The following is a 72,089-nucleotide window of genomic DNA, read 5'->3' as shown; positions in this document are numbered from 1 at the left end:
GACAGCCAACAGATTGGGAAAAGATCTTCACCAACCCCACATCTGACAGAGGATTGATCTCCACAATATATAAAGAACTCAAGAAACTAGACATCAAAGCACTGAACAGTCCAATTAAAAAATGGGCTAAAGAGCTAAACAGAGAATTCACAAAACAAGAACTACAAATGGCTGAAAGACATTTAAAGAAATGCTCAACATCCTTAATCATCAGAGAAATGCAAATCAAAACGACTCTGAGATACCACCTTACACCTGTTAGAATGGCTAAGATCAAAAACACCAATGACAACCAATGTTGGAGAGGATGTGGAGCAAAGGGAACACTCCTCCACTGTTGGTGGGAATGTAAACTTGTACAACCACTGTGGAAATGAGTATGGCGGTTTCTCAGAAAATTAGGAATCGAACTACCTCAAGACCCGGCCATACCACTCTTGGGCATATACCCAAAGAATGCTGATACATACCATAAAGATACATGCTCAGCTATGTTCATAGCAGCACTATTTGTAATAGCCAGAACCTGGAAACAACCTAGATGCCCATCATCGGAAGAATGGATGAAAAAAATGTGGTACATATACACAATGGAGTACTACTCAGCAGAGAAAAACAATGAAAGCATGAAATTTGCAGGCAAATGGATGGAACTAGAAAAAAATCATCCTGAGTGAGGTAACCCAAACCCAGAAAGACAGTCATGGTATGTACTCACTCATAAGTGGATTCTAGATATAAAATAAAGAACAATCAGACCACAACCCATAGATCCATAAAGGCTATATATATATTGAAAAAAAATAGCCAAATGAATGGAAACACATGAACTATGAACCAAAGGCTGAGGGCTCCCAGCTGGATCAGGCCCTCTGAATAGGTGAGACAGTTGATTGGCTTGATCAGTTTGGGAGGCATCTAGGCAGTGGGACCAAGTCCTGTGCTCATTGCATGAATTGGCTGTTTGAAACCAGGAACTTATGCAGGGACACTTGGCTTAGTCTGGGAGGAAGGGACTGGACCTCCCTGGACTGAGTCTACCAGGTTGATCACAGTCCTCGGGGGAGGACTTGTCCTGGAGGAGGTGGGAATGGAGGGTGGGCTGGGGGTATGGGGAGGGCGTGGGAGGGGGGAGAATAGGGGAACCCATGGCTGATATGTAGAACTGAATGGTATTGTAAAATAAAAAATATATATCACAAAAAAAAAAAAAAAAAAAAAAAAAAAAAAAAAAAAAAAAAGAATCCTGCTACAGTTTAGTCCATTATCATCCTGGAAGGAATGATGGCATGCAGGCAGACATGGTGCTGGGGAAGGAGCTGACAGTCCTACATCTTGATCCGCAGGCAACAGGAAGTAAACTGAGAAACCGGGCACAGCTTGTTTCTTTCTTTCCTTCCTTCTTTCCTTCCTCCCTCCCACTTCTTGTTTGCTTTCTGTCCCAGCTTCCTGGCTGCTGAGCCCATGTGACCAGCTGCCTCGTGGACCTGCAGCAGTAACCCCCGTGCCATGATAGACTGAATTTCATTGAACTGCAAGCCAAAATAAAACCTTCTTTTCCTTATGTTGCTCTGGTATTTGGTCATCACAACAAGAAGGTAGCTAATATAACAGTGTAATGAAAAAGAGGTGGGGATTGATTGGCTCACATAGCTGGAAAAAAATCTAAGATAGAAGTGGCTTCCAGCCCAGGAGGATCCACAATTCAAATAACATAATAAGAACCTTCATCTCTTAGTTCTGCTTGTCTCTGCCTGACTTCAGTCTCCAAATCTGTCAATTATGTCAAGGCTCCAGCAATTCTATTCTTGCATGTTCCTTAGAGCTCACAACCCTTGGGCAGATTTGGGAGCTTTATCTCACCATGTAAACATCTAACCTCAACAATGATTGTTTGGCCAGTCTGAGGAACCCACACCCAGGTCTTGGGACTTAATGTACACTTACAAAAAGGAAATTACGTTTTGAAACCTTTCAAAGTCGAGAGATGAAACACAGAAAGTCCCATAAAGTTAGCATCATCCCATGCATGATCTGGTAGATTAAAGGGAAAAGCCATCTGTCTGAATTAGGGACTGACGCTGAGGTTTGTCTGTCTGCCTGCACTGTGAGTGGAGGAAACAAAGGCTTGTCTGAGAACCTGAGGATTCAAAAACCAGAAGTCTGTCTTCTATTAGGTTTAGGGTTCAAGTTCAGACCACTCAACCCTGGAGCCCTCTTCAACTCAAGACACCGACACCAGCGTTGGCCTTGGTTGGTGGTATTCCTTTATCACTCACTCACATATGTTTCACGTGCTTAGAAAAGAGAGTCCCCAAATTGAGACCACCAGAGAGTCTCACAAGAAAACAAAACAAGGCAAATTTCAAAGCACACATATGAAGTCTTGAGTAAAAGCATACTAATAAAAGGAAAGCTAAAGTCCCTGAGCACTTAAAATAATAAGTTGACAACATTCATTTAAATATAAAATATTTATGTGAAAATTATTTAAATATGCTGGGTATGGTGGTACACATCTACAATCCCAACACTTAGAAAGCTGAGGCAAGAGGGTCATGAGTTCAAAGCCAGCCTCAGGTACATAGCAAGGCCCTATGAAAAAGAAGGAAGGAAGGAAGGAAGGAAGGAAGGAAGGGAGGGAGGGAGGGAGGGAGGGAGGGAGGGAGGGAGGGAAGGAAGGGAAAAGAAAAAAGAAAAGAAAAGAAAAGAAAAGAAAAGAAAAAGTAAATTAAAAGCATAAATAGGGCCAGCTGTGGTGGCTAAAAAAGACTCCATTTTGTGCTAGGCATCCCTCTTGGTCCCCACTAGCCATTTGTCTCTGACTCCAGCCCCTGGATGATAAGTTCCAGATAACCCTGACTCAGTGACCACCACACAAAAATGAACAGCTGTGACCATCTGCCTTGGTACAATATGACTAACTGCTCTTTTGGCTTCTGTACCCTGCTTATGCAGACATTCAAGGGTTGTTTTGAGGTTGCCTTGACTACTTAACCTTGGCAGAGCAGAACAGCTCTCACCTTGCTTATGCAGAGACTTTAAGGTCTTCTTGAGGTTTTCACCTTTAAAAATGCCCCCTTCTCATGGCAGTCTCAAGTTTGGCTCAAAGATTGTTATCCTGCTAGCAGTTTTAGTGAATTTAACTAATTATAATCCAGATTGAGTCTGTGGCCTTTTCCTAGGGGTCTCAAACTCTGTGACATAGCAAGGTGGCTCAGTGGGTTAAGGCACTTGCTTCCAGCCTCATGACTTGGGCTCAAGTCCCAGAATCTGCATAGCAGGAAAGACTCCTGCAGGTTGTCCTCTGACCTCCACATGCACACACTGTGGCACATCACACCCACACACATACAGACAAAAAACATTTAAATAAAGCCAGGCATGGTAGTGCATGCCTTTAATCCCAGCACTCAGGAGGTAGAGGCAGGGGAATCTCTGTGAGTTCCAGGACAGCCAGGGCCACACAGAGAAACTTTGTCTCAAAAAAAAAAAAAATGAAACAAGGTAAAACAAAGAGCAATAATTTACAAAATTTATGTTCATTGATGAGCATGTAGTCATTGAAATTAGAAAGTTAGTACATATCTAGCCCTAATTAAAGGAATTCTTTCGCATGCTACAATACAGATGCTACATTGTTGAGTGGATTAACACAGGCACAAAAAGATAAATAGCTAACTATGCTGCGTGCATGCCTGTGGTTCCAGCCCTTAGAAAATTGAGGCAGGAGACTGTGAATGTGAAGTCAGCTAGATTACATGAGTTCCAAGCCAGCTGGGGCTACATAGATGTACATTGTTTAATTTAGATAGATAGATAGATAGATAGATAGATAGATAGATAGATAGATAGATAGATAGATAGTATATGGCCATGTTTAAGTTAGATGTCTATAGAACTCAAAAGCCCAGAAAGTATAATTAGGCAGTCACCAGGGTTTGGGAGCAGGAATCAAAGAAGAAAACACAAAGGGACAGAGCAGCCAATCAATGAACCTTCAGCAGGACTTTAAACTGACTGTGCACGAGAATGGGAAGGCTTTTGAAGATTAATCCAAGACATCTCACTTGAGAACTGTGATACAGAAACAAAGGCTCAGAATAATAAACAGGAAGTAGACTTCCTGTGCTTTGGTTATAAATAAGATGAGAACGAGATAAGAACAGAGCATTAAATGGAAATATCTAGCTAGAGATGCAACACGGAGATGTTTTAGTTAATATAAAAGATAATAATATAAACAAATCTGGAAAATTAAGAGAGTGGTTACAGGGGTGTTTCAGAACTCAAATGTAAAGATGAATAGACCTGTCTGTCTGCCTTTATACAGTGCCATTAAGAAACAATGCGACTGATTCATACAGAACCTCTTCAAGCAACTTCTTGTAATAAACATTTTGATGAAAACCTTAAAAAAAAAAAAAAAAGAAAAAAGAAAAAAGAAAAAAGAAAAGGGAAAATAAAACTTCACTTGGGGCTGCATACCTGGTCTTAAACACCCAGCAAGAATGTATAACTGAAAATAATTGAGAGCAGTATTTTAAGACCAAGAAACCCCTCCCCCAACTATTATAAAGGACTCCCACCCCCTCTCGTCTGCACAGTTCCCTCTAGAAACATGTCCACAGTCTCCTTGCAGTGTATTTCAATGGATTCTGTCTTTTGGAGCTATGGCTAAATTCTTCCCTAGGGCATTTCACACAGCAAGAATAATTGTCTCAATTTACACATGGATAAAAATGTAAGTTTCCCTATTCCCTTTACAGTTGCCATTAAGTACTTGGGTAGAACTTTTGTTTCAGTTGGACCTTTTCTTTAGTGAATAGTGAGTCTTGACATTTTTACTTATTTGCTTTTGGTGTGTGTTGCTGTTGTTGGCCATATTTCTATTAACATATTGTTTCTTTGTCTTATTGACTTTCATGGTATCTGTTACTAGGGGTTTTTCCCCCCAGTTTTGTCTTCATTTAGTGGTGTTGGCCAAAGAGAGTGTTGAATTTTAATCTTTTTCCTCATTACTTTTGTCTTTGTTATCATGGTTGCAAAAAACCTTTCCTTCACTAAGATTATAAGAATATTAATTCAATTGTTCTTCTAGGTCTTTTATGGATTTATGTTTTATATTCCAGATTTCATCCATCTGGAGAATATCTTAGCATAGGAGTTCATAGAACATATTTCTCTTTCATCCAAATAGTGAGACTGGAGTCCAACCCAGGGCCCAGCTGCCCATCCTTCGAAACCCAACAACTTGGAGGTGCTGGTGAGATTGCCCTACTAAACAACCTCCTCAGCTGAGATCAGTTCAGGAAAGGATTCAGAATCCTACGGTCTGCAGCCTGAGGAAACAAGATCAGCTAAGGAGTTGACGAACGAGCAAAACTCGACCTGAGAACACAAAAGAAGGCACCACCCAGCCAGCGAACAAGATCACCGGAATCATAAGTCCACCATACACCAGCTGGGAACAGCTGCTCCCGGAGAAACAGGGCCCAACAACACTGATTCAACCAAGAACCCCTAGTGGACCAAGACTATCAATTAGAACAAGAGAGGCACCTTCAGACACAGACACCATCTGCACCAAGAGGAGGAAGAGATGAATAGACGCCAGTGCAAAAAATACAGGCAACAACATAAAGACCTATATGACAACATCAGAACCTAGCGATTCTACACCTGCAAGAGCTGAACATACCAAGGCAGAAGAAACAGAAGAAATCAATCCTAAAAATGACTTTAAGAAGATGATAGAGGCCCTTAAAGAGGAAATGAAAAACTCCCTTAAAGAGGAAATAAATTCCCTTAAAGAAATAGAAGAAAATACAAACAAAAAAAATTGGAAGAAATCAAAGAAAGCCAAGAAAAAGTAATTAAACAGATGAAGGAAACAGTTCAAAATTTGAAAATTGAAATTGAGACAATAAAAAAAACACATGCTGAGGGAATGCTGGAAATAGAAATCCTGACTAAACAAACAGAACTACAGATGCAGGCATAACCAACCAAATACAAGAGATGGAACAGAGAATCTTTGAGGTTGAAGACACAATAGAGAAAACAGATTCATCAGTCAAATAAAACACTAAAGTCAAAAAAAAGTTGTAACACAAAACATCCAAGAAATTTGGGACACCATGAAAAAATAGGGATAGAAGAAGGAGAAGAATACCAACTCAAAGGCACAGAAAATATATTCAACAAAATCACAGAAGAAAACTTTCCTAACCTAAAGAAAGAAATACCTATGAAGATACAAGAAGCTTACAGAACACTGAATAGACTGGATCAAAAAAAAAAAAAAAAAAAAAAAAAAAAAAGCCCCCTCACCACATAATTATCAAAACACTAAATATACAGAACAAAGAAAAAATATTAAGAGCTGCAAAGGAAAAAGACCAAGTAACATATAAAGGCAGACCCATCAGACTAACACCAGATTTCTCAGTAAAGACTATGAAAGCTAGAAGGTCCTGGACAAATGTTATGCAGACACTAAGAGACCACGGATGCCAACCCAGACTATTATACCCAGCAAAACTCTCAATCATCATATGTGGAGTAAACAAAATATTCCATGATAAAACCAGATTTAAACAATACCTATCTACAAATCCAGCCCTACAGAAAGCACTAAAAGGAAAAATTCAACCTAATGAAGTTAAACACACCCATGAAAACTCAGGCAATAGATAATCCCACACCAACAAATACCAAAGAAGGGAAACACAACACTATCACAAAAAAATAACAGGATTTAACAATCACTGGTCATTAATATCCATCAATATCAATGGCCTCAACTCACCTATAAAAAGACACAGGCTAACAGAATGGATACGAAAACAGGATCCATCCTTCTGCTGCATACAAGAAACACACCTAAATTTCAAAGACAGACACTACCTCAGAGTAAAGAGCTGGGAAAAGGCTTTCCACTCAAGTGGGCTTAAGAAGCAAGTGATAGTTGGTGTAGCTATCCTAATATCTAATAAAAGAGACTTCAAATTAAAATCAATCAAAAGAGATCAGGATGGACATTACATATTTATCACCAAAAAAAATCCACCAAGATGAAGTCTCAATTCTGAACATTTGTGTCCCAAATACAAGGGCACCCACATTTATAAAAGAAACATTACTAAAACTTAAATCTCACATCAAACCCCACACACTAGTAGTGGGAGATTTCAATACACCACTCTCACCAAAAGACAGATCTACCAGACTGAAACTTAACAAGGAAATAAAGGACCTAACAGATGTTATGACTCAAATGGACTTAATAGATATCTACAGAATATTCCACCCTAACACAAAAGAATATACCTTCTTCTCAGCACCCCATGGAACCTTCTCAAAAATTGACCACATGCTTGATCACAAAGCAAATCTCAACAGATACAAAAACATTAGAATAACCTCCTGTATCTTATTGGACCACCATGCCTTAAAGTTAGATTTCAACAACAACAGAAACTATAGAAAGCCTACAATCTCATGGAAATTGAATAATGCCCACCTGAAATATCAATGGACCAAGGAAGAAATAAAGAAAGAAATTAAAAATTTCCTAGAATTCAATGAAAATGAAAGTACAACATACCCAAACTTATGGGACACTATGAAAGCAGTGCTAAGAGGAAAATTCATAGCTCTAAATGCACACATAAAGAAAATGGAGCAATCCGATACCAATGAGTTAACAGCACAACTGAAAGCTCTAGAACAAAAAGAAATAAACTCACTCAGGATAAATAGACGCCAGGAAATAATAAAATTGAGGGCTGAAATCAACGAAATAGAAAACAAGAGAACAATACAAAAAAATCAATGAAACAAAGAGTTGGTTCTTTGAAAAAAATCAACAAGATAGACAAACCCCTAGCCAAATTAACCAAAAGGCAAAGAGGGAGCACCCAAATTAACAAAATCAGAAATGAAAAGGGTGACATAACAACAAACAAGGAAATCCAGAGAATCATCAAGTCATATTTCAAAAACCTGTACTCCACAAAATTGGAAAATCTGGAAGAAATGGACAATTTTCTCGATAAATACCACATACCAAAATTAAATCAAGACCAGATAAACTATGTAAATAGACCAATAACCCCTAAAGAAATAGAAACAGGACCAATGGAATCGAATTGAAGACCCTGACATTAATCCATGCACATATGAACACCTGGTTTTTGACAAAGGAGCCAAAACTATACAATGGAAAAAAAGAAAGTATCTTCAACAAATGGTGCTGGCATAACTGGATCTTAATATGTAAAAGATTACAAATAGATCCCTATCTGTCACCATGCACAAAACTCAAGTCCAAGTGGATCAAAGACCTGAACATAAATCCAGTTACACTAAACTTAATAGAAAAGAAAGTAGGAAGCACTCTTGAACGCATTGGCACTGGAGACCATTTCCTAAATAAAACACCAACAGCACAGACCCTGAGCACAACAATTAATAAATGGGACCTCTCGAAATTGAGAAGCTTCTGCAGGTCAAAAGACACAGTCAATAAGACAAAAAGACAGCCAACAGAATGAGAAAAGATCTTCACCAACCCCACATCTGACAGAGGATTGATCTCCACAGTATATAAAGAACTCAAGAAACTAGACATCAAAGTACTGAACAGTCCAATTAAAAAATGGGCTAAAGAGCTAATCAGAGAATTCACAAAACAAGAATCACAAATGGCTGAAAGACATTTAAAGAAATGCTCAACATCCTTAATCATCAGAGAAATGCAAATCAAAACGACTCTGAGATACCACCTTACACCTGTTAGAATGGCTACGATCAAAAACACAAATGACAGTCAATGTTGGAGAGGATGTGGAGCAAAGGGAACACTCCTCCACTGTTGGTGGGAATGTAAACTTGTACAACCACTGTGGAAATGAGTATGGCGGTTTCTCAGAAAATTAGGAATCGAACTACCTCAAGACCCAGCCATCCCACTCTTGGGCATATACCAAGGAATGCTGATTCATACCATAAAGATACATGCTCAGCTATGTTCATAGCAGCACTATTTGTAATAGCCAAAACCTGGAAACAACCTAGATGCCCGTCAACAGAAGAATGGATGAAAAAAAAAATGTGGTACATATACACAATGGAGTACTACTCAGCAGAGAAAAACAATGAAAGCATGAAATTTGCAGGCAAATGGATGGAACTAGAAAAAAATCATCCTGAGTGAGGTAACCCAAACCCAGAAAGACAGTTATGGTATGTACTCACTCATAAGTGGATTCTAGATATAAAATAAAGAACAATCAGACCACAACCCATAGAACCATAGAGGCTATATATATAGCATGGAGGTCCCTAGGACGACTGTGGCTTATAATAAATTTCAGTTTTACTCAATTATTGAAAAAAAATAGCCAAATGAATGGAAACACATGAACTATGAACCAAAGGCTGAAGGGCCTCCAGCTGGATCAGGCCCTCTGAATAGGTGAGACAGTCGATTGGCTTGATCAGTTTGGGAGGCAACTAGGCAGTGGGACCAAGTCCTGTGCTCATTGCATGAGTTGGCTGTTTGAAACCTAGAGCTTATGCAGGGACACTTGGCTCAGTCTGGGAAGAAGGGACTGGACCTGCCTGGACTGAGTCTACCAGGTTGATCGCAGTCCTCAGGGGAGGATTTGCCCTGGAGGAGGTGGGAATGGGGGGTGGGCTGGGGGAAAGGGGAGGAGGTGGGAGGGGGGAGAATAGGGGAGCCCATGGCTGATATGTAGAACTGAATGGTATTGTAAAGTAAAATAAAATAAAAAAAGAAATAGAAATAGTCATCAAAAGTCTCCCAACCAAAAAAAGCCCAGGACCAGATGGTTTTAGTGCAGAATTCTACCAGACTTTCAAAGAAGAACTAATTCCAATACTCTTCAAATTGTTCCACACAATAGAAACAGAAGGAACATTACCAAACTCTTTTTATGAGGCTACAATTACCCTGATACCCAAACCACACAAAGATGTAACAAAGAAAGAGAATTACAGACCAATTACCCTCATGAACATTGATGCAAAAATACTCAACAAGTCGGGCGGTGGTGGTGCACACCTTTAATCCCAGCACTCGGGAGGCAGAGCCAGGCAGATCTCTGTGAGTTCGAGGCCAGTCTGGTCTCCAAAGCGAATTCCAGGAAAGGCGCAAAGCTACACAGAGAAACCTTGTCTCGAAAAAAACCAAAAAAAAAAAAGAAAAAAGAAAAAAAAAGAAAAAAAACTCAACAAAATATTGGCAAACCGAATCCAAGAACACATCAAAAAAATTATCCACCATGACCAAGTAGGTTTCATCCCAGGAATGCAAGGAAGGTTCAACATACAAAAATCTGTCAATGTAATACACCATATAAACAAACTGAAAGAAAAAACACATGATCATCTCATTAGATCCTGAAAAAGCCTTTGACAAAATCCAACACCCCTTCATGATAAAAGTCTTGGAGAGATCAGGGATACAAGGAACATACCTAAACATAATAAAAACAATATACAGCAAGCCAACAGCCACCATCAAATGGAGAGAAACTCAAAGCGATTCCACTAAAATCAGGAACAAGACAAGGCTGTCCACTCTCCCCATATTTATTCAATATAGTACTTGAAGTTCTAGCTAGAGCAATAAGACAACAAAAGGAGATCAAGGGGATACAAATTGGAAAGGAAGAAATCAAACTTTCACTATTTGCAGATGATATGATAGTATACATAAGTGACCCCAAAAATTCTACCAGGGAACTCCTACAGCTGATAAACTCCTTCAGTAAAGTGGCAGGATACAAGATCAACTCAAAAAAATCAGTAGCCCTCCTATACACAAATGATAAAAGGGCTGAGAAAGAAGCCAGAGAAACATCACCCTTTACAATAGCCACAAACAATATAAAATACCTTGGAATAACACTAACTAAACAAGTGAAGGACCTGTTTGATAAGAACTTTAAGTCTCTAAAGAAAGAAATTGAAGAAGATAACAGAAAATGGAAGGATCTCCCATGCTCATGGATAGGTAGGATTAACATAGTAAAAATGGCAATCTTACCAAAAGCAATCTACAGATTCAATGCAATCCCCATCAAAATCCCAACACAATTCTTCACAGACTTAGAAAGAACAATACTCAACTTCATATGGAAAAACAAAAAACCCAGGATGGCTAAAAAGAATCCTGTATAATAAAGCAACCTCTGGAGGTATCACCATCCCTGACCTCAAGCTCTACTTACTATAGAGCTATAATAATAAAAACAGCTTGGTACTACAAAATAGTGAGACTGTTATAACATCATTTTCTGAATTATTATTCCTTCCCCTGGTATTCTAAAATGCCGGAGTAGGGATGGATGTCTTTAACAAGTATTTAAATCGCCGGGCAGTGGTGGCACATGCCTTTCTTTAATCTCAGCACTCGGGAAGCAGAGGCAGGCAGATCTCTGTGAGTTCAAGGCTAGCCTGGGCTACATACAGAGTGTGTTCCAGGAAAGGTGCCAAAGATACACAGAGAAACCCTCAAAAAACAAACTAGTATTTAAATATACACCGAAAGAATTTCCCTTTAGCCCTCAGCATCCTTCTTCCTGATGAACCAGCCTTAAGATGCATGTGGTGACTGAGGACTAGGCCCCACTTAAGATCTGTCTAGGGAGCTGAGTCTTAGTCTGACTCTTTCAACCCCAATCCAAACCACTCTGTCAAATGAGTCTGATCCAGTAAGGTGGGTAATAATGCTTGCTGCCAAACCTGATGACCTGAGTTCGATCCCCAGGGCCTGGTGGAAGGAGAGAATCCATTCACACAAACTGTTCTGACCTCCACAGGCACACAGCAAGGCACCCCACACTAAACAAAATGTGACCAAATTGTCCAAAAAATAAATGTACACATTTCCCCCAAAAGGAATCTTTGCAGATTTATAAAGGAAACATGCTTATAGTCTCCCTTCACAATCATCTCTTCCTACCAAAGTTTTGTCAACTATTTTCTTGGTGGGATCTGGAACTTGTCCTAAACTCACAGCTGGTCCCACAGAAAAGAGACATCCTGTGAAGTGTTTTGTCCAGTCTAACACATGTAGTTTTGGGTAAAGAACAAGGGTACTGCAAGAGAAAACTTTTTTTTTTTCAAGACAGAGTTTCTCTGTGTAGTTTTGGTGCCTGTCCTGAATCTCGCTCTGTAGACCAGGCTGGCCTCAAACTCACAGAGATTCACCTGCCTCTGCCTCCTGATTGCTGGGATTAAAGGCGTGCGCCACCACCGCCCGGCTGAGGAAACATTTCTTTGGTGTCCTTCATTAAATAGGATAAATAAGTCTACTGAGGGGGAACTCAGGAGTGGGACCACCAGGGAAGATTCTGTCACGGCTCTAGGGGGAGACAAAGTCCTTTAGAAAGGCCATTAGAAACGCATATAAGTAAGTGCAGCAGTCGGTGCAAATTTAAGGCATTTTAGAGAGCTTTTTTTCCTGGATGTTCAAGAGCATCCACGCCCCTCCCAGGGCCAAAGATTCGCTGCGAGAGCTGCTGATTCTCTCCAGAGGCAACTCGGGAAAGAGAGCTACTCTTCCGTCTGCTTGGTGACTTCACAGTGGTCCAATCTCAACCCTTCGGTCACACTTCTTCAGTTAAGAAGAAAATGTTAATGCCACCTCCTCAGGGAATACTGTTTCCTCGCTTTCCCTTGGTTCCGAAGGTCTCCCGGCCCCGGGTAGGTGCCATGGGGGGGTCCTGCTGCTCTCTGCTCTGGACTCCCCACAGGGTGAGATTCCCGCCCTGGGTCACGCAACTAGTCGAAGTGGCGCCTAAGTTCCGAAGCCTGGCGGTGCTTCGTCCATCTTTCAGGTTATCAAGCTTATAGATGGACCAGCTGGTGTTCCTGATTCTTTGTCGGAAATACTTGCTTGCGGCTTCTGAGCCCTACAGTGAACCCTGAGTCCTGCTTGCGTGGTTTAACGTCTTCAGCACCCCCCAGACATCAACTACCGCTCCTCCACTGGACGGCGCCCCACTCCACCAGAACCCACCAGCGCCGGCCCAATCTTCCGCGTTTCCGCAGCACCGCGGCGGCGCTTCCCACAGTGCGCCGGGGCGCGCGCGGGGGCTCCTGGGAGTTGTGGTCCGGCGCCGCTCGTCGCTGCTGCGGCTGCTACGGGCTCGGCGCCGGCTTTGTCTGTCTGCGGGTGCGCGCTGCTGCGGTGAGTGAAGCCCAGGCCTGGTCTGTGCGCCCGGGAGAGGGGGCTGTGTCGTGAGCCCGCCGCCCCGGCCAGGGCGCGTGAACAGGCCAGGCCAGCTGGCCGGGCCGCAGTCGCCGAGCCGCTGACAAGGGTGCGCTGGTCGGAGAGCGGGTGGGCCGCCGTCTGCTGCGGGGGGGCCCCGCTGAGATGTCGGGGCCCCTGGGAGGCTGGGGCCCCCGGAGCGTGGGAGGGGCCACAGGAAGGTCCAGCTAGGCCCGGAGGGTGCAGAGTCCGTGCCTATGGAGATGAGAAGGGAGTGGCGTCGTCCAGTGTAGGGGGAACTCACCCTCACCCACAAGCTCATGATCGCTCCTTAAATTGCATCGTTAAGATTTCCTCAGACCCCACAGATCATCCTGTCTGTCCTCCGCCCCTCTCTCCTGAGAATGCACCATTTTAGGCCTTGAATGTGTAGGGTGTGTCTCAAATGTAAGAGATCGCTAACTTTCTGGTCATCAGTTCTTCCAAAAGCTAATGAGATGGTGTTAACTTGCTTAGTAAGTGAGGAAAACTAGAGTCGGGGCTCTTAAGTTGCTTTCCTCCAGATCATACACCTAGCGAACCACGGCAAGAATCCAAGTCTGGCAGAGCCTAATTCTGAGCTGTGATGGCATTTCTAATAGGAAAAGAGCAGTGTTTTGTGTGATGAAACCACGTTCTTCCAAGTGTCTTCGAGAATTTGATTGCTCTGACTTGAGATAACAGTTCTCCCTTAACAATTTCCTGTTGGCAGTTTCCTGTTATTAATCATGGAGAGTCTGGAGACACATTTGAGGGGATATTTGTTGGGTACCTCTTAGCAGGTGGAGAGGTTGAAGTATACGTTCTGTTCACTTATTTTGACTTAACCATGTTTTCTAGACATTCCAGTGACAAAAGTCCAACCCCAAGGAGGTGGCACCAAGTGCTTTTCTTTGTGAATGTGCAGGGGGTTTTGTTGGTTTTATTTTTAATCAATAGTATCTTGTATTTCTAAATGAATGCCTTTGCACCATTTCAGGGGAGCCCTTTGTACTTTGTGTTCCGAGCTGGAAGTGAATCCTCTTGTCATCACAGTAATATGACTGAATGGGTAGAAGGGTCAGCTACTTGGTTAATAGAACAGAGAATTATGGCATCAGATTGCTAATTCTTTAAGCCAGGAGTCCAGCATTTTGATTGGACGTACTGAAACAAAGATTATACTGTGTACCGCTACATAAATATAAAGTGTACAAATCCAGGAATTTGATCCTTAAATAAACATTCCAAAGGGAGAAAGTGATGGTTTGGACCTAGGGCCTGCTAAGAATTGCCAGAAGGTAACAACAAATCTTTTGTTAGGTCCTTGTGGCTTCAGGGGAACTGGAAAGGAGAAGTGGAGCTCTTCCCTCATACCAGTCAGGAAGGCTGAAATGTTGACTTCTTAGGCTTGAGGAGTAAAATCAGCAACAGTTGCCTGGGAAGTGGAGGACCCCAATGTCATGTCAAGACCAAAGTACAACAGAAGTGACCCTTAGTTGGGGACTAACAGGATGAAGTCCGTGCCTCTGTGTCGCTGCTTTCCACTGCCTCTTTGCTCCTGGATTAACTTTTGTGTGGTCAGTCCTGCTCTCTTTAGCCCACTTTGCAGTGATACTACCTCAGGCAGCCCTGATTTCCTGTGCTTACGCCCCAAACTGGGCCTCCTGTGGACTTTCTTTCTCAGTAATCAATTCTGCCCTTTCTTGTTTGCTCTTTGGTTTGGTTTGCTTTATTTTATTTTCTGTTCCTCAGGTACTCAAGACCAGCCCATGGAAGAATCATATGAGGAAGTGGTGATTAAAGTCACAGAGCAGGAGTGGACATGTTTGGGTTTCCAACAGCTACCCTGCTGGACTGTCATGGAAGATATGCCCAGAATGTAGCATTTTTCAGTGAGTGAGTCAGCTGGTTGCTGGGATACCTTCAGAGTCCCTGTTCTCAGTACTGAGAAGCAGAAGATGCATTCATTTGGACAGGAAAAGCCTGCAAGCTGGCATTGGAAATGATGGGACAAAGCAAGGAAACAGTCTGACATGGAGGTTGTCTCCTGTAGAGAGTCCTGAGACGTCTCAGGCCGAATGAGTCTCTCTAGCTCTCAGCTCTATCACTGAGTATGAAAAAGTTAGGGAAGCGAGGAAGAAACTTCTCTAGGATGACCCCTAGAAAATGAATAGACTCATTCAACTGTACTGTAGCTTAGTAGACTGAAAAACAGCATGAATTTTAAAAGAAGAAATTCCAATCATATTTGCAGTATTAAGGAAGTTATGTCCTTCCTTAAGCTTCAGGCTTTTCCTCTGTATCATGGAATAGAAAAGAGGCTGCATCCTGTAAGAATTCATGGCATAGGCATAAAATATCTGAAATTTTGCTGCTTATTTTCTGAGATCATAAATACTATCAGGAACGTGGACTGGAATAGGGGTGACTTCCATGCAGACAGTGCAGTGTAAGCCTCGGCTTCTCACAAAAACTGGTCTGTCCTTTGCTTGACTTTATGCTTATGTTTAAAGGGATGCTTTTAAGGTTTTCAAATTTTAGTCCCTTTGTATCCTGACTCTACACCTGTTTGGGAGTCAGCTAAAACTTGGAGGGGGGGGGAAACTTAGGTAAAAGGCTCTGTGTGATTCTCTGTATAATTTTCTTATTTTATGAGCCTGTTTTTATTGCTTATAAAGTAATCATCTTAGGGCTGGAGAGATGGCTCAGTGTTTAAGAGTACGGGCTACTCTTCCAGGGGACCCAGGTTCAATTCCTAGCACCCCCTCCAAAAACAATAATAATAATAATACGTGTCTATCTCCCAAGAATTTGGGAGGCTACATTAAAGTTAAAGGCAGTACATAGCTATGGAGCATGCTAATATGTGAATCCTACAGATAATATACCTATTAATAGTTATGTGACCTCCCTATGCTCTCATTTTCTTATCTGTAGCAATCTCAGGATGATTTTCAAGATTGAGTTATGTATGCAAAGTTCATAGTAAAATGCCTGGCACATAATAAGCACTCTAAGGATTATGTTTCTTTTTTCCCTGTTCTTCTCACTCAGCATATTGGTGCATCTTACATGACTTCCCTCTCGTTTTACCAGATGTGATGACAGAAGCCCACAAATATGATCATTCAGAGGCCACAGGATCGTCAAGCTGGGATTTCCAGAGTTCTTTCAGAAGAGAGAAGCTGGAACAAAAGTCCCCAGATTCTAAGACACTACAGGAAGACTCCCCTGGAGTGAGACAAAAGGTCTATGATTGCCAGGAATGTGGGAAGTCTTTCCGGCAAAAAGGTAGTCTAACATTACATGAGAGAATCCACACTGGTCAGAAGCCTTTTGAGTGCACCCAGTGTGGAAAGAGCTTCAGGGCCAAAGGCAATCTAGTTACACATCAGCGAATTCACACAGGAGAGAAGCCCTATCAGTGCAAAGAGTGTGGGAAAAGCTTTAGTCAGCGAGGCAGTCTAGCTGTCCATGAGAGACTCCACACTGGACAGAAACCCTATGAATGTGCCATTTGCCAGAGAAGCTTCAGGAATCAAAGTAACCTTGCTGTTCACCGAAGAGTTCACAGTGGTGAGAAGCCCTATAGATGTGACCAGTGTGGAAAAGCTTTCAGTCAGAAGGGGAGCTTAATTGTCCACATCAGAGTTCACACAGGTCTGAAGCCGTATGCGTGTTCCCACTGCAGGAAGAGTTTCCACACCAGGGGGAATTGTATTCTGCATGGAAAAATCCACACAGGAGAAACACCCTATCTCTGTGGCCAGTGTGGGAAAAGTTTCACTCAGAGAGGGAGCCTGGCTGTGCACCAGCGAAGCTGCTCACAAAGGCTTACCCTGTAACCACCCTCTTCAAAGGAAGTTCTTAGGAATTAAGAATACACCCTCTGTAATCAAGAAAGTTATCTAATTCTATAGGGTAAGTGGAAATTCTTCCAGAAGGACCAGTATTTGATAGGACAAACTGACTTTTTCCCTTTCCCCCAAATGAATATGAAAAATAAATGTCTTGTTTTATCATTATCATGTATTTTTCATAATTTCTTTATTTTGATCTGATTTCCTAAGGTACACTCATAAATCTCTCTTGTCAAACTTGACCTTGTTCTTAGTATAGCAGATACAAATTTTAGATTTGTAGCATATACCATAAGCCTTTTAAAAAAAATCAACTCCTGAGCTATAGAGAAGGCTCAGCTCTTAAAGATTAGGCTCACAACGGAAAAAAAAAAAAATTAGCTCTTCATCAATCTCAAGGTCCTTTTCTTCTGTATATATTCAATTTACTCTGCATTCGAGACCACTGGGCAGAATCCAGGGGATAAATCTGTTTTATTAATATTTTTGTTGGATCTAAATAATGAATCAGCTCAGTAACCTAATAGACTGTCCATAGCAGAGGCCCCAGCCTTATAAAACAAGTTTTCCTTACAAGCTTGCAAAGGTTTGGAGTATGCACTTTGAGATTTTCTTCAGCCCTACACTTCTCATTATAACTTTTTTTAATTTTCTAAAAATCCTATACTTACATGTTACTTTCCATTAAGGGAATTCCAAACTTCCTGAGAAACACAGTGGCCTTCACTCTTTTTTTGGAGACAGTGTTGAGGTTGGGAACACCTAGAAAGAAAGGACTTGTCATTCTGACTGGAGCCTATACTAGTTTGTAGTCAGTAATGACAGTCAACTCCTCCAGCAATACTGTGCTCCTCCTACAGGCTGACAATTTAGAAACCTAACTCCCTCTTAATTCTATTTTAACCTTCGTGGGATGAGATCTGAAGAAAATTGAGAGAGGAAAGGTTGGTTTGTGGGGAAATTTTCATTTTTTAATCTGAAGCCACTGTAATTCTTCATGCTGAGCATTTCTGTAAATAAGAATAATATAGAGACGTTTTCACATTAAGTACCATCTTAGTTAGGATTACTATTGCTGATCAAACACGGCAGCAAGCCGCAAGAATATATTATAGAGATTCAACTGCATATAATAAGCTATACCTTGACCAACCAAGGAGTCCTTCCAGAGGAAGCCATTTATCAAGGAATATTTGGTGTTGTTTAGCTTTTAATATATATCAGCTGTCTTCTGCTATGAAATTCTTGTGTGCCCATATACTACTAGGCCATATGGCAGACAGGTAAGCTCTCAGACCTACTGCTCATCCACTAGGTAACACTCCTACAGAACCTAGGAGACAGGTGGGCTGTAGATGTGTAGCTTTGTTTCTTGTACAAATGAAGTTCAGACCTCCCTTCCCTCCCCAGACAGGAAAAAATGGCATTCCAGAGCAATTGACTCAGAACAATGGAGGTTTTTTGCATATCCAGGTGGAGTAAAGGATGGGGCAGGATTCCTGGCCAGAGCAGAGTCATGTGTCCAGGACAGAAAGAACAAGGCAGTGGATGGTAGACAGAGCCACATGGCCAGAGAGAAGAGAAAAAGGCAGAGATTCTGTAGATGGTTAAGGCAGATCTTTTGTAGAGTTTTCTCAGAGCTAGGAGTAAGGAGCAAGGAAAGAAAGATGGAGGACAAAGGAACAGGGGACAAAGATGAGATTGAGGGGGCTGGAGAGATGGCTCAGAGGTTAAGAGCACTGACTGTTCTTCCAGAGGTCCTGAGTTCAATTCCCAGCAACCACATGGTGGCTCACAACCATCTACAATGAGATATGGTGCCTTCTTCTGGCCTGCAGGCTGAACACACACTGTATAAATGATAAATGAATAAAATATTAAAAAAAAAAAAAGATGAGATTGAAAGCATAGCAGAGTAATACTAGGGCTATGAGAGGACAGAAAGAGAAGGAACAAAGGAACTGAGTGTCAGGACGGAACTCAAGCTGTAGAGATAGAATTTTGTCTTAGAGAAATAAAGTTAATGGGTGAAAGAGTATGGTAATATATGGTATATATAGATTCCTTTCCCTCAGATAACCCCACGCTGGAAATAGCGTCTTCCCCAGGACCCCAGGACACTGGGAGGAATCTTCTCAAGGCAGGCCTTTGAGGAAATTCCATTAAAACACTATGACTAAAATCAATTTGGGGAGGAAATGGTTTATTAATCATCAAAGGAAGTTAGGACAGAAATTAAAGCAGGACAGGAGCCTGGAGGCAGGAGCTGATGCAGAGGCCATGGAGGGGTGCTGCTTACTGGATTTTTTTCTTTCTTTCTTTCTTTCCTTGTATTTTTGTTTGTTTTTTGTTTGCTTGTTTTGTTTTTTTGAGACTGGGTATTTCTGGCTGTCCTGGAACTCACTCCATAGACCAGGCTGGAACTCACAGAGATCCATCTGCCTCTGCCTCCTGAGTGTATGCTGGGATTAAAGGCATGTGTCACCACCCTGGCTTACAACCCTGACTTTTTTTTTTTTTTTTTAAGTTTTATTGGGACACAGCTATATCCTTCCATTTGTTTTAAGTTTGCTTATTTTTTTTTTTTTTATTTTATATGCATTGGTGTTTTGCCGTGGGTTTCAGGTTCCCTGGAACTGGAGTTACAGACAGGTGTGAACAGCCATGTGGATGCTAAAAATTGAACCAGAGTCCTCTAGAAGAGCAGCAAAGCAGCAAAGCAAAGCAAGTGCTCTTAACTGCTGAGCCCTCTTTCCAGCCCCTCTACAACCTTATCTTTTTTTTTTTTTTTCTGAGAACTTACTCTGTAGCCCAGGCTAGCCTTGAACTCACAGAGATCCGCCTGCGTCTGCCTCCCGAGTGCTGGGATCAAAGGTATACACCACCACTGCCCGGCTACTACAACCTTATCTTTTTTTTTTTTTTTTTTTTTTTGGTTTTTTGAGACAGGGTTTCTCTGTGTAGCTTTGCGCCTTTCCTGGAACTCACTTGGTAGCCCAGGCTGGCCTCGAACTCACAAAGATCCGCCTGCCTCTGCCTCCCGAGTGCTGGGATTAAAGGCGTGCGCCACCACCGCCCGGCTTACAACCTTATCTTAACCGAGGCATTTTCTGTATTGAGATTCCCTCCTGTCAAATGACTTTAGCTTGTGCCAGGTTGACATACAGCCATCCAGCACGAGTACCATTCTGTTCTTTGCAGTAGACCTTATAAACCATAGCCTCCTTAATCCCAAGAGGCTCATGAAAGCAATCATCATCTACAGGGGTAAATTATGTCAAAGGTCTTTGGGCATTCAAATTTTGTGGATTTGATTAGTGAGAGAGAGTACTCTCAAAAATACTTAGATAACATTTGATGATGTATACAAGACTAACATTTCCATTTGTAGTGGCCATTTGTAATCACACACTAAAACTTTAAATTAAACTGGAATATTATGCAGTGGAATTAAACCCAGCAATAAAATATGTCCACAAAACATGTACAGAATTATGGATAAATCAGAAAATCTTACATTGAAAGAGTCTGAGCACAGATATCTAATATATGACCCCTCCACCCATATTTCTTCATACAACAAGAAGAGCTGGTAGTGACTTGAAACATCTTCAAGTGGTATGTGCATGAGTCCATATAGTGCTTACCATCCACTGAATTCACAGTTAAGACCTGCACATGTAGGGCAGACCTCAGTAACAACCGAGCAGTGTTAGCACACTGCACACAAGTCCTTTGTTACTCATTCTTGAAAAGTCAGTGTCTGTGTCACCTCCGTCTACACAGGCTGGTAACCACAGAAGTTAATAGAAGACAGAAATGATGCCACATTGCTTCAGTGATAGGCACCAAAACCCTTACAAGGTCGGCAAAGTTTGCCTGCTTCTCTTGGAATACTTGCTATGGGAAATCGGCTACCATGTAAAAAAAAGAAGAAGCCACTGTAATGTATAAGCTCCATGTATGCTCCAATTGATAGGTTCAGCTCAACAGACAGCATCAACCCTCGTTTTTTTTAAGATTTTTTTTTTTAATTTTATATATGAGTGCTCTATGTGCATATATGCCTGCAGACCAGAAAAGGGCATCAGATCCAACTATAGATGGCTGTGAGCCACCATGTGGGTGCTGGGCATTGAACTCAGGACCTCTGGAAGAGCAGCCAGTGCTCTTAACTGCTGAGTCATCTCTCCAGCCCCAGCATCAATCCTCTTAATTTTGTTTCTCTTGCTATGATGAAATTCCCTGACAAAAGCAAGTTAGGGGAGCAAGTGTATTTTGGTTTACAGTTCCATGTCAAGGAAGGTATGGCCAAAGGAACATGAAGCCTGCTCTGCACAATGGATCACCAGTCCAGAGGGGGAGATAAGGCTGAGCTATGGAACCTCAGAGCACACTGCAGGTGACATGCATCCTCCAGCAAAGCTCTACCTTCTAATGCCAGACAATGCGGGGGCGGGGGTGGGGGTGGGGATATGATACCACATGGGACACAACGGGGACGACACAAGACCAAGTGTTAAACCACGTGAGCCCACTGGGTGATGGTGGCACACCCTTTTAATCTCAGCACTAGGGAAGCAGAGGCAGGTAGATCTCTGTGAGTTCAAGGCCAGCCTGGTCTACAGAGTGAGTTCCAGGACAGCCAAGGCTACACAGAGAAACCCTGTCTCAAAAAAATAAAAAATAAAAAAATGTGAGCCTATGAGCATTTTGCATTCAGACCACAACAGACCTCCAGCCACAATAATGAGTCACTGCTGATGTACATCCCAAGAAAATAGTAGGTGCCTACAGTCTAAGCTAACACTCGGTGAATCTGACTTGTAGTGTCTGCCAAGCCATGTTCTTATCTGGATCCCCTCCTAAACACATCGGGGGTGGCAGAATGTACTTCCTTATAGTTGAGTTGAGAACTCCAGCTTCATTTTTTTTTTTTTTTTTTTGAGCTGAGGATCAAAAGCGCTCTACCACTGAGCTAAATCCCCAACCCTGAGAACTCCAGCTTCTTACTGGCTATTGAATTTAGTCTAAGGAGCCTGCACAAGTTTTCTGACACCATGTCACCATTTTCTTGAACAAAGAAAAGCTGTCCTTGCAGTTGCTAAATGCACAGGCCTATGATAATGTTATAGCAGTGACATTGCTTCACATTTACCATGGTATACCAGTGGGAAGCAGGTCTCGGGGTCTATCCACACTCAAAGGTAGATGATACAAGGGGATGATGACTCATTGGCACCAACCCTAGACTATTCATTTTCTTTGTTTGTTTGTTTGTTTGTTTGTTTGTTTGTTTGTTTGTTTCCAGACATGGTCTCACTAAGTAGCCCTAGCTATCCCGGAACATACTATGTAGACCAGGCTGGCCTCAAACTCACAGAAATCTACCTGCCTCTGCTTCTGAGTGCTGGGATTAAAGGTGTGTATAACTATGCCCAGATAGAATATTCATTTTCTTTTTATTTGGGGGGGGGGCGGAGAGGGGTTTCAAGACAGGGTTTCTCTGTGTAGCTTTGCACCTTTCCTAGAACTCACTCTGTAGCCCAGGCTGGCCTCGAACTCATAGAGATCCGCCTGCCTCTGCCTCCCAAGTGCTGGAATTAAAGGCATGCACCACCACCCGGCGAATATTCATTTTCTATGGATGCTGAAACAAAGTACTAGAACTGAGTGAGTTGCAACAAGAGTAATATGTTATCTGATAGTTTGGGAAGCTAGAAATCTGAAATCAGGGTATCTTCCAGGCGATGGTCTCTCTGAAGCATATAGAATAGAAACCTTCAACTCCTGTTGGTTGCTAGGAATTCTTGGTTTCTTAACCAGCTACAGGATTTCATTTCTACTTGTATGGTCTCACGGCATCCCTATGTGTCTCTTTGTCTCATCTTACATAACACCAGGCCTGTTGGGTTAAGGACCTATCTTACTCCAGTCTGGCCTCATAGCTAATTACATTGGCAAAGACTATCAGTTATCGGGTTGGGGATTTAGCTCAGTGGTAGAGCACTTGCCTAGCAAGCACAAGGCCCTGGGTTTGGTCCTCAGCTCCAGTTTAAAAAAAAAAAAAAAAAAAGACTATCAATAATCAGGTCACTGAACCCATTACACTTACGGAATGTGTGCCACAGTGTCAGAAACATCCGTTGGAGAAAAGCACGTACATCTTCCATAATGGATCTACAGATACTGTTCAGGACGTCTGCATCATCGGGAATCTTGGTAGAAACCAACACTATCAGCACCTGTCTGACACCTCCCAAAACTGTAAGTGGGCAAAGAGAAGGGACAGAAGGGACCACAATCTCTAAATATGCCCAGTACCCATCTGGTTCGCCAGCTGTGTAATTTCTAGAATTCCCTGCCCATAACTTAGGGTATCAAGAGAGAGCACATCACCGGGCGGTGGTGGCGCACGCCTTTAATCTCAGCACTCGGGAGGCAGAGCCAGGCAGATCTCTGTGAGTTCGAGGCCAGCCTGGTCTACCAAGTGAGTTCCAGGAAAGGCGCAAAGCTACACAAAGAAATCCTGTCTCGAAAAACCAAAAAAAAAAAAAGAGAGAGAGAGCACATCTTTTTCCATGGTAGGTTCCTGATTATTGGACTTCCTATTCAAGGTGCAATGCCACAGTAGACCACAAAATCCAACATCAGTAGTAAATGTGTGGTTTCTTGTTGCTTGGATTCTAAGGGCTCCCTCGGGGGAGGGGGTGAGAAGGCACAGACATCAGAGTCCATTGAAGGCAAATAACAAACGCATTTATTCAGTAACAGGGAAGGCCTTATATACCCTCCTCCCAGTTCCCAGTCTGTGTGGTCGACCCTCATTGGCTGGGCAAGATCAGGAACTCTGACAATGACTATTGCTAGGCCCTCAGGCAGACTCCAGGTTGGCTCATAAGGGAGTACATTATGCACACACCTTGGCAACTGGTCTGAGCCAATTCCCTTGACCCTATGGGCCTGTCCTGCTACAGTTTCTGACCTAACTTTTAAAGATTTTTTTTTAAAATTTCAGTTATGAGTGGGTCACAATGAGTTCCTACCTTTTGTAATACACTTCTGACACTCTTATACTGGAAGGGTATTTATGTCAGTGCTTGGGCATTTTTATACTGAAAGGATGTTTACATCAGTGCTTGGTGTTCCCCTGCTTATCAGTCTTGGATAAGTGCTGAGTGTTTAAGTTTCATTGTGGAGACAACTGGTTCTGATTTGTGGGAGAAGGAGAGGCTGGGGTACTCAGCTACTTGTCCTGTGGTCAGAGGGCCAAAGGATCAGTGGGAGCCAAATGTTTTAGTGCTGTGGAAAATGTCATCAGATTTCCTTATGGTGATTGTGTTGAATTTCTAGACCATTTTTTATAATGTAGATGTTTTCACAATATTAATTCTGCCAGTCCATGAGCAGCATGATAGATCTTCCCATCATCTCATTTTTCTTCAGTATCTTTGAGTTTTTATTGTTGAAACCTTTTCTCTGCTCAGCTAGGTTTTATCCTGGTATTTTTTTGAAGCTGTTATGAATTGGACTTTCCCCTGATCTGTTTCCCAGCAAGTTCATTATTGGTATATAGAAAAGCTATTGATACTTTATGTTGATTCTATATTCAACTACTCATTGAAAGTGTTTATCAATACTAGGAATTTTCTGATGAGCTATTTAAGGCCCTGTCATCTCCAAGCAGGGTACTTCTTCATATTGTATACCTTCTTTACCCTTCTCCTGCCAACTTGCTTTATCTAAACTTTAAGTACTATATTGAATAAGCCAGTGGAAAATAGACACCCCTGTGTCCCTCCTGATTACAGAAGAAATGCTTTCAGTCTCCCCCCATTTAGTATAATGTTGACTATAGGTGACTTTATTAAGATATGTTCCTTTTATTTCTAGCATCTTCAGGGCCTTTGTCCTGAAGGGATATTGAACTTTATAAATGGCTTTTTATGCATTCAGTTTGCAAGAATTTAATTGAGAATTTTTTTTTTTTTTTTTTTTTTTTTTTTTTGGTTTTTCGAGACAGGGTTTCTCTGTGTAGCTTTGCGCCTTTTCCTGGAACTCACTTGGTAGCCCAGGCTGGCCTCGAACTCACAGAGATCCGCCTGGCTCTGCCTCCCAAGTGCTGGGACTAAAGGCGTGCGCCACCACCGCCCGGCTAATTGAGAATTTTTGTATCTATGTTCATCAGAGAAAGTAATCTGTAGTTTTCCTTTTTTGTTTGTTTGTTTGGGGTTTTTTAGTTTGTTTGTTTTTATCCTTGTATAGTTTTGTTACTGCTTAAGCATTACTTTGTACAATAAGCTTGGTAGTTTTCCTTCTTTTTCTATTACATGGAATAATTTGCAGATCACTGAAATTTTTTGTGGTATTTATTTTTGTTACATGGTTGTGCACTTGTGTATACATAGTGCTCTGTGACTTTTTCAGACAGACAGACAGACAGACACACACACACACACACACTCATCCAGAGAGGGAACTCATGACAAACCAAAATAATGATGGCACTGAAGTCTCAGTTGGAAAACCACTGAGTCTTTATTGGAGTTATTAACCGGAATGTGTGAAGGGTTTCTTACAGAACAGGGATGCTCACAGCTGCATCACTGAAAAGCCCACCACAACACAGGTAATAACGCACCCAAGGCTACATTGCTGGGTCTGCCAGCACCCCTTACAAACAGCTCTTCAGGTCAGAGCTCTTCCCACTGGTCAGAGTCTCCTCCTATAAAGAGTGAGGCAGCTTCAAGAATCTTTTGTTGTTTTTCGAGACAGAGTTTCTCTGTGTAGCTTTGCTCCTTTCCTGGAACTCCCTTTGTAGACCAGGCTAGCCTCAAACTCACAGAGATCCGCCTGCCTCTGCCTCCCGGGTGCTGGGATTAAAGGTGTGTACCACCACCACCCGGCTTTTTTTTTTTTTTTTTTTTAATTCAAGAATCTTGTAAGTTTCCACTTCTCAGACCTATGGTGTTGTGTTAACCTTCTGAGTTCCTGAGTCCCCACCCACTTCAGAAAGGAATGTTTCAGTTTGTAATAAACTGGTAGATGACACAGGGGCACGTGGAGGTCAGTATTGGGCATGTTCCCAAATTGCTTTCCCCATCCTTATCCAAATGAATATCCCACTGAACCTAGGGTTCAGGGGTTTGATTGCACTCACTGGCTAGTAAATCTCTGAGAGCCTCCTTTGCCTCTCCAGCACTGGGACTAAAGGTACATGCCTACCACGTCGGTCTTTTTATGTGGATGCCGAAGATCAGAACTCAGGTCCTCCCTCTTGGGTGGCAAGCACTTTCCTGATTGAGCTCTCTCTCCAGCCCCTCAGGAAGACTTGATTTCTGCTTCCTCTCGGTTGCCATGGGCCTTTAGTCTAAGGTGTTAATATCCTCTTGATCTCTTCTTGGTAAGTCATGTGTTTGGAAATTTTTTTCTTCTAAAATTTTCCAGTTTTGTTTTTTTATAAATATACAACAATTTTCCAGTTTTGTTTTTTTATAAATATACAACATCTTTTCTAACGTTCCTTTGAATTTCATTGGAATTAGTTGTACCCTTCTCCCTTTTCACTTGCATAGTTTAGGAATTTGTCAACCTTGTTTATTTTTTCAGTGAAGAAACTCTGGTTTGTTGATTCTATATATTATTCTTTTACTATTTCACTGTTCTCTGCCCTGATCTTTAGTATGTGGGAGTTTGTTGTTTTTTTAATACCTTGAAGTACATGATTAGTTATTTATTTATCTCTCACTTTAGTGTAAGAACACTCAGCCATACATTTTCTTATTAGAGTGACTTAGCTGTATCCCGATGGCTCTGGTAAGCTGTGCTTGCATTTTCCTCTGAGGCAGGAACTTTGGGACATCCTCCCAGATTTCTTCAATGACTCACTGGTCATAAAAAAGTATACTGCTCAGCCTCTGAGTATCTGTGTAGTTCCTGTGGTTTCTCTTCTATTGATTTCTAGTTTTATTGCACTGTGATCTGATACAATACAATAAATTGTTTAGATTTCGTATATTAGTAAGACTTGCTCTGCAGTCAAAACTATGGTCTTTTAACATTATTTGTTCGTTTATTTATTTATTTAGTGTATTTTGTGTTCTTGCTGCCCCCTCCCTCCCAACCAGCCCCTCTTCTGCTTTCCTGTCTTCATTTTAAGCAGGTTTTACACACATCCACCATTTCTGTGTTTGTAACTGTAATGGCCACATCACATCCAGAAGATAGCATCTCACAGCATTCCCCAGCATCCTCTGGCTCTTACACTCTTTCCACAACCTCGCCTGTGGTGTCCCATGAGCCTTGGAGGGGGTATCGTAGATGACCTGTTCAGGCCTGAGGACTGAGCAATCACTTATTCCTGACATTTTGAAAAGTTATGAGTCTCTGCATAAACCATTACCCTCTACAATGAGAAGCTTCCCTGATCAATACTGACAGCAACACTAGGCTACGGGTATAAAATAAACACACATACTTAGAAGGTAGTTTGACCACACGTCTGTTTAGCAAAACATCAGCAGTAAACTCCCCCAGTCCCCACCACGGCCTGTGAGTTCACCACCCATAAGCTCTTGACCCAGATTCCCATCCCAGGCATGTATTCCTTTCCATGGAGCAGGCCTCAGATCCAAACAGAAAACAGTTGGTTGCCCACACAGCAGTCATGCCATTACTGCATCAGTGGGCACATCCTGACTGAGAGGTTTGTATCATAGCATGTTGGATGTACAAGTAGGTAAAGCCATGGATGACTATTCTCAGACAGCAGCCTGCACAACACCTCTGACATTGTGAACACTCACCAGCAGGGAGGAAGCTTCCAGACTGGTTCCAGCTTTATTTCTATGTCCTATATCCAAAGTGTGTAATATTTACAATAGGATCATGCCATCTAATTCTGGCAAGGAACCACAGCTTTTCCATTCCTTCTTCCATGGTGTGTCCTTAGCTTTGGGGGTGGGGTGTTGAAACAGATGTACGGTTTATAGATGAGTATTCAACTGTCACTTGTTCTCATCACATTGGCTAGTTATGGGCTATATTGGTCAGGGTTCTCTGGAGTAAGAGAACTTATAGAATGAGTACACACACACACTCACATATTTATAGCTTAATCATATGTGGAGTACTTGGGCAGGAAGTATGTCAGGATATACACTTGCCATAATTAGATGTTGGCAGGAAATACGTCTAGGTGTATGCTTGCCCTTGACTGGACCTGATAGGAAATGTGGTGGCCTTATGGAGTTACGTCCACATTAAGTCTCTGCAAGGTATGATTCATTGCCATTTTCCCAGGAACCCAGAGATGGACCTGGCCAGAGCCCATCCTCCTGGCCAGTATTTAATTAAAGCTTGCTTCAAATTTGGCTTTAAATTGTGGTAGTGGCCTTATTCTCAACCGGTGGGATTAACATAAACATAGTTATTTGGAAGGTAATTTAATGCCGTATCATATCCATTCGGCAGAACAACAGCAGTTGTGGCGTGCTGTCTTCAGGAGCAGAGTCTTAGTCTTTTGTTTTGGTGGGCAACCAACAGGAATGCCCTAGCCAGTTTTTTACTGCATTGTTTGATCTCTTGGCATTTAGCTGTTTGGTTCTTTGTACATTCTACATATTAATCCTCTGTCATGTGTATAGCTGGCAAAGATTTTCTCCCTCTCCTTTGGGTACCTCTTTCCTCAGTTAACTCTTTGTTGTATAAAACCTTTTCAATTTCATGTATTTGTTGACTGTCAGCCTTATCTTCTGAGTGACTAGAGTCCTATTTGGAAAGTCCTTACCTATACCTAAATCTTGAGGTATTTTTCCTCTAGCAGTTTTAGAATTTCAATTCTTACATTAAAATCTTTGATCCTTAGGGCTGGAGAGATGGCTCAGTGGATAAAGACACTGGCTGCTCTTCCAGAGAAAACCGGTTCAATTCCCAGCAACCACATGGCAGCTCACAACTGTCTTTAACTCCAGTTCTGGGGGATCTGACATGCTCACACCAATGTACACTAAATAAAATTTAAAAAAAAAAAGAGTAAAAAAAATCTTTGATCCTTTCAGAATTGATTTTTGTGAAGATGGGATCTAAACACCAGGTTTCATTCTTTTTTTTTTTTTTTTTTTTTTCCTTTTTGAGACAAGGTTTCTCTGTGTAACCTTGGTTATTCTGCAAGTCGATCTTTAGACCAAGCTGGCCTCTAACTCAGAGATTTGCCTGCCTCTACCTCCCAAATGCTGGGATTAAAAGCCTATACCCGGGCAGTGGTGGCGCACATCTTTAATCCCAGCACTTGGGAGGCAGAGCCAGGTGGATTTCTGTGAGTTTGAGGCCAGCCTGGGCTACCAAGTGAGTTCCAGGAAAGGCACAAAGCTACACAGAGAAACCCTATCTCAAAAAACCAAAAAAAAAAAAAAAAAAAAAAAAGCCTGCACCACCACCCCTGGCCCCAGATAACATTCTTTTACATGTAACTATCCAGTTTTCACAACACCATTTGTTTAAAGAGCTGTCTTTTCTCCAGTATGTAATTTTGGCATCTTTGTCAAAATCAGAAGGCTATAAACTGCAGGGGTCTGCTGTGGGGTGTTCTGTATGTTAAATGTGTTGCTCTGATTGGGTAATAAATAAAACACTGATTGGCCAGTAGCCAGGTAGGAAGTATAGGCGGGACAGAGAGAGGAGAATTCTGGGAAATAGAAGGCTGGGGCAGTGAGACACTGCCAGCCACCGCCATGATAAGATGGTAAGATACTGGCAAGCCATGAGCCACATGGCAATTTATAGATTAATAGAAATGGGTTGATTTAAGATATAAGAACAGTTAACAAGAAGCCTATCACGGCCATACAGTTTATAAGTAATATAAGTCTCTGTGTGTTTACTCAGTTGGGTTTGAGCAGCTGCAGGACTGGCAGGTGAGAGAGATTTGTCCTGACCGTGGGCCAGGCAGGACTGGAGAAAACTCTAGCTACAGGGGTCTACACCTGGGTCTTCCAGTCTGCCATCGCATCTTAGTTCTAGTGCCCGGGTCAGGTTGATCTGATCTCTATGACTGAGTACTTCTATGACTGAGTACTACCACTTGAAAGCAGGTATGGCAATGCCTCCTGCCTTGTTTTGCTTAGCTGAGGACTGCTTTATCCCCCCGAGATCTTCTGTGCTTCTAAGTGAATTTTAAGGTTGTTTTTCTATTTCTGTGAAGATTGTCACTGGATTTTTGGTGAATGGTGTTTAGATTGATTTTGCAAAAATATCCACTTTCACAAAGTATGTTCTATTTAACGCACAGCATGGAAGCTCTTCCCATCTTCTAGTGTCTTTATTTCTGCTAGCAAGAAGGCTTGCAATGGCTGCTTGGGAAAGAGAACATCTTGGGAAAGAGACCCTGTACTGGGTGATATGGCAGCAAATGAAAAATTCCCCAACCAACAACCTGTGTGGGGTAATAAAGAGGTCTATCCAGGCCACAGGCAGGGTCTTTGAAGCTTGATCATGAGGGAGATTAGAGAATCAGGGTGGGATCCCAGAATAAGAACAAAGCTGTTAAGGTACCGAAGGGGAAGATGAAGGCCTCTGGGTCCCAGGAGAGGCTGGGGATCAGAGGAGAAAGTGCCTGGGGTTAGGCACAAGAGCCCTTGGGACAAGGGATGCTAAAGTTTCTGTAACTAACAGATGATAAGTCACAGTGAGGAAGTTGCAGAAAATCTGAAGATGGATCTGGAAGGAAAGAAATTATTTTCCTAATAGACCTTGAGGCTGCATGCTCCCCTCTATCCTAGCTGAGTAAGAAAAAAAAAATGTGCCTTGTCCTCTGGAACTGCAATTACATAGTTAACATGTAAAGATCTTTGGCTCTGTGTGTATTTTCTTTCTTTTCTTGCTTACAATGAGTATTGCCCGCTCAAGGTCATTGGTAATGTGCCAAATTGTGGCTAAAATGTAAACTTTAAGTCCAATGGACAGATTTTTCTGGAGTCATAAGTATATGTATAGAAGATCATATTTACTGTGATGTGCCAGGAATAATAATTGGGGTTAAACTCTTGTTTAGGGAAATGAAATAAGTGGTAAGTAGGGGAGAGAGAGCAAGAGAGTTGTTGAGAAAGCTTCAAGTATGAAGTCTTGTTTTATATTTTTGTTGGAAAGAGTTAAAAAGAAAAAATATTTTAGATAAGGGTGGATTTTATCCTAGGCAATTAAAACAGAAGATGAAGGCAAAGCCATAAAAGTTTAAAGTTGTCACAGAAGGTCTGAATAACTTGTACAAGGCTGGTGGAAAATGAGATTTAAGGGTGATATTGATAGGTATTGAGAGCCACTGGTAGTGAAAGTCCATGAGAGTATACAACAGTGACAATAGAGTTCAGAAGGTCAACCTATCAGAACCAAGGGTTCTGTTAGAGGAAACCATCATACAAGGTGTTATGGGATTACTGCCTTTTGAATGAACTGGCTGTCTCTTGTTGTAAACTTCTTGTGCAATAACAGCTATGAGTCTCCGCATTTACCGTGCATCTCCATGTTACGTGTACATGTAATCTCACGATTGCATCTCAATCTTGGGCACAACTTTCCCTATACATTTGGGTAACTGGGTAATTGGACAGTTGTCCCCAGCTGTGTTTATCTTTCATTAACATACATCTGGCCAGGGCCAGTCTCCAGACAAAAGTATTTCAGCAAAGATACCTTTTTCCAAGGACAAAACTGCCCATAGATAAACATTAGCTCATCTCACTCACAGATAGAGAAAAGAACCACTAACAATTAAATCCTCAGCCCCTTACCTTCACCCTGGGTTATTTACACAAGACCCTAATTTAAGAGATTTACTGCTCCCATTCCTGGGATGAAGTTTTAGCCATTGCTAGATACTGAGTTAAGGCAGTTACTTCCCACTGACCCAAGGAGATTGCCTCCAGGCCAGGCAGGCAACAGGTGCCAAGCTTCTTTCTTGTGCCAATTAAGTTTTTACTCCTCCTCAGCCAGGTGCTATTCCTATATTTTCTCCTCAGCAATTACTCTGAGTGAAAGTGCTTTTACTAACCAAATACTACACGCTCTGACAGAGGTTGCTTAGCCACCTAGCATATGTCCCCCTCCCTATCAGAAAGCAGCTGCAGCTGGGATGAGTGGGAAAAGCGGCACCAAAGACAGTTTACTTTCTTGTGACTTACTGACCCCTAACATTTTATCTAGCCATTTCTAGATTATTGTTTGAGCACATAAATTCCCTAACTGATCTTAGCCTTTAGTTGACCCTACCAGAGAACTCCCCTTTAGTCACTCCCCTTTTGGGTTATAATTGGAAGCTGACAATTAATTGCTTTATGTGTGGGTCCTTATCACCTCTCTCTGAGACCCTGAAAACTTCAAGCCTAGCATTGCTTTACCGAAGAATTACTGTGTGGGTATATATGCTGCTTCTCGGAGAGCACGGGTAGAATAGGATTGATGGAAAAGAACAAAGATGAGGACGGAGATGGAAAGAACTAGGTAGAATGATGAGAGAACAGCAGAAGGGACTGAGAGCAGGAGGGACCGAGAGGAGCTAAGTAAGAGAGCAGAAAAGAAACTGTGTAGATGGAATCGCCATAGGAGAATAAAGCGAATGGACTAAAGAACTCAGTGTGCTTAGATTCATTGAATATCCCTCAGATTAGAATACTCAGCCGGTTGGTAGACTCTTCCTCGGACCCTGGGAGCAAACAATATAGGACCTAATATTGTTTGCGTTAGATAGGTTTCTGCACCCTTCCCCGCCCCTAGAAGAAGTTTCTCTGCCAATGCAGTAAGCCAGATCAAACTGAATTGAAAAGGAATAACAACAGGTATATTTGAGCAGAGCAACTCCTGGGTGGTGCTCAGGTTCCAGAGATTGAGGCCAGAGAGGTCTCACCCACAAATGAAAGCAGGGAGATTTTATAGCCTGTAGGCCAAGGGTGATGACATGTTCACCACAAGCTGGATTGGTGCCCAAGTATGGTCAAAAACTGAGCACTTAGGCAGAGATTTGGGTGGCTCGAAACTTCAAAGAAGCTGCAGTAGCCACCAAGACTGCAGATCTTTGGACTTTTGGGAGCTTTGTGTGGAGGCTCTCTGAGGGTGGGTTTGGAGAGAGACAGGAATGGGCCTTCCCAGATGGTGCAGGGGTGAGCCAGAAATTCCAACAGAGCAGATATATGTTAAGTGATTAAAGTTTATTAAAATCTCTAAGGTTAGACAGATATGGTGGCATATGACCTTTTGTTTGTTTGCTTGCTTTTTGTTTCTTTGAGGTAGGAATTCTCTATGTAGCTCTGGCTGTCCTGGAACTAGCTTTGTAGATCAGGCTGGTCTCAAACTCACAGAGATCCACCTGCTTCTGCTGAGATTAAAGAGGTGCTGGGCAGCACATATCTTTAATCCCAGCACTCCGAGGCTGAAGCAGGCAGATCTCTGTGATCTATAAAAATGATCTGGTCTATAAAATGTATGAGTTCCAGGACAGCCAGAACTATGTAGAGAGAACCTGTTGAAGGAGGAGGAGGAGAAGGAGAAGGAGGAGAAGAAGGAGGGAGGTGGAGGAAAAGAAGGAGAAGGAGGAGGAGGAGGAAGAAGAAGGAGGAGGAGGAAAAAAAGGAAAAATCTCTAAGGTTATAGTGATCTATTTTGGTAACAGACACAAGAAAGAACTGGCTCAAAAAAAAAAAAAAAAAAAAAAACAAGGATTGTGAGAGACAAAGTTAAATTTAAGTTTTATTTTATTTTTAATTTTTTTTTTTTCTGAGACAGGGTTTCTCTGTGTAGCTTTGCGCCTTTCCTGGAACTCACTCTGTAGCCCAGGCTAGCCTCGAACTCACAGAGATCCACCTGCCTCTTCCTCCCGAGTGCTGGGATTAAAGGCGTGCGGCGCCGCCGCCGCCGCCACCACCACCCAGCCAGGTTTTCCTTCTTAAGCTGCTGCAAACCATGACTTGGGGCCATTTCCCAGGAACCTAGGTATGGACCCGGCCAGAGCCCATCCACCTGGCCAGTACTTAATTAAGCTTGCTTCAAATTTGGCTTTAAACTGTGGTAGTGGCTTTATTCTCCATCAGTGGGATTAACAGGATATAGGTACAGTCAAGGTAATTACTTGTGGTTCTGCTGACATTGTTAAGTTTAACCTGGGGAAACTGAGTCATAACAAAACCAAGAGTGATGTAAAATTAGGCTGTTTTGTCTAAGGCTTATCTAAATGTTACACAGAGTTAAAATTACAAGCCTGGTAGCGCCATCTTCCGGAGTGTTCCACAAAGCTTGGAAGCCTAGCCTACATCAGATAGGAAAGAGAGTCAAGACAATTGCCTAGCCCTTGCCAGCAAGGTCAGTCAGGATAGGAGCTACCTGATGAGACAAGAGGCCTGTCCATCAAAGAGGCCACAAAAGTCTCGAGAGAGAACCCTAACCAGGGGGTCAGGGTGTGAGGACCTGGAACTGTCCCCATATGAAAGGATATGTGGACTGCTGTACCTGGGAAAGGTCACTACCTCCACCATGGAAAGCAAATGTCTGTTTCTTGGAAACCTTTATTCTCTCTTAGATTAAGAGGCCTTCTCACCCAGACTCCTCCACTCAAATTCCCAGCCCATCCGTTCCAGCCTGGAAAAGGAATGTTGATAAAAAGCTGGAAAGAGAACAAGTTGGAACAGATCTGTGAGGGGCCCACTCTGGTGCAGTTAGTCACTGAAACTGCCGTTCGGATAACTGAGGTCACACCCAAATGAAGGCTATGACTACAGTGCCCAGGGAAGAGGGACACTCCTACCACAAGGAGACAGACCCTCTGAAATTAAAATTAAATATTTTTTTAGCCGGTCAGTGGTGGCGCACACTTTTAATCCTAGCACTTGGGAGGCAGAGGCAGGCGGATTTCTGTGAATATGAGGCTAGCCTGGGCTACAGAGTAAGTTCCAGGACAGCCAGGACTGTTTCACAGAGAAACCCTGTCTCAAAAAACCAAAAAAAAAAAAAAAAAAAAAAAGAAAAAAGAAATATTTTTAGTCTATTTTTTATAGAGAAAGATAATGGGAAACTTGGTGATTGATTTAACTGTAAAATAACCTCTCCACTAACTTTTCAGTTTAATGAATATCTAATCTGGTGAACCAGCTTGCCTTCATTTTAGGCTTAAAAAACCATCTTATAGGGCTGGAGAGATGGCTCAGAGGTTAAGAGCACCGACTGCTCTTCCAGAGGTCCTGAGTTCAATTCCCAGCAACCACATGGTGGCTCACAACCATCTGTAATGAGATCTGGCACCCTCTCCTGTATATATAATAAATAAATAAATCTTAAAAAAAAAAAAATCTTATAACAAAGACAAAGTAGGTTCATTCCTGCATGAGACCAAAACAGGAAAAATATACCTTTCAGGTTAAGCATTCTGTTTGCAGCTAAGACAGTTAAGAATTAAGTTCCTGCTGGGCAGTGGTGGCGCACACCTTTAATCCCAGCACTTGGGAGGCAGAAGCAGGAGGATCTCAGTGAGTTTGAGGTCAGCCTGGTCTACAAAGTGAGTTCTAGGACAGCCAGAGCTACACAGAAAAACTGTTAATATTCTGACCCGCCCTGCATCCTGATATAAAAGCCTCATTTTAAGGAAAAACCCCTCCCCTTCCTCTCTCTCTCTCTTTTTTCCTCCCATGAGGTGCTCACCCTCAACCCCCTCTCTCCCTTCCTCTCTCTTCTCTCCCTCTTTCCTATCTTTCTCTTTGTCTCTCTATTATAATAAACTATTTCCTGGCGGATGCAACGTCTGGGTCCTGAATGACCTTCATCCCCGAATGGTGTGGGTTGCCAGCCTGCCCCTGCCACTGCCTCTGCCCAGCATGCCAGCATGTTTTCCTGCACACATGGGATACCCTCCAGGTCCCCCCATGCAATATACCATAACAGAAACCCTGTCTCAAAAAAAAAAAAAAAAAAAAAAAGAATTAAGTTCCCAATCCCAGCACTCAGGAGGCAGAGACAGGTGGATCTCTGAGTTCAAGGCCAGCTTGATCTATACAGTGAATTCCAGGACAGCCAGGGCTTTGTAGAGAGACCCTGTCTCAAAAAAGAAAAAAAGAAAATTCAAATAGTAAAGGGAATGCTCTACAAAACTTGGAGAGCCGTCCATGTAACCCTGTCTTTTAATAATCAAAGACTCAGACCAGGGCCCTTTCATCACTGGAACATAAGGGCTAGGAGTACACAAATAAAAGAAAATAAAGGCTTCAGAAAAACTATAGCGGTTGAAACTCGGCCTAAGGAAATTAATCCATGGCTGGAATGTGCATTAAAGAGGCCGGCAGCTCACACAGCAGGGATTCGGGAAGCCTGCACAGCGGGAGGCCACGCCCTCCAGGGGGAGCCTTGTTCCTGCTCCAGTCAACTTCGGAGGTCTCAGGGATGGAATGCACGAGCTTCTTACAGGACAAGATAACCCCAAGGGAGACCACCTTGTGAGTCCTTATCCTTCCTGTTCCTGAACCACAAGGGGCATCTGTTGTTCAAGACAGAAACCCCTTACCCACACTTTCCGACTTCCCTGTGTAGGAACCATTTATACCTCCTGCCTTAAAAGTGAGTGGGGGTGGTGGAGAGGAATTGGAATTCTTGAGACCTCTGTGTAGATGACACCGCTCCAGCCTGAGCTCTGTCAGAGCAGATGGCTGCAGGTATCAGAGCAAGCATTAGTTGGGATCTTGTGAAGGCAATACAGACCCCATCTTAGGGTAGGGCCACCATCTTAGACCACCTGCTGTACTCAGTTCCAGGAAGGACCTCAGGAATGTGCCATGACAACTAGAACGGATACAGGACAGTAGCCCTTGAAGATATCTAGATAATCCTGCTGAGCAGTCCAGGTAATCCTATTCAGCGGGTTGTGATTCCCCACCAAAAGTCTAACCCAATGGTTTCAAATGTGGTTTCGTGCCCAAAGTTTAGACCAATAGTTTCAAAAAATCACCCTGCCCCATATCCCTTCTACCCAATCCCAAGCATGTAATTCCTGGCTTGTGGTTTTTCCCTATAAAAACTCTCTACACCTGGGCTTGTGGCCACTGCCACATTTCCTTCCATCTGCCGTGCGGTGGCCCAGGATGAATCTGTATAAAAGGACCCTTATGTGCTTACATCTGGAAACCGGCTCCTAGGGGGTCTCTGGGGGTAAACAATCTATCCTTTTCACTGTTGTATTTCAGTAGTCTATCCAAGGTCAGCCTCCATTGTCATGCCATAAGGTAAGAGTCTGACTCCAGGAGGGTCATCTGAGCTTTGTATTTATCTAGATTCCATCTGAGTGCCAGTAGGAGGCCCTGGAGAATTTAAGACCCAGAACAAAATAGCAGCAGGATTTGAGTCAGTACTATTTTGGTAACCTACCCTAAATAAAAATGTAAACTGTCCTGGGCAGTGGTGGTGCATGCCTTTAATCCTAGGCAGATCTCTGAGTTCAAGGCCAGCCTGGTCTATGTAGGGAGTTCCAGGACAGCCAGATAAACCCTGTCTCGAAAAACGAAAAAAATAAAAAGTAGACTGGATTAATTATATATACCACAACCAACAAGGATTTGTGAATTACATGAGGGAAACTATTATGGGTATAGCAGACAAACCGGATGTCTTGAGTAGAATGGCATGGCAAAGTGGACTACCCCTAGACGTGACTGGCCAACATTGTACTTTCATTCCCAATAATATAGCTACTGGTGGCACCATTACAAAGACCCTTCAGGGACAAACTTATTTTTTTCCAATGAGTTATCTGGAAACTAATAAATAGGAATAATAAATATAAATAAAAATAAATAATAATAATAATTAATAAGTAAAGGCACAAATGACCATTTTTCTACTCTTGTGCAATAATGGTTTGGAAAATGAAAAGAGTAATAATCCATCCTGACCTCTTGTTAGCGTCTACAGTAGGATGCTGTGCACTCAGGCAAAGATTAACTGAAATAATCTATAGGTGGCAAAATTCATGCATCATATTAAAATAATATGTTAATAATCAACATCTCAGAATACAAAAATCAGGCTTTTAATAGAATTTAAAGAGGGAAAATGTATTGTAAAAGAGGGAGAAATATAAATAAAATATACTGTCCTATCAAAGGATTAAATAAAACATAACTCCATTTAAAAAAAAAAAAATTGCAAAAGAACCCTGTTGGCAGAAATTCAAACTCCCCCAAGGTCAGCACTTCTTGAAATCAAAATATTCTCCCTAGAAACACTGCCCTCATATAACCAATCATATAACAATGGGAGGCCCAGCCTTAGCCACTCAGAGTGAATGACTGAGCTATTGGCTTTAGGCATGAAGACCCAACTGCAACCCTGCTGACTACACACCCTTCTGCATAAGTAAAACTTCTTGCCTTGTTGAAATACTTTGAATTGCATAGTCATTTTAAACATAATTCTTTATTGATTCTTTGGGAATTTCACATCATGCACCCCAATCCCACTCACCGCCCACCCAGTCCCTCCACATCGGCCCGCAACATGCCCCCCAAGAGAACTCCCCCAAAATTAATTAAAAAGAAAACAAAACAACACCTCACTCCTCCGTCTTTCCAGCACCTCTTCATCCTGGTGGCATTGGGACCCCCACTGAAATTCCTCTCAGATGTCCTGCTATTGCCATGGGTCAGGGAGAGCCTGTGGTTATCATTCTGCAAAAAGTAAAGGAATAAATAACGAGATAGACTGATAGACAGACAGTAAAACATCATCAAATCAGGTGCTCAAAACATTCAACAGAAATTGAATGGGTAAGTTTCCTTTAGACAGTCAATGGCAGACCGTGAAAGAAAGCATCCTGAACAGAGCAGAGCCCCTTGGAAGACACATCCAAGTTAAAAAAAAAATAGCTGAAAAGCATCAGCCAATTAGGTGTTCACACACACCTATTAGAAACTGACTGAGGAAGCCCTGCTAAGGAGGCCGGCTGGAGAGAGTCTCCTGCAAAGCCGAGCAGCCAGTCAGGGGAAGCATCCAAGGCAAAAACAAAGACAGTTATGAAGGAAGGCATCAAATGTGGTGCTCACAGCACGCAGCAGAGGCCAACTGGGGAAGTTGAGGCAGTCAGCTGGAGCTCCTGGTTGAGCTTTCTCCCCAGGAATGAGCTTCCCGTGGTAGAACTCCCAGCTTCTCTATCCCACTGAAGGCGGTTTTATAGCATGGAATAAACAATGGTAACTTCTGTTGGAAATGGTTCACTTTATGGCTTTCTCAAGGACACAGTTCTTTGACTCTTGGGCTGTTTTGCTGTTTTCTTCCCAGCCCATCATCCCCAGACAAGGGATCTTGGAGGACACTTTGAGACAAACCTGTTTGGTTCTGAAATAGGGGAGGGAGGTATGCTCCACTTCCAGAGCCAGCTTCTTCAAGCAACACAAGACAATTTACCAATGTGATGTGATAGTTTGGATGTAATTGGCCCCCATAATCTCATAGGGAGTAGCACTATTAGGAGGCGTGGCTTTATTGAAGTAGGTATGGCTTTATTGGAGGAAGTGTGTCACTTTTGGGGTGGGCTTTGAGATTTCCTATGCTCAAGATACTGTCCAGTGACAGTCCACTTCCTGTTAACTTCTGATCAAGATATAGCTAGTACCATATCTGCCTACATGCCAACATTTTCCTTGCCATGATGATAATGGACTGGACCTCTGAACTGTTAGTTGCCACCTCAGTTAAATGTTTTCCTTTATAAGAGTTGCCACAGTCATGGTTGTTGTCTGTTCACAGCAATAGAAACCCTAAGACATAATGTTGTATTTTTTTTGTATTTGTACTTATTGGCCTGGATAAAAATTGCATATATTACATACTAGAGCTAAGACTTTTTTTTTTTTCAATAAAATGTTGAGCTGAAGCTGGTAGGAAGAGCCCCAATTCTGCCAGTGTCCCTTGAAAAAATATGCATGTGACACACATAGATTTTAAAGATACTGATTGTAAATGTAGAAGAGGATAAATTAAGCAAGAGGACACATGAGCCAGGTGATGGTAGCCCATGCCTCTAATCCCAGCACTCGGGAGGCAGAGGCAGGCAGATCTCTGTGTGTTCGAGGCCAGCCTGGTCTACAGAGTGAGTTCCAGGACAGCCAGGACTACACAGAAAAACACTGTCTTGAAAAACAAACAAAAAATAAAAAGAGGACACATGAATGGACAATTGTCATGTGACAGACACAGCCATCCAAAGCAACGAAGCAAAAGACGTTGCATTTGTCTCAGTGTTAACGTTTCCTGAAAATCCCTCTTGCCTTCGAAGAGACTTAACTTTTGCCAGACCTTACAGCCAAGTTGATGATATGCCTTGAGATCCTGTAAAACTATGTGCTCAAGCCGGGCAGTGGTGGTGCACACTTTAATCCCAGCACTCGGGAAGCAGAGGGAGGCGGATCTCTGTGAGTTTGAGGCCAGCCTGGTCTCCAAAGTGAGTTCCAGGAAAGGTACAAAGCTACACAAAGAAACCCTGTCTCGAGAAACAAACAAACAAACAAAAGACTATGTGGTCAGTATGCTGTCCTACTGTGCACATAGACTGTTTAATTTTAACCTGCCATTAAGATAACAGTGTAGCCACAAGTCCCAGCACTCCTGAGACAAAGACAGACGGAATTCTGAGTTCCAGGCCTGGTCTACAGAGCTAGTTCCAAGACAGCCAGGGCTACACAGATAAACCCTGTCTTGAAAAACTAAGCAAGCAAGCAAATAAACAATCTGTAATTCCACTTCCGGGGCATCGAACTCCCACTTCTGACTTTTGTGGACACTAGGCACAACACACAGTACATATACATACATGCAGGCAAAACACTCATATACAGAAAATAAGAGAATAAACAAGTCATTTTTAAAAAGATATCCCCAAAGGTACAACAGTGGCACTTATATCTGGGGGGGTAACCAATAGCCCCCTGATTAGAATTAAGGCCCAATTAAAAGAAAGGACTGTATGCCTGGTACCATAAGTCTACCTGTGGCTGTTGAGGCCATGGGACCTAGATAACTTAGTACCATCACTTTCCCAAACCAGTACAATTTCTAACAACATTTTTTTTAAAGATTCGTTTATTTATTATGTATACAGTGTTCTGCCTGCACGTATGCTTGCATGCCAGAAGAGGGCACCAGACCTCATTACAGATAGTTGTGAGCCACCATGTGGTTGCTGGGAATTGAGCTCAGGTCTTAACCACTGAGCCATCTTTCCAGCACCCTCTAACAGCATTCTTTTTTGTTGTTGTTGCTGTTGTTGTTTTTTCCAGAGCTGAGGACCAAACCCAGGGCCTTGCGCTTGCTAGGCAAGCATTCTACCACTGAGCTAAATCCCCAACCCCTAGCTTTTTTAATATAATACTTATCCTTCTACCCACAGATAAGTGTGCTCTCATCCTTCATCCAGGAAGGTTTTGTTTTTTGTTTTTGTTTTTGTTTTTCAGCAAACAGAGAAAATTACAACTGGTCAAAATGCAGAGAACTACTGACCATAGCATCCCAAATGCCAATTGATACATCTATATCATGAAACAATCTAAGGCTCAGGGAACATCACAAAAAAAGAGGGAAAAATTTAGAAGAGCCAGAAGACCAGGATGTCTGTGAGGTTTTGGTGGTTTGAATGAAAATGACTCCCATAGACTCATAGGGAATATCATTATTGGAGATGTGACCTTGTTGGAGTAGGTGTGGCCTTGTTGGAGGAAGTGTGTCACTGGGGGTGGGCTTTGAGGTTTCAGATGCTCAAGCCATGCCCAGTGTCACTCTCTCTTTCTGCTGCCTGCCAATCAAGATGTAGAACTCTCAGCTACCTCTCCAGCACCATGTCTGCCTGCACGCCACCATGCTTCCCACCATGGCGATAATGGACTGAACCTCTGAACTGTCAGCCAGCCCCAATTAAAAGTTTTTCTTCATAAGAGTTGCCATGGTCATGGTGTCACTTCACAATAATAGAAACAACCCTAAAACAGAGATTGTGTCTTCTGTGAACGACAGGGAAACTGCACCCGTAAAATCTCAACAATATGGCGGCCTAAACAAGACCTGAACAATGACCACACCAGTTGGCATGCCAACATGGATAGGGGATATCTCAAAATGACCTACCATTACATGAAGAGTTACCGGCAATTAATAACTGCTGAGAACGGGAGAATCAGTCTTCCCCAGAGATAGTTCTCCTAATTGGTTATCCAATACCAAGTGGTCAGCCCTAAAATCATAAACATACAAGCAAGACTGTTTTTATACAAATATATAGCCATATATTTATCTATATTGGAATTCGTACACACACATATGGGAGAGAGAAAGGGGGCCAATAATAATGAGCATGGGCCAGGTGGTAGTGGCACATGCCTTAAATCCCAGCACTCAGGAGGCAGAAACAGGTCGATTTCTAAGGTCAAGGCCAGCCTGGTCTACAGAGCTAGTTGTAGTGCCACCAAAGCTACAAAGAGAAACCCTGTCTCAGAGAGAGAGGGGGGGGGGAGGGAGAGGGAGAGAGAGAGAGCGACAGAGACAGAGACAGACAGAGAGAGACACAGAGAGAGAGAGAATGAGGCCATGAATTTTGAGCTGAGGCAGACAAGGAGGAAAGTTTTCACTGGTTGGTTTTTTTTTTTTTGTTGTTAACTTGCCACAAACTAGAATCATCTAGGAGGAAGGACTTGCAATTGAGAAAATGTTTCCATCAGCTTGACCTGTAGACAAGTATGTGGCATGTTTCATTGATTATTGATTGATGTGGAAGGGCTCAGTCCAGTATAAGCAAAGCCACCTCTAGACAAGCAGTCCTGGGAGGTGTAAGAAAGCAGGCAAGCCATGAAGTATCACCCTCTGTGGTCCCACTTCAGTCCCTGCCTAAAGGTTCCTGCCTATAGTTCCTGCCCTGACTTCCTTCAGTGATGAACTGTAATGTAGAAGGGAATGTAAGCCAAATAAACCCTTTCCTCCCCAAGTTGCTTTTTTTTTTTTTTCTTCAAGACAGGGTTTCTCTGTGTAGCTTTGCGCCTTTCCTGGAACTCGCTTTGGAGACCAGGCTGGCCTCGAACTCACAAAGATCCGCCTGCCTCTGCCTCCCGAGTGCTGGGATTAAAGGCGTGCGCCACCAGCGCCCAGCCCCCAAGTTGCTTTTATCTTCATATTGTATCACAGCGATAAACAGCAAACTAAGACAGAATTGGAAGGAGGGAAGGAAGAAAATTTATGTAAATACAGTACTCATATGAAATTCTAAAAGTAAATACTTTTTAAAAAGAATTTCTCCTTTTTTCGTAGTTTTCTACATCTATAAATTAATACTGAAGCTGGCAAATGTTTTAGAGTTTCTATTGCTGTGCTGAAAAACCATGACCAAAAAGCAAATTAAGGAGGAAAGGGTTTATTCAACTTACACTTCCACATAGCTGTTCATCGTTAAAGTCAGTCAGGACAGGAACTCAAATAGAGCAGAATCTTGGAGGCAGGAACTGAAGCAGAGCAACTGCTTCCTGGCTTGCTTCCCCTGGCTTCCTCAGCCTGCTTTCTTATAGAACCCAGGACCACCAGCCCAGGGATGGCACCACCCACAATAGGCTGAGCCCTCCCCCATTGTTCACTAATTGAGAAAATGCCTTACAGCTGGATCTCATGGAAGATTTCCTCAACTGAGGCTCCTTCCTCTCTGATGAATCTAGCTTGTGTCAAGTTGACACACAAAACCAGCCAGTACAGGAAGATAAGACTTTCAGGTTAATTTGAACATCAAAAATAAAAAAATAAAAATTATCAAGAAAACTTATCTTGGATTCCTAGAAAGTGGGAATTTGTACCATAAAAAACAGCATTGGCTCCAACTGTAGGCTTTTCCCAGGCCCCATCCTCTATTATTAGTTTCGGCTATGAGACCAACTACCCGAGACCCTCTAAGCAGAACAAAGTTCAGTACTTTGGCAACTATTAACAGTGTGTCCAACCTTCTGGGACATACCACTGTCATTTACAAAGGTCATGTTCAAAAATAGTGCAGTTGGGCCATTCTGGTTAAGATGCCTACCGGCCAAGGCTGACATCCTGAGTTCAATCGCCAGGACCCACACAGTAGAAAGAAAGAAGTGACTCCTGCAAGTTTTCCTTCCACCTCCACACACGGTGGCTGGGTGTACACGCACGCACACACACACACACACACACACACACACACACGAAAACAAATGAACAAGAACTGTATAATTGAATTACAAAAAAATTGCAAAAATAGTCTCATGTTAGGGGATTATGATTTTTGTGTTGGGCTACATACATACACAGCTTTCTGGGGGCTCATGTGGGCTACAGGTTGGGCGTGCGTGACGCGGGTTTACCTGAAGACCCTTTGGGGAGAAGATTGCACGCACTAGGAAAGCACTCTGAAGTCCTTTGGGTAAGTGAAACCTAACTACAAAGAATACTATAATTCCATAGAATTTTGCTGACATTTTCTTTCAGAAATAATGGCGTCCATCATTGTGCCTCTTTCAGCTAAAAACTGTATTTCCTGATCTGAGAGTCTACTTAATCTATAAAATCTATAAAATCAATCTTATGATCTACTTTTCTAGTTCTTAATATCCAAATACATTATTGTTTGTTTTTTTTAAAAAAAAAAATGGTGTGTACACGTGCGCATGTGTAGGTTTGTACATGTGAACACAATGAACTCGGGCGGCTGAGGCCAGCAGAGGGTGTTGGGTTCCCTGGAGTTGGAATTACAGGCGGTTGGTTGTGAGCTGCACACATGGATCTGGAAACTGTCCTCCAGCGAGAACATGAAATATCCGGCGAACAATTCTTTTCTTCTCCATCTCACGATTTTTCGGCCTCAGCCTCCCTAGTGATGAGATTACTTGCATGTACTACACTGCTCACTTGGATTGGTAACAGCTTCAGATTTTTAAGGTTGAAGACGATATTATACTGGTTATTTCCTCTCCAGCAGCATTTTAATGAGTAAAAAATACCTTGGGAACATTACGAAATTACTCGTATGTATCTGCAACGAAAAGAGCGGAAAAACAAATTGCTGGATCGCAAGAGTAAGGGTGGCCCACCGTCGCCGGAAGTGGGCTGGGAAGTAGCGCTTCACCGCCCGCAGCCTGCTGGGACTTGTAGTTCGAGTCCTCGATGATGCCCTGGAGTCCTGCGATACCAGGTGTGGGTCCTACCTACGCAAGAGGTGAGCAGGGCTGGGCTGCCTCAGGGGCAGACAGTGGTGTCCTGGTCCAGACGAGGGGGCGCCGCGACCCGGAGCCGGGCTCAGAGGCCGGGAACGCGCGCCCTGTGGCCGCGGCCCCACGTGCTAGCAGCCGCGGTACCCCGCCCGAATCACGCCCGGGACAAGGCCACCCCACGGAGGCCAGGCCCCCGCCGCAGAGCAAACTGCGTCTCCGAGGACGTTCTCCTCCTGCTCGGCCGAGCGCTGGCCTGGGCGGGACTGAGGACTTTGCAGTTGGCCTTCTTCGCTCCAGTCGAGTGACTTGGCCTTTTTCCAAAGATGGTGTTGGTGGACATCAGGAGACCACGAGGGACTCCTGAGAGATCCCGAGGGGTACTGATGTTTTAGCTGCACAGCACTGCCACCTGCATCCTAGAAACCAGCTAGATTTCTGAGAATAAGGTCGGGGAAGAGGTATTCGGTAGCTACAACACTCGTTAAGAGAAGTTACAGAGAACCTGAGAAAACCTGCTCCAGAACCTAAGTACAGAATTAGGGAGGTCTGAGGAGATGGCACACCCTAGAGAACTACCTTTTGAAGAATCTGCCCCTGCCTGAGAAGCAAGCTCTGGGTGATTTGGAATTTCACCAAAAATGCCTCGTCTCTGAACTAAACCCAGGTTTTCTTTCTTAGAACAAAATAGAACATCAGCATTGAATACCTGCCTAGAGTCAGATCGTGTACCATGTGGTTTGTCTCTTTATTGTCAAGTTCATTGTGAAATTAGATATTTAATACAAAGGGGAACAAGGGCCTTGGGGCATTAAAATATATATCTAGCAAATCGTGTCATTGGGTTCTGCATGGATGTCTGCTGACTGTGAAGTTCTGCATTAGTTCTCACTACACTGCCTTGCCACCGTGTGGAGCACTACTCAAGCATCCATCCAGGTTCTACTGAAGGACTCTTTGGAGCATGTTTGCCCTGTCGCCTGGAAGTTGGCTTTTTCTTATCAGACATTCCATTCACATGTGTTGCATCCTCGTTGCTAAGACCAAAATATCTTGGGTACTGAGTTTGTAAGGAGCAAATATTTACTTCTCACGGTTCAGTTGTTTTAGTCTATCAGCACTTGACCCGGTTTCAGACCTAGGAAACAGGAGTGTTCACCTCCTGTGGGATAGGACCTGGATCCCAATATTATCTTTAAGAGCACTCCCCCAGTGACCTAAATTCTCCCTACTAGGTCCTACCTCCTGAAGACTTCACCTCCTCCCCCTAGTGCCAGAGGTTGGTAATCAATCCTTTCAAAAACTAAGGCCAAAAACCGTAGCTTGTTGGAGAGAAAAGTGAATATATGTCAAGCTTGGTGCTAAGTGGCCTTGGGAAAACAAGATTATAAACTGAAGGTTTTTGCCAGGCGCACGCCTTTAATCCCAGCATGCAGGAGGCAGAGGCAGGCAGATCTTTATGAGTTCGAGGCCAGCCTGGTCTACTGAGTGAGTTCTAGGACAGCCAAGACTGCACTGAGAAACATTGTCTCAAAAAAACAAAAATAAAAAACCGCTGAAGTTTTTCTTCAAAGAAAAACTTGTTGAGTAGATTATGTGTATTTAAAAAATATGCATTTGATGGTTAATCTTGACAGCTTGATTGAACTGAGATTCTAGGAATGAGTAAAGCACACTTCTTGAGGGGATTATGAGATCCTGAGGGCTCTAGCCTCATGAAAGTTTCACTGGTGGATCTTTGAAACTATTGGAAGGTGGTAGAACTGGGGAAGCTGGAGCCTGATTGGAGGAACTGGGTCACTGAGTTGAGGCGTGACCTTGGGAGCCATATCTTGCCTTGGCTCTTTCCTGGTGTTCTATGTTGTGCCTGCCATGAGTTGAAGAGCATGCTTCCCACAGTCTCCCACCATGATGGGGTGAAACCTCTACCACCGTGATTCAAAACAGATCCTTTCTCCGTTAGTTGCTCATTCTGGTATTTCGGTTACAGCGACAAGAAAGGGATTGACCCCTTGCTTATTATCAGTGATCGCTGTTAACTGTGATGGTGATGGTCATGAGGATCTTAATTGAACAACAGCGCAGTGGTCACAGAATCATGCCTAAAAAGGTACATCAAAATCATGTTGTGGTTTTTCAAACTTAAGATTCTTAGCCCTGCCGGAAGGAAAGAGAACAGCATTCCTTGCTCATCCTCCTAATCTCTGTGCACCTAGCATTTTATTTTGAAATACCTCTACATACACTTAATGCCAAGTGTTTCCAGTGGGAGGTAAGATGAGTTGCTTAACTAGATCTTTTTTTTTTTTTGGGGGGGGGGTTCAATATAGGATTTCTTTGTGTAGCTTTGGTGCCTTTCCTGGAACTCACTCTGTAGCCCAGGCTGGCCTCGAACTCACAGAGATCTGCCTGCCTCTGCCTCTGTCATGCTGGGATTAAAAGCATGCGCCACTACCACCCGGCCTAACTAGATCTTTTATGCTCTATTTTCACTGTTCCCTTTCACCAATATGTCTGCATATTTAATTAAAATAAAATTGCCAAATAGTTGCCAGGTGTGGTGGGTGGCACATTCCTTTAATCCCAGCACTTGGGAAGCTTAGGCAGGGCTAAGGATCTTCATGAGTTCCAGGCCAGGAAGGGCTATGTAGTGATACCCTATCTTGAGTGAATGGAAGAAAGACTGCCAAATAGCAATAACATTTTTTCCCCTCGTTTTCTTGGACTGGGGAGATGGCTGGGTTAGTAAGGCACCTGCTGTGCAAGTGTGAACTCTTACATTTGAGCCTCCAGAGCCCATGGGGAGAGGCAGACACAGTAGTGTGCACACCTGGAATCCTAGTGCAGGACAGGCAAAGACAGTATCCCTGGTGATACAGGCAAAGACAGTATTCCAGTGTCTGTGAAGACTCTTTGTCCAAAAAAAAAAAAAAATATATATATATATATATATATATATATATATAAAATAAGGCAGCTTCCACTCACAGATATGCACACAAACACACGTATGTACACAGAAATAACAGCTTCTCACCATCTCCATAAAACTACCCGTAGAAAGTTACCTCAGGCTTGAGGCTTAACACCATAGAGTGCTTGAGTGGACGGACCCCCTTCTTTGCTCTGATGCTAACGTTTTATGACACTGAGAAACAGTTCCTTTGAGCTGAAGGGAAGGGCCTTGTGTCCTTTGTTGCAGAGAAGCAGCAGATCCAGGCCATTCCTCATAAGTAAGTAGGCCATTCAGGAGTGGCAGCAAATGTCTATCATCCCAGCATTGAGATGGCAGGATACTCACAAGTCCAAGGCCAGTCTGGGCTATATAATAAGACTCTGCCGGGCGGTGGTGGCGAACGCCTTTAATCCCAGCACTCGGGAGGCAGAGGCAGGTGGATCTCTGTGACTTTGAGCCCAGCCTGGTCTCCAAAGCGAGTTCCAGGAAAGGTGCAAAGCTACACAGAGAAACCCTGTCTCGAAAAACAAAAAAAAAAAAAAAGAAAAGAAAAGACTCTATACATTTCTTTTTAATTTAAGGGCTCTACTTTCCCAGTGCTTTTCTATGTACCAGAGTTTGTCCTTGATGTCTGCTGAAAGGCTTTTAGTTTAACCTCCTTCAGTTTTACAGTGTGACCTCCTCCTTCTCTGTGACTGTGGGAAAGTAATTTCATCATGGACTTTGCTTTCCTCATCTGTAAAATGAGGCATTGACTGTGATGATTTTTAGATTCTCTTTTAGTTGTATCATCTCCTTATTATTTAAACTGAGCATTTGTCAACTAGATTCCAAGTCAGTTGTGCTAGTTACTGGGCACTTACAGCTTAGTTGAGCATGACACTGTCATTTGGAACTGTATAGCCATTCATAATAAAGGTATGGCAGAAATGCTATGATGTCCCCAAGGAGGAAGTCTCTGGTGCATCCTGATGCTTCGGGAGGGGACTTGTGAATTGGTCTGAGGCTGGAAGTTCTGGAGTGGATAGAAATGAATGAATGAGCAGAGGCAACGTGGAAAGAACTCTGGTAGACTGTGCCGTCTTTAGATGACTCCAGGAATGACGTCATGTTTGCTAACCATTGCATTACCGTTTCCCACCCCTAATTGAATTGCTAGATATGGTAGGAGAGACTTGGACATGGAAGTGGAAAGTCATATGACGACCATCTGTAGCTCCAAACAGTGGTATTTGTCCAGTAGAAAGGAATATGAGACTCCTATCCTGGCCTTCCTCTATACTTGGCCTTAGGATATTAGTCCACTTTCGCACAGTAGTACGTTAGCCACATGGCCTGCAGCCCGTTCTGTTTCCTGGGTTGCCGCCTCAGCCTCAGGTGAGACCTGTCTTAGCTAATCCAGGTTATAAGACAGCCCTGCCCCCTGAAGCCATAGCTGTGGAGCACTTCCCTGGCACATGACTGAACTCAGGGCTCCATTTAATGCCTATCATTCTTAACAAAGTGTGGCTTGTTGGCTAGTACCAGCCATGAAGGCACAAGCAATAGAAATTGAGGGTAAATGTTTATTAAACAACAAAATGGTGCTTCACCGCAGGTGGTTTGAGAAATATTGCTCCATCAGACAAAAGCCTGGAGAGGAGACTCATGAAGTTTAATGATTAAATAATTGGATTCTTTTTGTGTGCCAGGTCCCGCTTGAGGCCTTGGAGAATAAATGTCAGCCTCTCTGTGCTGGGGAACTTTAATTGGGATGGAGTAAATGCAAGAACGTGAAGAGAGAAGATGAACTAAGTCATATAAAGAGTATGAAGAAATTAAACCCAGAGAAGTGGTAGTGAGTGCATTCTGATTTGATGGTCAAGAGAGCACATCTGGAAGGCAGCACATCTGGAAGGCAGCACATCTGGAAGGCAGCAGCTCGGCTGAGAACTGCATGACAAGGAGCCAGGTGTGAGATGTGGAAAAAGAACTCTTCTCTTTTGGGGGGCCCGCCACTCAGCTCCCCAATAAATCACACACAGAGACTTATTCTTAATTATAATTGCCCGGCCTTAGCATGGCTTAGTTTCTAGCCAGCTTATCTTAACTTATCCTGTCTACCTTTTGCCTCTGGGCTTTTCCCATTCTCCTCTTACTCTTACTGTGTAGCTAAGTGGCTGGCCCTTGGAGTCATCCTCCTTCCTTCTCTGGCTCCTAGATCGCTCCTCCCAGTTTTCTCCTTCTATACATACTCTGCCTGCCTGCCAACCCCGCCTATCCTTTCTCCTGCCTTGCCATTGGCTGTTCAGCTCTTTATTAGACCATCAGGTGTTTTAGACAGGCAGAGTAACACAGTTTCACAGAGCTAAACAAACGCAACATAAACCAAAGTAACACACTTTAAAATAGTATTCTACTACACAGCTAGTCTGGAGAATGAGTTTGGTGTGGCTCAAGGACCATGACTTCTAAAGAAAGCCAACTGTCGTAAGAGGAGCGTTTGAGGTTTGGGGCTGTTGCTCCTTACAAGAAGCTACTCTCCGTTTTCCTAAATGTAAGCCCCTTGAGACACACCAGTAGCCAGGCCCTTCTCCCGAGGACCTCCAACTGCCAGCTTCCACCCACAGAACCCTCTAACTGCCCTAACAGCTGGACCCAGCCTGCACCCTCCATAGTAAAAAGCCCAAGCTCTGGACTTGAAATCCCACCAATCCCCATCCTGAAAAGCTTCACCCTGGAAAGTTCCCCACACACCGCCCCCTCAAGAAGCTGGTTAAACACAGTCTCCTACTCAGTTCTCCGCTGTTTCTCACCTGAGCAGAGCAACCACCCTCCTGTTCTCCCTTCCAATAAACCTCTTGTGTGAGGTTTGTTGTGCGGGGTGACTTGTGGTATTCCTTGGCTCCCGGCTGCCAGGATTCCTTCCATCTGAGCTGTAACACTTACACTGAATGGGTCATATTTTCTTTCCCTACTGTACTTTTTTTCCTGGGTGTGTTTTTTTGTTGTTGTTGTTGTTTGTTTGTTTTTTCTTTTTTTTTCCCCAGAACTCTTAAGGCATGAAAGTTTGAGTTTTAGTACCCGCAGTCTGCTCCCACAGCTGGTTGGCTTATACTATATTGTATTATATATGTTATAGGCTTTAATTTGGTATTATCATTGCTGATGTATTTGTCTTTCATCCCAGAACTAGCTTGTCAGGCAAAAAGATTTCTATTTTGTTTCTTATAGCTCTAACAGTTATGAAAGTAGTATACTGATTAAATAAATGGACATTTAGTCAAAAATAAGTGAAATGGAATGGAATGTTACTTGTGGCAAGGTACAGAACTCTGGTCTTTCACATGAAGAGTAAAAGAATATCTTAGCAGCTTTGCTCAAAAGCAGGGAAGAAAAACCTCTTTTTGTTGTTGTTGTTTGGTTGGTTGGTTGGTTGGTTGGTTTTTTGAGACAGGGTTTCTCTGTATAACAGCCCTGGCTATCCTGGAACTCACTCTGTAGACCAGGCTGACCTCGAACTCAGAGATCCACTTACCTCTACTTCCCAAATGCTAGGATTAAAGGTGTGTGCCACCACCGTCCATCGAAATGCCTGTCTTCTGAACCCAGGTTTCCCTCTCCCAGTGGTAACCCAAAAGAAATAACTATAAGCACAAACTAAGGACTGAAGCTGTAGTACAGTGCTGGAGTATTTGACTGGCATGCATGAGATTCTTGGTTCAATCCCAAGCACCACGGGCGGTGGGGGGGGGGAGACGGAAGAAGAAAGCAAGCACACTAAATTTTGAGTTACCAAATGTTCAGGCCTGAGATCCACTAAATTCTCTGTTTCCTAGGAGAGTCAAACACAAATTCTGTGGAGAATCTTCAAGAGAAAGGCCTGCAGGGAGCTGGAGAGATGACTCAGAGACGAAGAGCACCTGTGGCCCTTGCAAGTTCAGTTCCCAGCACCCACATGGTGGCTCACAACCATCCATAACTGCAGTTCTAGGGGATCCAATGCCCTCTTCCGACCTTCATAAGTACCGGGCCGGTATATGGTACACAGACATACATGCAGGCAAAAACACTTATACAAATGAAATAAAAATATTTAGAAAGAGAGAAGACTTCAGATTTACCATAGTAGTTTTCCTAGTGACTAATTTTGGAAGAGATGGCCAGTCAGTACCTGGAAGTTGAATGTATGTTGTGAATCTTCAAGAAGGACACACAGATGTTGAAATAGATTCCTGTCAGTGATTTCACAAACACTGAAAGTGAAAAAATATTTATCTTTGAAGTTCCAAGCCAAATGGCCAGACAGGTCTCCTCTGTGAAGTTGTGTAAGAAGCCTCTGAGGAAAAAAGTTCTCTTTGTAACTGAAGAAAGAACTGAGAAAAGGAATAAGCAGGGAGTGTCATCCCACAGACCACTGTTCAGAGAATCTTCAAGTTAAACTCACATCTGATGTACCAGAACCAACCGGTACCTCTGTTGTTCCTTAGTGAGACAACTTGCCAACATGTCCAGTTCAAAGGCTCCTTGTTTCCCTTTGACGGTGAAATAAAGACATTTGTAGATGGACGCCACCATTAGTCACCTCCAGTCTTCAGAGAAACCACACAAAGGAACCTGTAGCTGTAATGACTCCGGGAAGGCGCTTATCACAACCCAGATGGTCAGCTCAAGAAACCCCCTGCTTCAGAGACACTATACAGATGTGGTCAGTGTGGTGAGAACTTCACTCAGAACTGATGCTTCATCAGAGAGACCGCCTGAAAGGAAAAGCCTGTGGGTGTGAGCCCTGTGGGACAGGCCTCACCAGGAGCTTGTCTGCCGTCCGTCAAGCGGTCCCCATGGATGGGAAACCGTACAAGTGTGACAGGTGTGGGAAGGCCTTCACCAGGAGCTCAAGTCTGCTCGTCCATCATGCCGTCCACACAGGTGAGAAGCCGTACAAGTGTGAACGGTGTGGGAAGGCCTTCAGCCAGAGCTCCAAGCTGCACATCCACCAGCGAGTCCACACCGGCGAGAAGCCCTACGAGTGTGAGGAGTGTGGCATGAGCTTCAGTCAGCGGTCCAACCTGCACATCCACCAGCGCGTCCACACGGGAGAGAGGCCCTACAAGTGTGGGGAATGTGGGAAGGGCTTCAGTCAGAGCTCCAACCTTCACATCCACCGGTGCGTCCACACGGGAGAGAAACCCTACCAGTGCTGTGAATGTGGGAAGGGCTTCAGCCAGAGCTCAGACCTTCGCATCCACCTCCGAGTGCACACCGGGGAGAAGCCCTACCACTGTGGCAAGTGCGGCAAGGCCTTCAGCCAGAGCTCCAAACTCCTCATCCATCAGAGAGTGCACACCGGGGAGAAGCCCTACGAGTGCAGCCGGTGTGGGAAGAGCTTCAGCCAGAGCTCCAACCTGCACATCCACCAGCGGGTTCACAGGAAGGACCTTCACTGAGGAATGAGTCCGCTCAGGGGTTCAGGATCCTTTCATTGGGAAGATAAATGTTTCATGGCCGAGGGCACAGATCAGTGGTAGAGCGCTTGCCCAGCATGGATAAAGCCCTGGGTTTGAGTTCCACTACCCACCCCACAAAACTTCCAGCTTAATACTTTGTACTTGAAGGAGTGTGTGTGTTCATGTAGAGAGGATACACGTGCTGTGCAGATATGTGCATGCGTGTTTACACATGTGTATGGAGGTCAGAGGACATCTCAGGTGCTCAGATGTTTGTCACCTTTTTGTGTGAGACTGGGATCAGTCACTTGTGGTATGGAATGTCACCGAGTAAGGTAGGCAGCGAGTTCCATGGATCTACCTGTCTCCACTTCTCAGCTCACCCTGGCTAGGATTACACGTTGTGATACCACACCCAACTTTTTGTATGTGGATTCTGTCTCAAGCTTGCAGAACAAGAGCTTTACTGACTGAGCTATCTATCTCCCCATGCCGCGGCTTAAATACTTTTGAACCTTTGTATTCCTCAAAAGACAGAGATAGTAAGGGTTATTCAGATGTAATCCCTCACGGGGGAAAAAAAAATCAATCCTTCATTAAAAGTATCTGAGCACCCAGCACATTTCGTGTTCTACAATGAATAGATAATTCTTGTTTCTCAGATGGGTAGAGTGTACGTTGCAATTCTGCTAGCATTGTTAGAAGTATATTCCACAATTTTAACTGAAAGAACTTTGGTTTTTTCCAAGAACAATATGTTTCCTTTGTTCATATTCTCTGAGAAATTGAATTCACATTTCCTTTCAAATTATGTGCCTAGTTTTTCATATTCCTTTTAAATCCTAAATAGCCTTCTCTAAACTGTCCATTGGAGGGTGGGATGGGGAGCTGAAGGTATAATGGACATGGAGATCTGTTGTGTTTAATACAAAAATGTACATCAGTTTATGGCCACACCACAGGAAGTGCTTCTCCATATACTGCTGTGGGAGGAAGTTCAGTCAGCCCCTCCTCAGGCAACTCTTCAGGAATGTAAATAATGTTTTCACACAGTGAAGTTATTTTTGGGGGGATACTTCCATAGTAAAAACAAGGGAGAAATCCCCGAAACGACATATCCAGAGTAGTTGGGAGAGTAAAGCTAGCATTGAATGCTACTGAGAACAGGTGATCCGGCAGAAGTTCTGAGGCAGAACTGGAGAAAGCTGGTACATGAGGAACATGTGGCAGCCCATCAGCAGAGGCTGCAGAACATCTTGTTAAAGACTTGATAAGTTAAAACTTGCTAATGGAGAAAGTACTGGAGCCTGCCTGTGTTAAACAGGTCTAATTTTCAGGACAGTGCTAAAACACGAGGGACCGTTTACTTAAAGACCACAGCAGTCATGAGAACAAGAGGACATCAGCAAGTGAGAGCTCATCAAAAACTTCCAGGCTGGAAGATGGGTGGGTGGGCACTGGGCCAGTACAGAAGTGGGTTCAGTTTATGCAACTCACACAGAAGATAAGGAAAAGAAAGATCTATTGGGTTTCAGGCCAAGAATCTTTCAGGCCAAAGATCTATTTGGTTTTCAGGCTTAATAAAATGAAGGATGGGAATGAGGCATGATGGGAAAGCCATGACACCAATGACCCCTTGTGGAACATTCCCTTCATCCCGTGAATGCATGTCCTCTTCTGTAGCCAGGTTGTAGTTCTGCATTTTCTCTGTTGTCCACTTGTTATTCCATTCATTTTAAGCTCCTGCCTTTATCTCCTCCTCTCTGCTGTGTGTTAATCTGCCTTCTCTTTGGAGATGGGCTGTGCAGCCCAGGCTGCCCTTGAGATTATGACCTTTCTACCTGCCGTCATCACACCTGGCTTTTTCTAGTTTCTCTAGGAGGAACTGCTATGTATAGCCAGCTAGAACTCACCCTCCAGTAAATATGGGATGTTTCTCTGGCTTTGGGGAGCCAACTCCCCAAAAGTAGAGCAGCTCTCTAGCTCTGCTTTACCTAAAATTCCAAAGTTACAAATCCTAGACACATTAAGGGGAAAAGGGGAATTTTGCTATCAAGTTCACAACTTAGATAACAATTTTCTGTTAATGGCACATACTAACAAATCACTCAAGATATCTCTACTAGCTATCTCTTAAAAAAAAAAAAAAGTTGGTTGCCAGGTGGTGGTGCACTCAAGAGGCAGAGGCAGGTGGATCTCTGTGAGTTTGAGACCAGCCTTGTCTACAAAGTAAGTTCCAGCACAGCCAGGACTACACACAGAGAAACGCTGTCTCGAAAAACCAAAAAGTTGGTGCTGGATAGATGGCTCAGCAGTTAAGAGCACCTGTTGCTCTTGCAAAAGACCCAAGTTCAGTTCCCAGCACCCACAAGGTGGCTCACAACCATCTGTGACACCAGTTACAGGGAATCCAATGCCATGTTCTGATCTCCATGGGCACCAAGAATACACATACATACATGCAGCAAAGCACATAAAATGAATAAATCTAATAAAAATTAATACATTTGTTTATTTTGTATGCATTCAAGCATTCAAGTGCTTTCAATAAAAAGGAAGGGGCTGGAGAGATGCCTCAGAGGTTAAGAGGTCTTCCAGAGGACCCTGGTTCAATTCCCAGCACCCACACGGCAACTCATAAGTGTCTATAACTCCAGTTCCAGGAGATCTGATGCTCTCTTCCTGGCTTTATGGGTACCAGGCATGCACATAGTGCACTTACATGCATGCAAGCAAATCAGCCATACACAAAATAAGAGGTTTGGGGATGAGCTCAGTTTTTAGTGTTTCTGTGTATGCACTAGGCCCAGGGTTTGGCCACCAGCATGAAAGTGGAAGAGAAGCAAGGAAAGCATGTGAATTCTAGGTGAGATGGCAGACCAGAAGCTGCCTCTGTGACCTGGCGAAGGAGACAGGATGAAGGGGGAGAAGAGATTATTACAAAGAGAAACCTAAGGAAACGGACAAAGGAGTGACATGACAAGCAAAAAAGACCGTTCACGTGCAGGTTTTGATAAGCTAGTGATTCCACTGAGGGGCAGGCCAGGGATAGCAGGCCCATTTTGTCAACGTCTGTGACTTGGAGGACAGTGGCCAGGCACCACCTGGAAAAGGAACCCATTGTTTAAAACTGGGCTATTATCGAGTCCAGAAAAAAAAAATAAACACACAAGTGTGGGAGCCTGATTTAACCTTCCACATTAAGCAGCACTCAGTTCAAAGAGAGACTCTGACTTAAAAAATAAGTGAAAACCAATAAAGCCGGGCGGTGGTGGCGCACGCCTTTAATCCCAGCACTCGGGAGGCAGAGCCAGGCGGATCTCTGTGAGTTCGAGGCCAGCCTGGGCTACCAAGTGAGCTCCAGGAAAGGCGCAAAGCTACGCAGAGAAACCCTGTCTCGAAAAACCAAAAAAAAAAAAAAAAAAAAAAAAAAAAAAAGAAAACCAATAAAGATATCCAACACCAACTGCAGTCTCCACATGCACTCACACACACTTGTATGCACATACATGAACACATACATACACACAATTAAATTAAATAATAATGTTAGAGGTGTCACTATACCTGATTTGGAGTTATACTACAGAGCAAAATAAATAAAAGTAACATGGGGTAGGACAGTGGTGGTGCACACCTTTAGTCCCAGCACTTGGGAGGCAGAAGTAGGTGGATCTCTGAGTTCGAGGCCAGCCTGGTCTACAAAGTGAGTTCCAGGACAGCAAGGACTAAACAGAAAAACCCTGTATTGAAAAAAACAAAAACAAAGCAAAAAAAAAAAAAAAAAAAAAAAAAAAAAAAAAAAAAAACGAACAAAAAGTAATATGGTACTGATACCAAAGCAGACATGTAGATCAATGGAATAAAAGAGAGAATCCACTTATCAGCCCACACAGCTACATATGCCTGGTTTTGGTTTTTTTTTTTTTTTTCTTTTTCGTTTTTTTTTTTTTTAAAAGACCCAAAAAAATACTCACTAAAGAAAAGACATGTCTTCAACAAACAGTACAGGGAAACCAGAATCCAATGTTTCACCCTACCCAAAAGCCAACTCCAAGAAAGCCATAGACCTTAACTGTGGATAAGGTAAGAACAAAACACTACAAGGGGCTTTCATTTCTAGATGTTACTATTTACTGCAAAACTCCTCTAATAAAAAGAAACATAGGCCAGGGGTCAGAGGCAGGAGGATTGCCAGGCTCAAGAGCAGCTTGGTTTACATAGCAAGTTCCAGGTACCAAGCAGGACCATACAATGAGACAGTCAGAGAAGGGGAGGGGACAGAAGAGGGGAGGGGAAGGAGATTGAAGGGAGGGAAAGGGAAGGGAGAAGAAAGGCTGGAGGGAAGAGGGGAGGGGAAGAGGAGAGAATCATCAGGGGAAAAGAGCAAGTCCCGAAGCAGATTCAAATGTTTAGAAAGATTATCTCCATATATGGTAAAGTCACAGTTTTAAAAGGATAAGAAACAGGAGGTGGTGGTGCATGCCTTTGATCCCCAACATTTGGGAGGCAGAGGTAGGCAGATTTCTGTGGGTTTGAGACCAGCTTGGTCTACAGAGTAAAGTTCCAGAACAGCCAGGTGAGAGAGAAACCTTGTCTCCAAAAAAAAAAAAAAAAACAAGCAAAAAAGAAAGATAAGAAAGGACAACTTATTCAATAAGGTTGACATAATGTTATTTGTAAAAAATTTAAGGCCAGGCATGAAGGTGAATATCTTTAATTTTTTTCTTTTTCTTTCTTTGTAGCAGGAATCTTAAAAGTACTTATTAATAAAATCAAACCCGAGGCCAGTTATCGGGGTCAATGCTGGTAGATCAAAGAGACAGAACAAGCCACAGCTATCTCACCTTGCCAGTTCCTCAGCTGGTCCTGTTTCCTCAGACTGGAAGCTTCTGTGTCCTCATCCCAATAGCTCTCAGCTGAACTGCTGCTTAAAAGCCTGAATGCTTAATCAGTCACATGCTTAACCAGCCAAATGCCTCTAGTTTCTGGTCCTCAAGCCTTATATACCTTTCTGCTTTCTACCATCACTCCCTAGGATTAAAGGCTTGCTTCCTGGGATTAAAGGAATGTGAGTCACCATGCCTGGCTGTTTCCAATGTGGCCTTGAACTCACAGAGATCCCAGATGGATTTCTGCCTCTGGAGTGCTAGGATTAAAGGCGTGTGCTATCACTGCCTAACTAGTGGCTTTTCTGTTCTCTGACCCCAGATAAGTTTATCAAGGTACACAATATTTTGGGGAACACAATACCACCACATCTCCTCTCTTTTTGTCTAAAATTAAAGAAAGCTTATAACTAATACAAGAAAAACTATCTAATAAGTATATACAATATATACAGACAAAAATTACATTAATGATGTCTAGTCCATTTACATTTGACAGATTCAGATAAAAACTCCATTATATATATTAACAATGTCCAGTCCAGTAACATCTGATAAACTCAGACCAAAAAATTTTCATTACTTATCTTATTTAAAACAAGTAGTTCCTTTTTAAAAGTAGATTCCATAATCTCCCTTATCTTATCATATCCATATTCTCTTTTTTCTTTTCATAATACATTCAGTAGTCTACCTTTTGTCATTTTTATATCTTCCCCTTTTTCTTCAGTGCAGATTCAATGATCTACCTATTTATCCTATTATTTCTTTACCTTTTTTCTCAGAGTAGATTCAATGATCTATCTCATATCTTATTCTCTTTTTCTTTTTGCTTTCTAGGGGTGAAGATATCTTTAGGGAATCTTGAAAAGAAACTTTTTGGGTTAATTGTCAAGTCCTGTATCATTTGTCCAGTCTCTGCATAAAAGGAAAGTTCAGGGCTTGTTTCAAGTCCTTGTTCGAGTAGTCTGTCAGGCTGGATCATCTCAGCTAGCCATCTCAAAATTGTCCTAAGCAGTTTGTAGTCCAAAGCAGATCTTTCAGCTTAATGGCTTTATCATAGTCCTTTTGAAGATTTCAAAGTTGCTGTTAGGTGTGGTCATGGTTCCATGCAGATTTTTTTTTTTTTTGTGCCTCCTCTGTGGTTTGGAGCAATCAGTCTGATAAATGTCTGTCTCTCGGAACCATGAACATTCTTCCCTAGAACAGAAAATCTTCACAACAATTTCTCCCCACCAAAATTTGTCTTGCCAAAATTTTCCAAACTGACCTTTGCCGATGCTTTCTTGTAACACGATGGTCCTGGCAATTCTTCTCTGAACCAGCAGCAGTAAACCCTTCGTCCCTGGTAGCAGCATCACCGCAGTCACCTACACGATGAGAAGGAGCTGGCAACGTGGAGCAGTAGCCACTGCTTCCATGGTCCCACCACTGTTTGTGGTTCATTCTGGGCCAAAGCTTCTCCCAAGCCTCCTAGGCCGGCCTCAAACTAGGGATCCTCCTGCCTGTCTCCTTCAGCAAATCCTACCGGTGTGCGCCACCACCACCGCCTGAGTGTAGCTTGGGCCCCCAGGCAAACAGCTTTTTCATGAATTCGTAACACGAACGTTGGGCACCAGATGTAGCAGGAACCTTAAAAGTACTTATTAATAAAATCAAACCTGAGGCCAGTTATGTGCTTAATCAGCCACATGCTTAACCAGCCAAATGCTTAACCAGCCAAATGCCTCTAGTTTCTGGTCCTCAAGCCTTATATACCTTTCTGCTGTCTGCCATCACTCCCTGGGATTAAAGGCTTGCTTCCTGGGATTAAAGGCGTGAGTCACCATGCCTGGCTGTTTCCAATGTGGCCTTGAACTCACAGAGATCCCAGATGGATTTCTGCCTCTGGAATGCTAGGATTAAAGGCATGTGCTATCACTGCCTAACTAGTGGCTTTTCTGTTCTCTGACCCCAAATAAGTTTATTAAGGTACACGATATTTTGGGGAACACAATACCACCACATTTCTTTCTTTCTTTTTTTTTTTCTCGAGACAGGGTTTCTCTGTGTAGCTTTACGCCTTTCCTGGAACTCACTCAGTAGCCCAGGCTGGCCTCAAACTCATAGAGATCCACCTGGCTCTGTCTCCTGAGTGTTGGAATTAAAGGCGTGTGCCACCACTGCCCAGCTTATTTTTTCTTTTTTTTTTTAAAGTGGTTCATTTATTTTTATTTTATGTGCATTGGTGTTTTGCCTGCATGTCTGTGTGTCTGTGTGAGGGTATCAGATCCCAATCCCCTGGAATTAGAGTTACAGACAGTTGTGAGCTGCCATGTGGGTCCTAGGAATTGAACCTGGGTCCTCTGGAAGAACACCCAGTGTTCTTAATCACTGAGCTATCTCTTGAGCCCTGATGGTAAATACCTTTTATCCCGGCAGAGGCAGGCAGATCCCTGTGAGTTTGAGAAGGTCTGGTTACATAGTGAGCACCTAGCCAGTTAGAAGTACATAGTGAGACCCTTCCTGTAAGAAAAATCCCACAAGGACCGACAGCTGCTCTTCTGAGAAGTCAGAGCAGTGTGAACAGCCATAAGCTAGAGCCAGCAGGAAAGGTCTCACACTAGAGCTGTGGGGGCCCCAAAACAGCTTGACCACACAGCTGCCATGACAGGCTTAGAGGCCCAGACACAGCTTCCGGCAGGCAACACCTGGACCCAGGAAAAGCCATAAGCTGACCCCACCCAGTAGGGCCTGCATCTAAGAGAATATACCTGACATTCCAAACATTCCCTATACCCCTAGACAAATGTCAGTCAATCAGGGTCCTGAACCCTGGAAATACTCTTACCTCAACCTCTACTATGATAAAAAAAAAAAAAAAAAAAAAAAAAAAAAAAAAAAAAAACCCACCCCACCTGAGCTCAGGGCTCTCTGCTCTCACAGCTGCATCAGACAGACAGACAGACCAAGCCCCGGAGCTTGAAAATAAAGGCTCTTTGCTTTTACATACGGGACTCGGTCTCCGTGGTGGTCTTTTAGGGGTTCCCTCGATCTGGGCATAACAGAGCAAGGCCTTGAGCTTTTAGGCCTTCTGCCACAGTCTTCCAAGTGGCCAGGATGACAGACACACACCACCACACCCTCGTAGCCTTTCGCTTTCTGCTATACTCACGAAGGAGCAAATCGTATTTGTAACACAGACTGTAAAGCTCCTAGCAGTACAGAGTTGGTAGATGAACATGGATGCATTGCCACACGGAGACACTAACTGGAACTGCCCATGTCTTAGGAGAAATGGCACCGGGGTTAGAGCCCTGGCGAACATTTGAGTCTCGCAGAAGTGCTTGCAGAAAGGCCTGGGCCTGTATCACCCAGACAATGAGGACAAAGAAGAGGTGGAGCCAGCCACCGGTGAGATGACTCACTGGGTAAACCTGCCACCAAATCTGACAACTTGAATTCAAGTTCAATCTCCCCAACCCACGTGGTGGAAGGAGAGAATGGATTTCTACAAGATGTCCTCTAGCTGATAAGATAATTCTGAGGTTTCTGTTAGACGAGAAAAAGGAGCAGACTTAGGGTGGGGACAGGGGACCAAGACAAGGATTGAACACACAGTTTGGGTCTTCTGAACATTCAAGTGAATATGCAGAGAGAATGGATGCATGCATCCCACATGTGGGAAAAGAGCATCATTAGATTATCAAGAAAGATCTGGCAGGCTGGGGAAATGGGTCAATGGTTAAGAGCACTGACTGCTCTTCCAGAGGACCTGGGTTCAATTCCCAGCACCCACATGGCAGCTCACAGCTGTCTGTGACTCCAGTTTCAGGGGATCTGACACCCTCACACCAATGCACATAAAATAAAAGTTAAATATTTTTTTTTTTTAAAGAGCCAGGCGGTGGTGGCGCACACCTTTAATCCCAGCACTTGTAGGCAGAGCCAAGCAGATCTCTGTGAGTTCGAGGCCAGCCTGGTCTACAGAGCTAGATCCAGGAGAGGCACCAAAAACTACACAGAGAAACCCTGTCTCAGGAAAATAATAATAATAATAATAATAATAATAATAATAATAATAGAATAAAGAGTGGAGAGATGGCCCAGCAGGTAAAGGCCTTGCCACCAAACCTGAGTTTGATCTTCAGAACCTGAATGGCAGAATGGAGGCAGGACAGGCTTCACAGAGAAATTCTGTCTGATATAAACAAAAGAAGCCAGCATCCCTCAGGAACTTGTGAAATGGTTTTCTGTTCCCAAAGGTAGTCCCTCCCCTCCCAGTTATTCATCCTGCTCACAATCTGCTTAACATGTCTACTCCTCTCTCTTGCTGTTTCTACTGCGCTCTCCTGCTTCCCTAGCCATGTCCAGGCTGTTTTTTTTTTCCTCTCAGTTCTCCAGATGCCTCTGAATATTTTCTCTCTCTTGCCCATAATAAAACCTTACCCTTAGTGGAGTGGTCATGTCAGTAGTTCTTTCCTGCACCCCCCTGGAATACACATAGCAACATCCTATCTCAAAAAATAAAATCTAGAGCCGGCCACCTTTAATCCCAACACTCAGGAGGCAGAGGCAGGCGGATCTCTGTGAGTGCGAGACCAGCCTGGGCTACAGAGCAAGATCCAGGAAAGGCACAAGGCTACACAGAGAAACCCTGTCTCAAAAAAAAAAAAAAGGAAAGGAAAGAAAAGAAAAATAATATCTAGGGGATGGTGAAATGGCTTAGTACTTAAGAACACTAGTTGTTCTGGCAGAGAACTCAGATTCAGCTCCCAGTATCCACATCGTAGCTCCCAATCTAGGAGATTGGCAAAACATTCATATACATAAAACAAATCTTTTTAAAAAATCTAAAATAATCTGCACATAAAATTATTAGAACTAAGGCCGGGCGGTGGTGGCGCACGCCTTTAATCCCAGCACTTGGGAGGCAGAGGCAGGCGGATCTCTGTGAGTTCGAGGCCAGCCTGGGCTACCAAGTGAGTTCCAGGAAAGGCGCAAAGCTACATAGAGAAACCCTGTCTCGAAAAACCAAAAAAAAAAAAAAAAAAAAAAAAAAAAAAAAAATTATTAGAACTAATCAAGTGTTGCGAACAGGCAAAAGCAACCATCCTATGTACTGCCATTTTGACTTAAGACCCCATTTTACCTGTAGGATGAAACAAAGTTCATGTTCCCAAGCCCTAGGGAAGCGGGGGAACTTTCCAATAGGTGACCCACCTCCTTTAGTTCCCTAAACACATTATAGCTGTTCCTAACAACAGTAAGAACAAGTGAATCTGACTGGCTGGACTGAAAACCTTACACTCTGTGTCAGTTGACAATGATGGACACAAAGGGAAAACTCCCTAATCTTTGAGGCCTGTTTGGTGGGAAATGCAGCGGCGACTTGGCACAGATGTTTGTGGGGTTTGTGCTTAAACACTTGCTGAAAGGAACATTCAAGGACAGTCAGCTCCCGAGTCTGTACCGTGCTCCCTAAGCAATCAGTTTCTTTCTTTCTTTTTTTTTAAAATTACACTCATGATATTCATTAATTACACTTATATTAATTATATTTGTGGTATTCATTTATTACATTTGCAGTATTCATTCGATAATTATGATATTCATTAATTACATAATTGTATTGATTTATTACATTCGTGATATTATGTCCTGATACTATTGTCCATTTGTGGAAGTCAGCTCCTGAGTCTGTACCCTGTTCCCTGATCAATCAGTTTCTACAATGCTACAAAGTAAATCTTGCTTTACAAAACCTCTGTGTCTGCTTGGGTTGGTTGGGAGTCTCCCACCCACAACGGTAAGGTCACCAGATATTGAGTAGTTCAATATTCAATAACTAACTGAATTATTATATACCAGTAATACTCAAATACAAACAAATTTTTATGCCAAAACAGGAAACATCACCATAAAAGATGATCAATGTTGCTGAGAAAAATTAAATGAGACTAAGTGAAGCGCATGGTGGCTCAAGCCTTTGATCCCAGCATTCAGAAGGCAGAGGAACAAGAATCTCTGTGAGTTCAAGGCCAGCCTGGTCTACATAGTGAGCTCCAGCAGAGCCAGGACTATGTTGAGAGACACTGTCTCAAAAAAAAAAAAAAAAGAAGATAAATGTCATGTTTATAAATTGTAAAGTTAATATTAATGTAACCATTCTCCTAAATCAATCTATAGATTTAAAGAATACCAAATTCCATCAAGTTTGAGGATAGAAATGAGAAGGTAAATGACAATATAATTGTAAAGTTTACACAAAATAAAAAGTTAAGCTGGCATGGTGGCCCATATCTTAATACCCAACACTTGGGAGGCAAAGGCAGGCAGTTCTCTGTGAGTTTGAGCCCAGCCTGGCAATTTTAAAGAAAAAAGGCAAAGAATTAATACCTACAGAAATGCACATTTGTTTATTAATGTATTTATTTAGTTAGTTGGTATTTATTTGTTCAGTTGGTATTTTGAGACGAGACAGGGTTTCTCTGTGTAATCCTGGCTGCCCTGGAACTCATTCTGTAGACCAGGCTGGCCTTGAACTCAAATCTGCCGGTTTCTATCTCCCAAGTGCTGGGATTAAAGGCACGTGTAACCACTCCTGGCTGATATGCACATTTTTTAATGGTTACAGTAAGAGTATGTGGAATGGGCACAAGGCTAGCTAGACAGAGACATCTGCAATCCAAAAGGAGATATATACACATGACATCTCCCCCCCACCTTTGGTTTTTTTGATACAGGGTTTTTCTCTGTGTAGCTTTGGAGCCTTTCCTGGAACTCACTCTGTAGCCCAGGCTGGCCTCGAACTCAGGGAAATCCACCTGGCTCTGCCTCCCGAGTGCTGGGATTAAAGGCGTGCGCCACCGCTGCCGGGCGCACGAGTCATGTTCGCATCAACCTTGGGGTGGAACAGAGGCACAGTGTGAAGGATCGCGGGTTCTCCACACAACCCTAGTGGCTTCTCAGCTGGGCCAGCCAGGCATCCATACACCTCCTCTCCTGGTTCTGGGAACTAGGATCGGATTTTCCGGTCCAGTAACTTGAATGGACCACTTCCGGGCGCCGCTCTATGAACTTCCGATATCCCGTTCTGTCGGGCAAGCTCGCACCAGGCCCGGCGTCCTCCATTATGAAGTATGAGCCAAATGCCCAGAGACAGCACAATGCGAAAAGTACAAGCGCCTTAAGATGGAGAAGCCCACACGGCAGCCGCAAGGGGCGTGGTGCGGCTTCCTGTACCTTCCGACGAGCGCATGCGCCCTTGGCTGCTGGTTGCGCGACCCTCCGGTCGCGCCCTTTCCTCGGCGCCAAATTGCGCTCCCGCGCTGTGGCCGGACCTGTACTGCGCGTGCGCAAGAGCATCGTCCTCCCTCCCCCACCCCCTTCTGCGTCCCCACGCTGCGCGCCAGGGGGCGAGCTGTGCCCTCAGCCGCCGGGGCTCGCAACTCTGCGCGTGCGCAAAGGCCGCCGCGCGCCCGAGTCCGGGTACGCGTGTGGCCCCGGGGAGGAAAAGCCTAGCGACAGCCGGGTGCTCACCGGAGCGGAGCCACGTGGCGCCGGAGGTCGCGGCGGAGGCAGTGATGGTATTAGCATGGCATGACATGCCGGCCTCGCAGAACTGTCCACCAGAACGTGTATTTTAAAACTTAGCAGCCCAACATGGCAAAGTGGCTAGCTGGAGAGCTCGCTCAGCACCAGGGAGGCACGGGGTGCCGTCCCCGGCACCGCAGACTAAAAGCATGGAGAAAATGACTCAGCCTCCTCTCCCTTAGGTGACTTTTACAAAAACAGGGTTTGAGGTGCGGATCGGTTAAAAAACTTCGGAGAGCGCATGCGTGTCCAGGCTCTCTCCTTTTCCCTGGTTGGACCCGGGAAGGCAGGATGAGTCATTCGGCCAGGATTGTCGCTTTTTCAGCGTCTGCTCAAACTGCTAAGGATCGGATCCGGAAATGTAGGCTGAGCACGAGTGCGCAGTTTTTGTCCCTTCAGACTGGCGCGTACTAGTACATTTTTTAAAAAAATGTACATTTAAAAAAAATTAACCTTCAGAAAACAAAACAAAAAATTAAAGGGCATAACTGTTTCCAGCAAACGCTATGAACATTTTTTTTGACCTGGGCTAGGAGCAGAGCTTAGTTGAGGAGAGTACTTGCCAAGTATGTGCAAGACCCAGAGACGGATTCCAGAACGGCCCAAAAATTATTAATGAATATTAGGAATTTAAAAAATAACTGGGTATTAAAATAGCAACACAAATTAGCAAATCACCCACGAGAATCTCAGAGCAGCCATAAAGCCTTTATAAAAGGCTGAAGGATGAAATAAAAATTTTTTGTGCTAGAGCAAAGAGGTGCTGTATAGTAATAACAATTTGATACTCACTGGTTTTGAATTGTAATACGAGATCAGCCCTACATAGAGAGGCTGTCTCAAAAATAAAAAATAAAGCCCAAAATATTTAGAAACTGAATAATTGAAACTTCGGGAGTAACATAAAACTTTTAAATATTCACATTATTTGGATTTGCACAATTCCAACTCCTGTCTATGACAGGACGGCAGTTGACATGCAGGAAGTTCTGGTTGGTTATCACGTTTTAGTTAGACAGCCCCAATGTAAAAACATGACCCAGATCCCTGGTTACTGGAGTACATTCACTGTGAGTATCCACTGGTGCTATGTCTGCAAACATTTGTGCTAATCACAGATGAGCAAAGACAGGCACACCACTTCTTTCAATGTTGGTGGTCATTGTAAATGTATTATTGAATTCACACGGAGATGGAAACACATGGTCTTGTGAACTGACAACTGCAGAACTCTTGATGTAATGACCTTGTCTGAACCTGGGCACTGAAACCATAGCATAGCTTCTAGCACCATAAACTTGTGTCCAAATGATTACTCTAGGTCCCCTTTATTTAAAATGCCAGCCATAAAGTTGGCTTAAAGCTTAAAGTTTACACCTTTAATCCCAGCACTCAAGAGATGGATCAGTTCGTACAGTATTTGCTCTGTAAGCATGAAGTCCTGAGTTAGAATCCTCAGCACCCACAAACAAAGATGAACACTGTGAGATGCGCCTGTAATCTCATTGTGGATTAGCAGGTGGGGGAGGGGGTACCTGGAGGCTTGCTGGACAGCTAACTGAGCCAAATTAACTCCAGGGTTCCTGCAAGACTGTGTCAATAGTGAAGAGTGACTGGTGTCCTGCACACACATACCAGGCCTGAGATGTTGCTTAGAAAGGTCTACTTGCAAGGGCAGCCCTTAACTGGCCTTTGAGAACTTACATAGTATATGGGTGTCCTAACTGATATAAAAGTCACCCTAAGGGCTAGGCAGTAGTGGCATACACCTCTAATCCCAGCACTCTGTAGGCAGAGCCAGGCAGATTTCTGTGAGTTCGAGGCCAGCCTGGTCTACAGAGTGAGATCCAGGAGAGGCACCAAAACTACACAGAGAAACCCAGTCTCAAAAAAAACAAAAACAAAAACAAAAATTCACCCTAGCCTCGTGGTGGTGGCACACACCTTTAATCCCAGCACTAGGGAGGCAGAGGCAGGTAGGTCTCTGTGAGTTTGAGGCCCGCCTGGGCTACAAAATGAGTTCCAGGAAAGGTGTAAAGCTACACAGAGAAAAATCAGAAAAAAAAAAAAAAAAAAAAAAAAAAAAAAACACAGAGAAACAATAACAAAAAGTTCACCCTATGAAAGTGCTCCAGTTCGCATACATTAAACAAACAATGTGCTTTATGCTGAGTAGTTGGTGCTTTGGCTTCCTCCTTTTGGTATGATAAAATATTCTGACAAGGGCCTAGAGAGATGGGTTAGTGGTTAAGAGCACTGACTGCTCTTCCAGAGGACCCAGGTTCAATTCCCAGCACCCACATGGCAGCTTACAACTGTCTGTAACTACAGTTTCAGTGGACCAGCCACCCATAAAATAAAAATACCATAATACCAATAATAATAATAATAATTCTGACAAAAGCAAGTTGAAGAAGAAGGCTTTTGCTGCTGTTGTTTTTGTTTTGTATTTCTAGCTCACAATTCCAGGTTACCCATAGTCCATTATATAGATCCAAATTGATTTGTACGAAGAAAGCCTGAGCTGAAGGGGTTCCATGTTCCTCAAAAACAGCTGCTTGGGAAAGTATTTCCCCAAGGTCTGCACACTAAAGTTGATGCCTGCAGCTGGCCATGGTAGCACACCCCGTTAATCCGGGCACTCGGGCCCCGGCTTAGGCCCTAGTATGGATGCTACTGTTGTTCTTTTACTAACTGCTCCTAATGTGCCCTCAAATTCCCTTCTACACATTTATGTTGATGCCACAGACTGCTGCTTTCAGCACTGGCCAGAGAAAATTCCTTTTGCTGTGAGCGGTAGTGTGTTGTGGGATATTTATTTAACTAGGTGAAGATGTTTATACTGCATTTGTTTAACTATGTAAAGAAGTGTCACATTTGTGTTAAATGAAATTAAGCTGGGCTCAGAGGGGTGGGTGAGCCACCAGCTGACAGGAAATCGCAGGGAGGAGTGCAGGGTGGGTTTTTTAGTTGGGGTGGAGGAGGAGAAGGGCTTCAGCTAAGAGAGAAGTTAGCCAGTCACTACTCTAACTCTCTGAGCTGGAAGGTTCACCCTAGCCTTTGAATGACAGAGGTTTAGTTAGAGCTTCCTTGAGCAGCAGCAACAGAGCCATTGTCTGGAGGAACAGAATTCCCCTCAGGCTATGTCCTTAGCAGCCCGGCTGCTAGTAGTTCAAAGTGCAGTCACTGTGACGGAGGTAAACAGCACCGGGGCCCATAGGCTCTAGCTGGTCAGTTTGCAGAGAGTGAGTGACTGTTGAATGGTCGTCCCTAAGAAGGGTATCCAAATCAACACCTTCCAAGGCTCAGAGAACATCCTGGAAGACGAAGTGGAAAGAACACAAGAACAAGCTGATGAGGAGTGATGTAGAACACTGTCTTCCAGGCACATCATGGCCATTGCCCTCCTAACCTCTCAGCGGCTGAGCTTACTTGAGTAAGACCTGCAAAAGACTGAGCCCATCAACATGCCCTCATGGAGGGGGAAGGGATCCTAAGGATTCACTTCCCTGAAGCTTAACAATTGGCACTTGCTGGAGAGAGAGACTTCTAGAAGCTCACACTTCCTATAGTAGTTAACATTGCTGGGGAAAGAGAGGGAGACATTTACTTGACTGAAAGAATCACTTAGGCACCTGTAAACAACCCCTCACTCAGGTTAAGTAACTCTCATTAAATTCCTTGGTTTGCTAGGAAAAAAAACAAAACATAAAAGCAAAAGGGGACTAGGTGGGCAGAGAAAAAGGATCCATGGGAGCGGGAGGTAGAGAACAATGGGACTGTGTGATCAAAATAATATTATAGACCTTTGTGAAAATCTCACAAGGAACCCATTATTACATGTAATTAATACATACTAATAAAGGAAAACTTCTTTAAAAAATTAAGGTTGGGGGGCAAGATGGTTTAGCAGGAAAAAGAGCCTGTTTCTGAGGCTGAGACCTGAATCAATCCCTGGGATCTGTACAGTGAAAGAAGAGTCAACTCTCAAAAGTTGTCCACTGAACCTCCACAGCACCCTAGAATGCACAGCATCAGATAGACATAGACACACACACACACACACACACACAAAAAAAAAAATATTTAAGGGGGAGTGCCCAGTGAGATAACTCAGTGGGCGAAAGCACATGCAGCCAAGCCTGAAGACCTAGGTTCAATCCCCGGGACCTACATGATGGAAGAAGAGAACTGACTCCCATAAGTTATCCTCTGACCTCTACATAAGCACAGACACAAGACCCTCATACACATTTTTTAAATTTTAAAATTTATTTATTTTAGCCGGGTGGTGGTAGCAGCGCATGCCTTTAATCCTAGCACTGGGGAGGCAGAGCCAGGCGGATCTCTGTGAGTTCGAGGCCAGCCTGGGCTACCAAGTGAGTTCGAGGAAAGGCGCAAAGCTATACAGAGAAACCCTGTCTTAAAAAACCAAAAACCAAAAAAAAAAAAAAAAAAAAATTATTTTACGTGTTTGAGCTTATTGTCTACATGTATGTGTGCACACAGCATGCACACCCGGTGCATGTGGAGGTCAGGGTGTTAAGATTCCTTTGAATTGAAGTTATGGATGGTTATTAACCACATGTGGGTGCTGGGACCTGAACTTTGGTCCTCTGCAAGAGCAACAAGTGCTTTTAACTGCCAAGCCATCTCTTGAGCCCCACAAAAAAATTTTTAAATACTTTTTTTTTCCCCAGAGACAGGGTTTTTCTGTGTATCCCTGGCTGTCCTGGAACTCACAGAAGTCCACCTGCCTCTGCCTCGCAAGTGTTATCATTAAAGGTGTATGCCACCACCACCTGGCTCACAAAAATTTTTTAAATTAAAACAAAAATATTTTTGAGATAGGATTTCTCTGTGTAGCCCTGGCTGTCCTGGAATTTGCTCTGTAGACCAGGCTGGCCTTGAACTCATAGATATCTGCTTGCCTCTGCCTCCCAAGTGCTGGGTTTAGAGGCCTGAACCATCTTGCATGGCCCTGAATTAAATTTTTTGTTTGTTTTTGGTTTTTTGTTTTTGTGTTTTGAAACAGGGTTTCTCGGTGTAGCTTTGGAGCCTGTTCTGGAACTCTGTAGACCAGGCTGGGCTCAAACTCACAGAGATCCACCTACCTCTGTCTCCCAAGTGTTGGGATTAAGGCATGCACCACCACCGCCTGGCCCAAATTAAAATATTTTTAAAGGGTATAACAGTTAAACTATTATATTTTAATTTTCATACTTAATGCTTTAAAAATCTTAAACTGGGCGGGGCAGTGGTTTCGCAAGCCTTTGATCCCAGCACTGGGAGGCTGAGGCAGGCAGGTCTCTGTGAGTTTGAGGCCAGCCTGGGCTACAGAATGAGTTCCAGGAAAGGGGCAAAGCTACACAGAGAAACCCTGTCTCAAAAAAAAAAAAAAAAAAAAAAAAATCTTAAACTTGAAGCTAGGCAGTGGTGTCGCAGGCTTTTAATCCCAGCACTCAGGAGGCATAAGCAGGCAGGTCTCTGTGAGTTCAAGGCCAGCCTGGTCTAGAGAGCAAGTTCCAGGACAGGCTTCAAAGCTATACAGAGAAACTCTATCTTGAAGAAAAAAACAGAACAAAACGTTTAACTTGGACTAAGAATGCAGCTCAATGATAGCATACTTGCATTGCATGGGAAAGACCCTGTGTTCTATCCCCAATTACAATAAACATACACATACATGTATCATACTGTGATGGTTTGAATGAGAGTGGGTGGTCCCCAAAGGTGTGGCCTTGTTGGAGGAGGTGTGTCACTGGGGGTGGGCTTTGAGGTTTCAAAAGGCCACATCATTCCAATTAGCTAGCTAGCTAGCTGGCTCTCTCTCCCTCTCTCTGCCTTTTAAATTCAGATAAGGATGTAAATTCTCAGCTACTACTCCATTTCCATACCT

At 43.3% G+C, this 72,089-nt stretch overlaps 2 protein-coding genes across 8 annotated transcripts; both read left to right on the top strand.

The window, feature by feature from the left end:
* The first annotated feature begins 13,142 nt into the window (after positions 1-13,142).
* On the top strand, positions 13,143-17,295 carry Znf32 (zinc finger protein 32). Of its 7 annotated transcripts, none has more exons than XM_037204236.1 (3): positions 13,143-13,225; positions 15,020-15,159; positions 16,322-17,295. In XM_037204236.1, the coding sequence occupies exons 2-3, from the start codon at positions 15,090-15,092 to the stop codon at positions 17,110-17,112; spliced, it is 861 nt and encodes a 286-aa protein (XP_037060131.1). In that variant the 5' UTR covers positions 13,143-13,225; positions 15,020-15,089; the 3' UTR covers positions 17,113-17,295. The 7 variants fall into 7 exon arrangements, with proteins under 7 accessions (XP_037060131.1, XP_028719884.1, XP_028719887.1 ...); XM_028864051.2 differs by having other exon boundaries at positions 16,364-17,292; XM_028864054.2 differs by having other exon boundaries at positions 15,020-15,163; positions 16,364-17,292.
* A 27,561-nt stretch (positions 17,296-44,856) lies between these two features.
* Znf239 (zinc finger protein 239) lies at positions 44,857-54,534 on the top strand. The gene is given in 8 exon segments (XM_037204235.1): positions 44,857-45,352; positions 52,119-52,696; positions 52,698-52,751; positions 52,753-52,825; positions 52,828-52,893; positions 52,896-52,931; positions 52,934-53,005; positions 53,008-54,534. Coding segments are annotated over 7 exon segments (1,140 nt in total). The 5' UTR covers positions 44,857-45,352; positions 52,119-52,576; the 3' UTR covers positions 53,727-54,534.
* Positions 54,535-72,089: the final 17,555 nt, after the last annotated feature.

Source organism: Peromyscus leucopus, chromosome 3 (genome assembly GCF_004664715.2).
Source record: "Peromyscus leucopus breed LL Stock chromosome 3, UCI_PerLeu_2.1, whole genome shotgun sequence".
In the NCBI taxonomy this organism is placed as follows: Eukaryota; Metazoa; Chordata; class Mammalia; order Rodentia; family Cricetidae; genus Peromyscus; species Peromyscus leucopus.
The sequence above is the reverse complement of the archived record's forward strand: the minus strand, read 5'-3'. Positions and strand labels throughout refer to the sequence as shown.

Coding starts and splice junctions, on each gene's coding strand:
- Znf32 (XM_037204236.1), top strand. CDS start 15,090: ATGTTTGGGTTTCCAACAGCTACCCTGCTGGACTGTCATGGAAGATAT. Junction 15,160..16,321: donor CCAGAATGTAGCATTTTTCA/GTGAGTGAGTCA, acceptor CTTCTCACTCAG/CATATTGGTGCATCTTACAT.